Source organism: Wolffia australiana, chromosome 6 (assembly GCF_029677425.1).
Source record: "Wolffia australiana isolate 7733 chromosome 6, ASM2967742v1".
NCBI lineage: Eukaryota > Viridiplantae > Streptophyta > Magnoliopsida > Alismatales > Araceae > Wolffia > Wolffia australiana.
In genome coordinates this window covers 10,142,475-10,214,563 of record NC_135840.1, presented here as the reverse complement: position 1 = coordinate 10,214,563, position 72,089 = coordinate 10,142,475, and the positions used below count along the sequence as shown (strand labels likewise).

The following is a 72,089-nucleotide window of genomic DNA, read 5'->3' as shown; positions in this document are numbered from 1 at the left end:
CAGCGACGAGCGATTTATGAGTAGAAGCGACGAAGCGGATACTTTACTTCGTAACCTTCCTTCTTGCAGTTCATGCTGAACCTTCTACAAACCGAGTGGAACCTTCTTTCAGAACCTCAACAAAAGTAAATGAATGCCCATCTTATACACATGTCCTAGGAATGTTTCAGCATCTAATGCTTTCGTGAGAGGTTCTGAAAGAACTCATCTATTAGCATATGACGCTCGCTCACTCGCGTCTGAATCTTAATATATGAACCGCTTCCGCGCCTTGCTTCACAACACTATTTATATAATGGTTGGGTTGAAACTTGACTTTGACTTTCCTGTGGGTTTTTATTATCACAACAGAATTTAATCGGCTCCAGTTGCGGATAAATCACCGAAAAAAAGTGATTTCTTACTTATTATATTAGCATCACGTTCTTTGCTCCTAAAGTCACGCCGTCGCTTCTTCGCTCCGCTCATATCATAAATTCGCACGCTCCTAAAGTCGCGCCGTCGCGCCGCTCACTCGCGCCTCTGAGAGGTTCTGCAAGAACTTCGTAACCTCACCTCAGGTTCTGTGAAGTAAACTCAGAACCTCAGTTCTTCAGATGAAACGTTATCTGAAAGATAAGTTACCGAAGGTAAAGAAGCTGCCCGAAGAATGCGGATAGCATCACCTTCCAGGACCATCTTACCGCCGATCGATAGCACTTGACCATGTCTTAATCCGCTTATAAAAATACTGACAACACTACCCACGCTCTCGCTCCCGCTTTCGCGCCTAAGGGGACTCGAAATGGTTTATCAGTAAGGTGTATTTAGGAGCGGGAGCGAGTTGCTGTAAAAATCAAATACACCTATAAATCAAATACCTTATGAAAAATTAGACTTCCACTGCTGTGAGGTGTGAAGTGTATTAAGAGGTTCCTTTTGTTCAGCATTCACTTGAGTTTGCATTTTAGGATGGAACAATATCTTTTGTTTTGGTAGACCCAGTGACACACACATCCACCACACTCCTTAATTTATTGTTTAACCGAGATAAGTTTCTTTAATTTTATTCATGCTTTCCGTTGATCAACAACCAACCACAGCTCTCTATAGTTCTTCACTACTCGTACAGGTGAACTTGGTTCCCTGTCTGGAGGGAATCTTTCTTGATGAATCAATAATGCCTCAACTGGATAAATTTACTTATTTCACACAATTCTTCTGGTCATGCCTTCTCCTCTTTACTTTTTATATTGCCATATGCAATGATGGAGATGGAGTACACTTCGTAGAAGTGAAATGGAGCTTGGTAGCCCCCCACTTTTTTGCGTGGTTCTGGGTAGAAGTGGAAGCTCTGGCTTTCGAAAGGGCTGCTTTGCTGGTTGAATGAGGCGCGTAGCGCTAATCATGATGCTAAAGTACGAAGTAAAGCAGGAATAGCAGACCGTGAAAGCACTTGCTCGGTCCGGGGAAGCCCCTTTCCCCGATCGCTTCGATACGACAGCAAGGTAGGGTTTTCGCTCGATATGATTCACCTTGGTATTGGTAGTAGCATCACCCGAACTTGTTGGGAAGGTCGCCCATGCAAGAAATGTGACTTAAGATCAAACCAGACTCTTTTATCTATCCAAACGAGAAGAAGGCGCGAGGAGCGGGAGCGGGACATATGACGAAAAAGGATCATTGAGGTGCGTGCGAGAGTAAGATCTGCTGCTTCCAGTTTAGGTGGAAAAGAACAGGACCCAGAGTTAACTATCCATTGAGCTAGTGGGTGAATTCAATCATAATCCAATCCAACTTTACAGAATATAAGCAAGTGCAGATCTCAAAGTTGGGTGGAGGTTGTTTCCGATTATCATCGAATTCATTCTTAACTTTTGGAAAGGAGGGAGTAGGCGGTGGGAGTGTTAGCCGAATGTTAAGAGCTAAATTATGTTCTACAGGCGCGAGGAGCGGAGCAGAAGCGAGGAATTTATGAGCAGAAGCGACGCGCTACTTTAGGAGCGGGAGCGAAAGCGACTTCAGGAGCGAAGGTTATCCAGCAGATAAATAATGGTAGTGCCTTTCGAAGAATGACTACAAACCATTGTAGGATAGGTTATGAAAACAAGTTTGGGTGTATGGAAATGATTCAAACATGGAATCTAATTCCATCATGGTTCCTGGAACAGGTTCTGAAATAAAGATATGGAAACACTAAGTTTGTGGAGAATGTCCCCTGTAGGAAGCACATTGCAAGGAAACTCCAATGGGCGTGCACTTTCAATGGTTCTATGGTAAGGCATATCTTTAGTATTAAATAGAAGCTTTATCGCGCGCGCCCTCAAATAAAATAAAAAGAATCAGAGCGGGCTTTTTTTTATGCTCCACGTGTCGTAAAACGAACGTTAAACAAACTTTCTTCAATCATTCATTCGATAGGAACCCGGAGGCAGGACACATGCAATTCACTCGGCCTATTCCACTTTAGGTAACGAAGTTAATTTATTTATGTGTGTTATATAAAGCTCTTCTCTCACGCTCATATACCATACCATGGGGAAGAGGACCGAACGGAACCTTAGTGGCTGGGAAAGATAAATCCCGCGGAGGGATTATCTGGAGATGCAAAAAAAGCCAAGGGGGCAAAGTAAACCTAACCGAACTTTTCTAGCATTTACTTTCGTAAACCTCACTGATTCCACTCAATATTTTACACCGATGTTTCGTACTCTCTCGACCAGGTCATCATAAGAAAATACTTTAAAATATTTACGAAGTTAGAGAAGGCGCTTAGCGCTTAGGAGCAAAAGAAGAACCTAGCGCTTCTTTCTTGCAGAACCTGCTGAAAAAGGCAAGATTAGCGCTAAGAAGCAACCCTTGTTTAAGTAATAGCGTCCCACTTTGTTGTACTTTACTTGACTCTCCCCTGCTTTTTCATGCTGAACCTCAGCCGCCAGGGGCTTATGTAGTGGTCGGCATTCCTACGTGCTCCTCCTTGCCCCCCTACAGGAGATTCAAAAAAGGGTAACTGAAAAGTGACGCTTTGATTACGAAGGTGACCGGGGTGACGGTTTATGGATGGATTCAGTGGTAGGCTGTATTTTTTCAATTAGAGAAGTGCATCGGGTTCTTTTCGTCACTTACTAGCCTATTTAAAGAAGAATAAATACAAAAAATTTGACTGTTTGCTAGGGAGCTGATTACCCAAGAAATCCCTGGGAAAAAAATCAAAGATATCTCGGTAACGAAAACTATAGGAGGCTGTATTGGCGAGATCCAACGGTGAACTGCTGCCAGAAAAACCGCCTGGAAGTCCGAGGACCTTTAGTACCGTACCCTACCCCGAACCAGCAGCCTTCGCGCCAAGCGACGACCGCCCTTGTCCCTTTCCTTTTTTCCATTCAGCCTAGCCTACTTCTTTGTTACAAATAGACTAAGGCGCGCTGACTAAGCGCTATGTGGTTCGTATGCCTACCTTACTTACCCACTGAAAAGGTTCTGATAATAATTTCATTTCCGGGTTTATTTCATTCAGTTCTTTACGTCGTTTCTTTCAGAACTGATTAGCATCACCTGGCATCATGATTTACTTCGTTTATTTCATAACGTTTCTTTGACTTTGTAACGTTCTTTGACTTTGCTCCGTCGCTTCTGCTCATAAATTCCTCACTTCTGCTCCTGCTCGTCTTCATCTTCATCTTCACCGCTTCCGCGCCTTTTTTAAAGAATTCCGGCTCGGCCCGGAAAAGCGCTGGCAACAACAGAAAGGAAAGGGGTCCATGTAGCTGCTGCGCCCGTCTACTGAGCGGCAGGTTGGGCATCTACTACAAAAAAAAGATAGAATCCACTTCAGTTCTTCGTGACCTCAGAACCTCTGCTAGGCAGCGTGTGGAATGGCCGAGAGCGGACGGACCTTTTTGGATATATAATCCAAGTCGAGAGTAGAGTTACGGGAACAGCCGTCTGATGGAAAACAACTTTCACGTTCGGTTCAGAGAGCACTTTTTCGTTTCATCGTTCCTTAGGAACCAAAAAATGGTTCCCCTTTTGTGTGAATTCCCCAGCCGCGAATTAACCACTTTTTGGGCCCTATCTATTCCATCTCTCGAGCCCCGAAGAAAACCCCCCTCTCCATCGGACTCCATATCTCTTTTGACTCTATATATGTGGGCACCTGATATCTATGAGGGTTCACCCACCCCGGTTACAGCATTCCTTTCTATTGCGCCTAAAATCTCTATTTCTGCAAATATGTCACGTGTTTCTATTGTTGGTTCCTATGGAGGTACATTGCAACAAATCTTCTTTTTCAGTAGCATTGCTTCTATGATCTTAGGAGCACTGGCCGCCATGGCCCAAACGAAAGTCAAAAGACCTCTAGCTCATAGTTCGATTGGACATGTAGGTTATATTCTTACTGGTTTATCATGTGGAACCATAGAGGGAATTCAATCACTACTAATTGGTATATTTATTTATGCATCAATGACGATAGATGCATTCGCCATAGTTCCAGCATTACGGCAAACCCGTGTCAAATATATAGCGGATTTGGGCGCTCTAGCCAAAACGAATCCTATTTCGGCTATGACCTTCTCCATTACAATGTTCTCATACGCATGAATACCCCCGTTAGCCGGCTTTTGTAGCAAATTCTATTTGTTCTTCGCCGCTTTGGGTTGTGGGGCTTACTTCCTAGTCCCAGTGGGAATAGTTACTAGCGTTATAGGTTGTTGGGCGGCCGGAAGGTTGCCATGAGTAAGGTTGGGGGACCGAAGGCTGTTTTCCGTGCACCGGACACGTAGCTTACCGAATCCGTTGCGACACGGATGGGAATGCATACTACGAAAGACAGAGTCGAGTCTGATACATCAACCGTCTACTTCCACAATCACTATACGAGATGAACCTGGGTTTGGTGAATTGAAGTTGGCCTTAGGTGTAATAGGACTCCCAGTTACTGCGCGTGATCGTTTACTGAGCCCGTCGGTAGTTAGAACGACACGAGCCGGGCCGGGTAGATAAAGGTTCTGAGGCGTGAAGTTTACGAGCGGGAGCGGATAATAACTGATTTTAATCAGAACTGAGGCGCGGAAGCGGTGAATATATGAGGAGCGAGGAGCGTTCAGATTAAGATGAAGACGCGACGGAGCGGAGTCAAGATGAATCTGAATCTGATAAGAAGACAATAAAGATGAAGATGAATCAGGCGCGGAGCGAAGAAGTTATCTTAAAAATAAGTTCTGCAAGGTTCAGCATGAAAAAAATTCCCCATCTCATTTGGGGCGGAAAACGAATTGACATCTTGATGTGATACAGCCCTTTCCTTTTTTTTTGTTGGGAAAGAATGGCGAAGTCCATCCGAACCTCCTTCTCCCGCTCGCTTTTGTTTAACACAGCGTGGATTTATAGTAATACATTTCACTTCTACCCGATGCACCTCATACGCTCCAAGCTCCCAAACCAAACGCGCTACCAAGCAGCGCTACATCCCCCTTTTTACAGTGTCATTGTAGAGATTCCCTTTCTTGTTTTCCACCTCGTTATTTCTTCCATCGAAGAAGATTGCCATTTTGGCTTTTTTGTTGAATATACTATAAACTATATACTTAAAAATAAATAAATAATGATTTGGTTCCGGAGGGGTCTTTTTTTTTTAGGGGCAAGCAAAATCCCATCTACTGGCGGTACATAGACATTTTGGTTATATTATAAATCGAGGGATCCTTTATTTAGTTCCAGCATCTAATCATACATGTATTACAATAAAGAAGGAAACACAGGTTATGTTATATAATAACATTCCCTGCTTGTGCTGATTACTCTAAGGTTTGGGTTTTTAGCAGGTTTTTCTTGCAGAACCTTCGTCGCTCCCGCTCTCGCGCCTTCGGAATTTCAGGTCGAACCTTTTTAAATTCTATTTATTGTTATTGATATGGAAGAAGAAATGAAGAGATACAAAGAATTCTATGTGAGTAATTCCCCCTTCTTTTCAGTTGTTTAGGATAGGAAAAAAGAGAAAGAATATAAGGGCCCCAGGGTCTAAGATCGAATTTATTTGGTAGAATATAAATATAAAATTGGGTCTAAGAAACAAAAAATAAATAATATAAAATACGTAAAGTACTATGATTAGACTAAAAACGCTAGTTAGAAAAAGTTGTATTAGTTAATTATTTATTATTTTATAATCATTCGTGTTTATCCTTTCGCCCCGCCATTGCTCGTCTTCATCTGAACGCTCGTCTTCATCCTCATATATGAACCGCTTCCGCGCCTTTCTCTTTTTTTCGATTTCTTGCCTCTTCGGTTCGGGTCGAAAATATAAGAGTGGGGTCGATCCAAAATCCAAAGCAAAGGAGGTCCATGGCCAATGGTAAAGATGGCGGCGTCAAAGTGTGGAATGTACCAGTTGTGTCCGAAATGGTGAAGGAATTTCCGGGTATTTCCAGCTCAAAAGAATCGACACAACCAGTCTATTATAATTTAACACATTTTTCGCTATTATAACAAGCGTACAATGAAAGGTTCTAATTTATCAGAAAGAAATGGATCGAATAGAGCGTGTGGGCAATTCTTTCAATCCAAGGTAACGCGAAGATTTAGAAGTCATAATATTCTATATAATATATATAAAAGAAATAAGAAAGAAAACTCGGCTTAATGAAGAGTTACGAAGTAAAGGCGCGACGAGCGTGAAGATGAAGACGAGCGTTCAGATGAAGACGAGCGAGCGGGCGCGGAGCGAGAAATCCAAGCAACCCTTTCATAAACCCAAGCGATCCTTTCGTAAGCGGTGGGGATTATCTTGAAGATTTCTTTAATACCATTTCACCAGCTAAAAATAAAAAGAAATGGAATATAGTAGTATCACACTTTATTAAGTGTTACAAGAACTATGTTGATTCTGTGTGCGGTAACCAAGTGATTGATTCTGATGAACATTATAATGCTGTGAAGTGGAATCAATTTAAGAAACTTATAGAAAACAAAAGTAACAATTACAACGTGCATTACTAAAATAAAAGATAGAAGGAGATCCCTGTGGTCATGCCACCCCGGATGTAGTCTACTCTAATTAGTTTTTTAGTTGAAGATTTAGGCGAAGCGGGTTAACAAAAGTCACAATCGGTGGGTTGAAAAGCTAAATGCTGGTTCAAGTCCAGCTCGTGACAAGAACATGACTATAGAGAGGGATAAACTCATCATACTGCAGTCTGCTAGCCTTACAGCACTTCCTTAATCACTCTTGAACTAAAGAAATTCGCTTCAAAAGAAGGTTTAGGTTAAAAGTATGATTGGATTTCAAGAGATAGTATCTCCCTCGACGGGAGTCACTAACTCCACCAAAAAGGAAATAAGAGTCAATATGTGTCTTTTTCAATACTGTATTATTATAATAGGTGTGTTTGAGTTATAGGTGTGAGGTGTAAGGTGTGAGGTGTGAAGTGTGAAGTGAAGTGAAGTGAAGTGTGTAAAGTGAAGTGAAGTGAAGTGTGAAGTGAATTGTGTGAAGTGAAGTGAAGTGTGAAGTGTGAAGTGTAAGGTGTGAAGTGTGAGGTGTGAAGTGTAAGGTGTCTTTTTCAATACTGTATTATTATAATAGGTGTGAAGTGTGTGAAGTGTAAGGTGTTGGGTGTAAAGAAGTGACGAAAAGAACCCGACAAGCGAAGCGGCCCGGCCCTTTCGCGACTAAAACAGCCGGTACGCTTTCTTTTACGCTTTATTTCCGGCTCGCTTAGACTCAGGGCGGGGCTCTCTAAATTGCAATGTCGTTAGGTTCTGAGGCGCGACGCGCTACTTTAGGCGCGAGTTTACGAGCGGTTTATTTTCTTTCTTTGATAACTTTGTTAAAACATAAAACCTTTCTGACTTCGTACGACTTCATCTTCATTGACTTCGTAACATTCATCTTCACTTCGTAACATTCATCTTCACTTCGTAACATTCAGATGCATCTTCATTGACTTTGTAACATTCATCTTCATTGACTTCTTCGTAACATTCAGATGAATCTGAATAACCTTCGTAACATTCATCTTCATCTTCATCGCTCCTGCTCACTCGCTCCTGCTCCCGCTCACTCACGCCTTCATCGCTTCTGCTCCGCTCCCGCTCACTCGCGTCTTCATCTTAATCTGAACGCTCGTCTTCATCCTCATATATTCACCGCTTCCGCGCCTTATTAAACGTTATAAAGTTAAAGTCAATAAAAATAAGGTTTTTTTTTAACATAAAACGTTATCTTTAGATAATTATCCGCTGGATAACGTTATGTTATATTTTCACATAAAACGAAGGCGCTACTGATTGATTTAGTACTGGTATAGTAGTACAACAGAATGTTACCCGGGGCCCCCTCCGGGGTTAACACAGCGTGGGGATTTAGTATCTTCTACCGAATATACTTTTTTGAGATAGGTAAACCAAGGTAAAGATAACGTGTACTCCATCTCCATCATTGCATATGGCAATATAAAAAGTAAAGAGGAGAAGGCATGACCAGAAGAATTGTGTGAAATAAGTAAATTTATCCAGTCTTGTGTGTAAGCATAGCATTTCTGGTCGAACCACCGAACCACACATCTTTTTTGGTGGGAGGGTACTATGAGTAGTGGGTACCTCGTAGGACCTCGACCCGCCTACTCGGATCTTGTATGGATATGCAGGAAGGGGTGCTCCTAGGTGTGTGTAGGGGGTGTTTTGTTCGCAAGAATGGATTCCTCGTCAAGTCAGGGGGGTGTGGACACACTTGCGCGAATTCGGGTAACGGCTACAAGGTTCGGCTTTAGGATAAACTCCGACCAGGGATGGACGTAAACTCGTAAGCTGAAAGTACTCGACCGTCAAGCCGTGCACTTGAAGGTCGGGTGATGCCGGACGTCGTCCGGTCGTCGATAAGAAGACAGGTATCGGACTACGGCGAAATTCATCGTCTGACAGTGAACCCTACGGTAGGGATCTATGATGAAATGCGGGGTGAGTCTACGTATGGTATGTGCAAGTGCCGACAAGCAATGAGCTCCAACTCCCGGGAAGCCGAAGGAGTCGCCCGGTGGTGGATGGTAAGCCGAAGGAGTCCGAGGGGGTTGAGGATGCTATGATGCCGAATGGGATATTCTCCCGTTGGGTTTTGCTCACACGGGACGGGCAGGCCCGACTCGTACCAAACAAGTAAGGCACACAAAAATACGCGAGTTTTCACGCATCCTGTCCCGCTCACCTATGTCTATCCTGAGCGTGGTAGAGGCAATACGATTACGCACTTAAGGAAATAAGAGACGGGCAGAGCGGATGTACCTTGTCGGGGTCCGATAACCCCGGTTCCAGGCTTCCAGCGTTCGTCCTAGCGCGGATAAGAGGATGTCGGTGGTGGGAGCTTGGCGGGGCAGAGACTCGGCGTGGACAAGAAGTGCGTCGTACACACGGCGGCGGCGAGGGTGCCGAGCATGAGCGCGGATGATGACCGGATTGACGAGCGCGGATGATGACCGGATTGACGAGCGCGTCAGCGGTGACGGCTGGACGCTGGAGACCTCGTGGCAAGCACGGGTGCGCTGCACGCCGGGTGGAAGAGCGGGCGCGGAGTGCCCGAGTTCCACGCACGGTCAGACGGGTACCGGGCGCCGAGATGGCGTAGGTAGCGACCGTCGGTGGCGGTCGGGTGAACGGTCGAGCGTCGATGGTTCACGGGCGCGAGAGAGTACGAAGGAGACGGCTGCAGGTGCGAGGCGTGGTCAGCGGTGGGCGTCGCGGGCGGGCGACTGCACCGGCGCGCGAAGGGCGGTGGCGGCAGACAACGGCCCACGGTGTCGCGCGCGCGGGGACAGCGTCAGCAGGCGCGGGACCAGCGACAGCAGAAGGCAGCCCGAGGTGTCGCGCGTGGGGCGGCTTCAGCGCGCGCGTGACGGGCAACGGCAGGAGGCGTCCAGCGAGGCCAACACGCGTGGAGACAGACCAACGCGTGCTCGACAGCGGGTGGCGGTCGGCGTTGTCGCACGCGGAAGGGAGGCAAAGGCAGGGTGCAGGGAGAGCAGTCAGCAGCAGCAAGAAGGAATGGCGGCGATGCGCAAGACCAGCGGCGTTCGGGTGCAGACTGGTGGGCGCTGCAGCAGCGGGCCGCCGCGGCGAGACTCACGCGCGCAGGTAGCAGCGGTTGCGGCCGGTGGTGCGGTCTAATCCCCTTGTCTCCACTCCTTCCCCTCCCCTCTTCTCTTCCCTCTCCTCTTCCCTCCTTCCTCCTCTTCTCTTCTTCTTCTTCCTCTTCTCTTCCCGATCAAGAGCGGCGACCTCCTCGTTATAACAGAACTTCTCAAAGACAACACTTCGACAAAATAACGAGAGGTGGAGTGTTAGATGGGCCTTAACATAACAGGCCTAACCCAAAAAGGAAATAAAAGAAAGGGGGAAAGAAAAACCAAAGGGAAGGAAAGAAAGGATGAGGAAAGAAAAGGAGAGGGGAGGGAATTGTCTTTCCCTTGAGTGGTGGTGGAGGGGAATTCCTTATAGGTTGGATTCCCCTCACTACAACGAGTGTGACGAGATAAAGAGACGGGGAACGAGAGATAAAAACAACGGAAAGGAGAGAAACACGGATGAAATACGAACGAAACAACGAAGGAAAGGAAAAGATAAAGGGCCTGTTACCCGGGATACTTGAATCCGGGCGTGCGTGTTGTCGCTTTAGGCTTGCCGTGCGGGTTGGATGCGAACCAGCAGTGATGTCACTGATGAGGTTGACGTCTCTAAACACGGTCCTGGGGCCTCGGGCTGCGTTGTGCCATCATCGGGTCCTTCACATCGGCTCGAGCATCTCGTCGCGGTTGCTGGCGAGCTTGAGTAGGAGTCTCTCGATGGTCCTCCATCAACACTTGGGCTTGAGTCCTTGTAGAAGGAAAAATTTCAGAGAGAAATTATTTATAGAGCAACCATACAAACCTAATGCTGTGAAAATGGTGCGAATATATTTTACAAAATCATATCTTGCCATAGGTTCTGCAGTATGTATGTGAGCTCCATTACTGGTGATTGTGAGATGGATGAGAGTTTGGGATTGAGGGTTTTCCATGTTGTACATGCAATGATGCAGTCCCGGATCACTAGAAAAACTGTCATTTGATGATAACATAATGGCCATAACAAACACATCCATTTCCACCATCATTGTTCATGATCTGTGTACATTAGCAAGTATGATGATATAACAGAGGTGAGTTGTTTCCCCAACCCTTAAGGGCAAACTATTTATTGAACGTATCATTGCCAAAGCAGGTGGTTCATGCATTTAAGATTTAGGCCCATATGTGGAGTATGAATTGTGGCATTCTAGAAAACAGAGGATTAGGCGATCTGGTTCTTTGTTGCCTTCAATTTATAGGAATGTCATTAAATGTGGTTATGTTAAAATAAATAAGTCCTTTCAGATAGGATATGGATTGATCCTAGATGGTGCGTTGTGAGTGCATTAGGCGGTGGTGTCGCATACTTGGTCGTTATGAGATATGCCATCATATTGTACCTTTGTTGTCAGGTCACCGGCACATCACATATTTTCTGTCAGCCTCAACCAACATCTTTTTTCCAACACCTAAGATAATAGTAGGGATATAAAGTTATAGAAAATAACATCTAGATAGAGAGGTATGTATGGATTGGCTTCTTTTCTTACTCTAGAAGATGGGAGAATCTTCCCACTCCTAGCCTGTGTCTTTGGCATCTACTTCAAGAAAATGCATCATCGTTATCAATTTTCAAATGGTTGACATATTTCAGGTCAGATGTTTTTCTGCATATCCCAAGTCAAAGGGTCACACGCATGCATGCTCCATTATTATAACATCTGATTTTAAAAGACAATAAAAAAATTAAAAAACAATTGGAGTTATAAAAGTCAAAAGATACCATGTTACCATCATGCTCCGACTCAATTCCCACCAGCTTCACTTCCCAACACATCACACTATCTCTTAAAAGCATTGCCCAGACCACTACCTTAGCTACAGAGGATAAATTGATGAAGATATGCATGTGGTGGGTTTACCATCTATTAGTATTTTTTCCAATCAGAAATCTCATACTCACCTATGATAGAATTCTAGAAGACATGAATACAGGTGACCAATACATTGAAGATGAAGAATTTATAATGACAACTGAATTCACCAAACCAAACCAATTGAATAGATGAACACTTTTCATGTTATACAATCCATAATAAATCATCCAGATCAGTACATCGCGTAAAACTATTCTCTATACCTACACCTAAGTTGATTAAAATCACTTCCAAGATTATCATTGATAATGTAAGCAATATCAATGACATTTCCCGAGATGTAGTCACCAAAATGAAACTACCTATAAAAGCTCATCTGATGCCTTATCTGGTTCCTTGGGTAAATTATCAGTTATTATCTCACGTCACTATCGCTTTGATATATATGTATATATTATATGATCTTATTTGATGATGTGCCGTCAATGTGGTAGAGGACCGTTGCGATTACATCGACACGGGACGAGTTCATCCGCGCCGCGCTGCTCGAGCTGACGCTCGTGATCTTAGGTTCAAGTATCTGGCATAGTTTTACTGGTAAGTATTGCAATTTATTTCTTTGTATTTTAATTTCCACAAACGATTTGGATTGAGCCACTATGTTTGGGGCCTCGTTCGTTGTTTCTTTCATCTCTTTGTAATGTACGTTTAAGGGGAATATCATCTCCCAACGGTTTTCCCCTGTTGTTGGCCACTTGGGCATCCTCCCTCCCTATATAGAGGGATGGTATGTCCAAGTACGCTTGAGACTATCTTGAAAATTGAAAGTATCGTTCTTCGTTTGATTTTTCTCTTTCCCTCCTAGAGAGTAGCGGTTAGCGTTTCTAGATCCAGATTGAGATGAGATCGTGGCCAACGTCGCACGCGTCAGCTTCACCACGACGAGACTAGTCCGTGGAAGAACCGCCATCGACGACGCCCCTCCTCTTCACATCTTTGGATTCTTGGATAGTTTTCAAGAATGTTGCATTGCCATGATGCCTGTCTGCAAGAGCACTCTTCCACGGCCTCTAATATTGCACGCTCTCTTCATCTTGAGCAGTCAAATTCCATCTAGTCCTTTCAAGAACGACTCTTGAAGCGACAACAGAATTCAAGAATCTCCTTCTTGGAAGGATCTTGTAAGCCTTCCCGATCACACCATCAGAATTAATTCACCACGTCCAAGCCCTGTGCGCCCAAGCAACGCGCACCCTCCATTGCCTGAGCACCGCCCACGCAAGCGCTGCTCGCCCAAGTGGCCCACACCCTAGTGATAACATAATAAATGCATGTATAATTTCATACATTTTAGATTTTTTGATATTATTAATTTAGAATTTATCATGTTATCACTCTAATTAACTAAACATTTATGCACTAGCTATAAATTCTAATTTTTGCACATTATGGTTATTTTTGACTAAACTCCTTGACTTCTTTGAAGACAAGCAATTGTAGTACTGATGAGTATTCTATAGTTTCACATGTGCATAAACTTATAGGAATGAGAAGATGGTAACTCTTGAAGAGTTGGAGAATTTGTGTGAGCTTAGTGATTCTACAAAGATGCTTGAAAGGATCAAGTGGAGTTGTGGACCTTCAAAAGAGAAATCTGAGGAAGATGGGCCACAACCTGACCTGTCCATTATGCTATCAAAAGCCTTATAAAGAAAGAAGCTAAAGATTACAAGGGAAGCTCCCAACTAATGGAGAAAAAGAGGCAAAATGGCAAGTAAAAATAATAGAAAATGCCCATAAGGGTATTTTAGTAATTCTCCCAATGTATAAATAGACTTTTCTCCCTCATTTCTCCTCATTCTGGATGTGCTTTAGCAAGTGGCTGGTCAGCAGGACAAGGCATTTTCTAGAATCCAGGTTGTTCAACCTCCTTAATGTAAGTTTATTGAAGTTTTCTCTTAATCTCATCTCTTGTTTGCATTGAAAAATGCCTGATCCTGGAAAAATATAAGGATCCATACTTGAGAGGAAACATTTAGGGCGCAGTAAACTTGCATTGAGGCTTTAAGATCTTAGAGTTCTACTTTCTCCATCATTTTCCATCCATTTACCCTTAAATCCATCACTTTCCCACTCTAAACACTCATTTTCTCTACTTTCTCTCTCTAGAATTTATTTTCTCTCTCTACAGACCTTTATCCATATCCCTAGTTACTCCCCTAAAAATTTCATAAAAAATATTCTTACTTGCACTTTCAAATTCTATCTCAAACTCCTTTTGCACTCTCTCTTGATTCTCTCTCTCTCCCTATCTCCTCATTCCGGCCCCTTCTCTTTCTAGAATTGGTTCTTTCTGTCTATAGACCATAATCCATATCCACAATTCATCCCCTAAAATTTTCATAAAACTCCTTCATTTACACCTTCAAATTCCTTCTCAAACTCTCTCTACACCATCTCATCATTTTCTCTCTTCATCCTCTCATTTCAACCTTTTCTCTCTCTAAACACATTTATTTCTCCTCTAAAATATCTCCCTATCTCTCTCTAGATCCTCAAGCGTTCCCCACTTTGAATCCCAAAAGAAGTTGCATTTAAATATCACTTTTTATCATGTCAAAAATCAAAATTTCCCTCTTCTAGCCGCCACCGTGCACTGCTGTGCGGTGCTTGTGCGGCAGGGACAGCTCTCTGCCGGTCGGTCTGCGCGCAGGCAGCGCACACGACCGCAGGGCACAGGGTAGCCCTGTGCAGGAGTTAGCCAAATCGGCTAAGTCCTGACCATTGGGTTAAGACCAATAGGGTTTAAGCCCATTTGGCTAAGTCCCCACTTAGCCAAACTGGACTGAGCCTTAGTGGATGACCCACTAAGGCTAGCCCTATACGGGCCACACTAGGACCGCCAGCCCAACTGGTCTGCCGCCACTCCGCAGCCGCCGCCGTCACCGCCACTCCGCCCCCGCTACCTCTCCGCTGTAATCGCCGCCGTCGCCGGCGATCGCCGGAGCAGGTAATTTTATACTTTTAGAATTTAAATATTATTAAAAAATAGTAAAATTCAGAAAGATAAAAAAACTATTTTCTGCATTTAAAAATTCCAAAAAATTAGGAAAAATTCATAAAATTCATATAAGCAAGTTACAGTCATTTTAACATCCAAAAACAATTCTAAAAAAATCTCTAACTCTCATTTATAGTACTTCTAGTGGTTTGTGATGTAAATTAAATTCCAGAAAATTCTAAAAATATTTATTTTCAATTTATTTTTTTAATAAAAATTAGTGTTTTGTGTTTTTCTTTGTATTTAGGCTTTAATTTAAACCATAGGAAATTATTTCAAATACCTAAAAATCTAGAAAAATCTCAGAAATTGTGCACTTTAAAATCATTGTCTTCACCCCAAGCTTGAGAAAAAATTCTGAAATTAAATTTCCGCCTCTCTGTGGATTGACCCCTTACTTTCCCTATATTGGTTATAGAGTAATTAAGTGAAAATTTTTCATAAATAATTTTGGCTAAGTCTGAATCGAAACAATGACATAAAACTCCTAATTTTGGACTTATCAACTGGCACCGTTGCTGGGGAGAGCATGCAAATTTGATTTATGAATTTATTTAAGGTTTAGAATTTCTCCTATTTCCATTTAGTATATGCTTGACTGAAGTTTGGAGTGCAGGGATATTATTTTTTCTTATAATGGAAAGGGACACGAGCACTCGGTGAACTCTAAACTTTTCTCTTTAGATATTTGCTGTAGTTATTTTTATTTTCTTCATATTAGTAATTTTATGCAAGGTATAAGATTTTGGAATTGACATTTAAGGACTCTAGAATCTGTGAGAAAGACTAAGATTTGGAAGAAACTTGTGCACAATTTGAGTAGACATTTTGGAAGAAATTAAGAAGATGACTAGCATTCCTGATGATGTGGGTAGAGTGAGGAGATTGAGGGAATTTTATGAGCCTTCTGAGAGTAACATTCTCCCTAGGGTTCATGGCCCCATAGGTGTGAGTATGAATTTTAAAATAGACCCTCATATTCATCAAATTTTGCCATCATTTTATTTAAAATTGAATGAAGACACTTACAAGTATTTATATGAATTTGTGGAGAAATGGGATTCTTATAACATTGCAGGAGTGACTTCAGATACTTTGAAAATGAGAATGTCCCCTCATACTCTTAAGGATAAGGCACAATATTGGTACAGAGCTGTGGGTAAAAATTTTCAGAATTGGAGTGAGATGGAGAGATGTTTTTTGTAAAAAAATTATTCAGTTGGAAGGACTAATGCCTATAGGAAAGCAATTAGAGATTTTACCCAGGGATCTGATTCTTTTAGTGAAGCATGGGAAAGATTGAAAGAAATTACTAGAAAGCGTCCTCATCATGGTCTTCTTGATTGGCAAATAGTTCAAATTTTCTATGATGGGTTGAATGATCATGAGAGAGGTAGAGTAAATAGTGCTATTGGTGGTACTTTTATAGATAAAACAATTGATGAAGCTACTAGTGTTATTGAGAAATTGGCATATAGTTGTGCATATCATCAGGGCTTGAGTCACCATGGGAGAATTTCAGGGCCAAAACGTAGAGGCCTGATTGATGTTAGCGCAATAGAACCTAATTTTTGGAAAGATAAGGTAGAGAAGGACTTAGGCAAAGTGGGTAAGGCTGTGGAAGAGCTTGCCCAGAATATGAAGAATATGATGAGCTCCTCCCAAACCTTTACTTCCCTGTCTACTAACCCTAAACATCATTCTCCTCTTTGTACCATTTGTGAGAGTTTTGATCATACTAATGACATTTGTCCTACTCTTGAAAAGGTGAACGCTTTTGAGGGAAATAACCTCATGCAAGGAGCTTGGAATCAGAGGGGAAATTATGTGAATCAGGTATGGATAAGAGGAGGGAAAAACAGCTTCCAACCATGTCCATATCATCTGCAGAAAATCTAAATTATCAGACTTTTGCTGCTAATCCTCGTCCCATTTTCTTTCAAATTACCAAGATTCATCTTCTAACTCCATGATGGATATGTTGAAGCAGATGATGCTGAAGCAAGAAGAATTACTTGAGAGTCAGAAAATAATGGAGGCTAGAATGGAAAATCTAGAGAGGGAGAATGTTGGAGAAGGAGGTCAAAATTCTCAAGGGAACTTTAGAGGTGACAAGAATAAAGGTAAAATAGACAACTTAGACACCACTAGCCAAAACTCAGGTCAACTTCCAACCCCACACAATCTTAATATTAAAAATATTTCTTGTATTGTTCATGATTTTGATGATTCAGAGTATGCTCCATTTAGTGAAAATTTTGAATCTCATGAATCCTATCATGGACATGTGCATCTAAGCGGAATTTATAGATTAAGAAATGGGAAGGAATCAGCTGACCCATTTGAGAGAAAACCTCGTGATGAACCTGATGTAGAGGAAGAATATAGATGTGTTGATAATGTGAGTGAATATCCTGAGGAACCCCCAGAGAAAATGAAAATACTAGAACCTAACCTAAAAGATTACGTACCACCTATTCCATTTCCGTTGGTTTTAAAGCCTTCCAAAGCAACAGTTAGTGATAGTCACTTGCTTATTTTTTTTAAAGAAGCCACTATCACTATTCCTTTGGAAGATGAAATTCAGAATATTCCTTCATACTCAATTTTTATGAAAACTCTTTCCACTCCATTTAGTAAGCAAAAGGGGATTCAGTCATCTGAAAGTATAAGTTTTATTCTATTAAAGAAAAATCTTCGGAAGAAATGGGACCCAGGAGCTCTATTAACTAAGTGTGGGATTGGGGAAATAGTATCCAGTAGGTCTCTTTTGGACACGAGGCAATGCATGCATTTTTAAACCTTTCATAGCTCTTTCAATCCAGTAGGTCTCCTTAGCTTAATTTCAACCCATGCATTTTTAACTTTGCTCATTTTTATTTGAACAATTAAGACCATGGTGGGCCATTTGTTTCTCTTCTTGTTTTGTTATTTTACTTTTTAGTTTATACATTAAGTAGGATGACAATTTAGAAACAGTCAACTAGTCCAATGTCAGCCAACTACAATGGGATGATCAACACCTACTCCTATTCGATTTGTATTTTCTTTGCCCTCTACTTTTTACTATTATTTGCATTGGGGCAATGCATATAGCAGTTGGGGGGGTTAATTTAGGTGTCCAAATGAAAATGAAATAGGTCTTTATGCATGAATGGATCATATCTTTCATTTTTTAAAATATTTTTAATGTCATTATTCTTGAATGCATACATCCCATATAAGCATCCCCACCTTGAGAAGTTGTTTAAACCATGATCCATAAGGCATGAGTAGAGAAGTTAGGCTCTTGTAGCAGATCAAAAGCATCTCTTGATGGTATAACACATGAGTCTAGAGACTCTTGGTCAGTTACTAACTAGTTAGGATACCTAGTATTGTGAGGAGCAGACGTGAAATTCAAAGGGTAGAAGTACTATCATTATGGAAGAGAGTGATGAGTGAATTGATTGTATCCTACTCTTTGGTCAAGGATATGCATCATGAAGAATTTCATCTGGAAGGAGAGATGGTCATTTCTTCAAGTCATAAGCACAGAAACACCTGCCCTTGGACCACCTAAAGCTAATTTGGGAACCATGTGTACTACTTTACTTCATCACCCACAACCCATCTTTTCCCACCTATCTATTTGTGAACTGAGATTTTACCCTCTTAGCTACCTTCCATGTTACTTAGAAGATGCCCAATTCCCAAAGTTTTCTTCTCCTCTTCCCCTTTGTGATATTATCTAGTCCGGCTACTTAACTTCGTTACCTATCTTTCCGACTCAATTTCATTGATTAGCATTTACTTCGTAACCAGGTTCATAATGAAGTGAGAGAGGGGGCACCAAATATAGGTGCGTACCATTGCCCCAATCCAATGGACTATGTCATATAGAAAACAACCCATGGAGGTTGGTTCTGAAAGAAAGATAGGCTGGTTTTGTTTTTGCTTCCTTCGAGCTACCAAACTATTTCATCAGAAGGTGTGGGTTTTTCGCAGAAGTAAATAAAAAAATGGACTACGGCTTAATTAAGGGAGAGGACAACCCCTATTTCTGGCTGGACTTCAACGAGTGAGTGCTATTCCCATTCCTTACTTTGGTCCGACCCAACCCCTCTTAGTTTCTTCTACATATTCTCATCTTATTTCTCCTCATTCTCACTAGCATGGGATGAATTGATGAATTTCAATTTCAAGAAATTCATCCTGTTTGCTTGTGTTGTTTCACTTCCTTTCTTGTGTGGACAATCAAATTAGCAAGGAAAGGGAAATTTAATGGTCCAAATACTATACAATTGCACATGCCCCTACATATCAAGAGCATTTAGCAAGACAAACATTTCATTTCTTCTCTTGGAAAATATGATCTCATATGTATTGTTCTTGGCCGTTCACCCCTTCAAAAAAAAAAAAATCCAAAAAAACTTTTATGGGGTTTTGTTTGTTTATTTCTTCATTCCCATTTTTCTTTTCCCATGATTTTTTGGTCGTTATTTGAATCTTTTGTTTATGTGGATACATGCCAATCTCATCCACACTCTTGATGAACTCCACTTCCTCATTTTTGTGCACTTTCTTCTTGTGTATTCTGCTCATTCATCTATATTTGGGAGTGGGCTAGTTTAAGTAACATCTACCTATCTGACATCCTTCATTTTCCCTTCACCCAATCCTTCCCATGTTGATGTCACTCGCCTATCTCTTCTCTTCCCTACCTATAGGTACCCATGTTTGAATTTAACCTCACCACACGTATTCCTTTGGTACACTCTTGATATTTTGTGCTAGAACTCGAATGAGAAGAATGACTGATTTCAAATTTCATGTAGAAGAGAGATATTGTGCGGGTAAGATGAGGGCCACTTCTCTTGAGTGATGAGAGCCACCTTTCTTAAGAGGGTGCGAAATTTTCATGATGCTAATACCATACCTAAAGAGAACTAAGCTTCCCTCCTCATGGCCACTAGCTCTTTCCATCACCACAAAGGACTTGATCATTAGTGCTTTAGTATTTTATGGGCTATTTATACTTAGAGATGTGATTGATACTCATAACACTTCATACTTGAGTCTTTTTGTTTCACGGGATGGATGTACTTTTGAAGGAGAATCTAAGGCACATTGGTAAGGGACTAGCAATGAATCAAGATGGATGTACGCCGTGCGCCGGGCGCCACGCGCCAAGCATCGCAAGCCCAAGCGCCACGCGCCCAAACACCCTCGTTCAAACACTATGCGCCCAAACGACGTGCACCCAAGCGTCGTACGCCCGGGACCATCAATTCCCGCACTGTGCGTGACCGAAGCGTGGCATGCCAAATGTTTTGCAAGCGTCTGTGCGCATGAGTGCCCTCTGTTCGAATCTGAGTGCTCCACCTTCGCTCCACCATGATGGAAGCTATCTCATCTCTTCGCCCGCCAGTCACGAGCATGTAGTTCTGCTGACATCCACGCCAGCAAAGCAAGCCTTCATTCTCAATTGTGAAGTTGTCAGCTCAACACGTCAAAGCTACTCATTGACGTGGAACTTCACTGTCCCCACTTGGATTTACAAACTCTATCAAGTTCTATCGTCTCCCCTTTTCTCCGTATTATTACCTTCTTTAGTGCTCTCTTACGCTATCTGTTCTCCTGGCCGGTTTTTAAAAACGAAATAAATGATAGCCACTTACATCGAGAGTTAAGATAACTCTTTGTGGTTAAGGTCTGGTTACTTGACAGAGGAAGTCGTGGACGCCTTTCGGCTATCGCGCTCCTCACGTCATAGGTGTTCTTGTGATCATCACCGGTCCTTGGGAGTCTAATCATGATAGTCCCCTTCCCGAAAATCAAATTAAATTGTAATTATAAGTCAATAGTTTTCCACTATTTTCTCGACAAGAGTTATTTCTAAACATGCATTCATATCTTCTGTGCATTTCCCATTTCCCTGTGTTGTAACACGTACCGTACGATCCTGACGTCTCTGTGTTATATTGAAATGCATTCTCCATGGAGGTGGGTAGTGTTATATTGGGATACCTATGGTTATATTACATAGAAAATCATGATGGAGCGAGCAGTCCAACTCCATCATAGACGTCGTCAAAGCCAACACCGTCATCATTGACGGCCCGCCAGTTTGAGCCCAGCCTGACCGGCACCCCAAGGAGAAGGCGAAGATACACCACTGCTCGTGAGTTTGACATCTTTTGGGCCGTATCAACTTGCACGACCCCTTTTCAGACCTTTGTTTTTATTTTTTTGTATGCTTTGGGTTTTAAGGGCCCCCAAGTCTAATGGGCCCCCCTTGTTGGACCTCTTTTAAGGGGCTGATCACCATTCCTATATAAGGGATGGATGGGCACCCTAGCCTCCTTAGTCAAATATTAATTTTCGGAAAAGAAGACTCCACGACCTCTTGAGAAAGAAGAGGAAGAGGAATAAGAAGAAGAAGAAGAAGGAGAGGGGAGGGGAAAGGGAAGAGCGCCGCTGCCGGGTGGCCACCACCCGCTGCCAATTGTTTGCCTGCGCGTCACACGCGCTCAGACTGCTGTGGGGCCGCCGCCACCCGCCACCAGTTGTTCGCTCGTGCGTCCCATGTGCTCGGCCCACCGCCGTCGCTGCCAGCTGCATCGTCTGCATGACCCGTACCACACCACCACCAAGCTGTCGTTGTCGTCACCCGTCGCGCTGCTCGGTGCCCATGTCGCGCTCGTGCAGCACCTGCTTTGCTCGCAATCACTGGACAGCCAAGCCCCCGTTGCCGCCGCCCATCACAGCCGCCCTTGCATGCCACAATGCCCGCGCTCTACCGCATCGTGCCGCCGGGCCACGCTGCCCAGCCACCCACCTCACACGTCGCCCACATGTCCCACCTGCCCGGACCTCCGCCGAGCCACCTAGACCACCGTTGCTGCCAGGCTGCCCGCCTCGTGAGTCCCACATGCCCGGACTGATGCCAAGCCACCCGGACCATCGCCACAACCAGAATGCCTGCCTCGCGCGCCGTCTGCACATCCCACGCAGCAGACTGGCGCCAAGCAGCTCGGACCACCGTCGCCGCAAGACAACCGTGCTCACGCTCACATTGTGTCATCGTTGGCACCCACGCCCATGCTCCGCTGTCGCTCACGATCGCGCCAACGCTGCCCGCAGCTGCCGCTGTTGCTAAATGTGCCACGCCTGTGCCACCCGTAGCTGCCGTGAATGCCGCCTGTGCTCACACTAGTGCCGCGCCCCCCGTCACCCGTAGCACCATTGCTGCCTCATCGCGTTGTTGCTGCCGCGTCGCAGGCCACCATGCCTTATGCCATTGCCATTGTGCTCCGCACCGCTGCCACCACGTCCCGCGTCCATGCCCCACTTTCCCTACTCCATCGTCACGTCTCCTGAGCCGCGACTCCGCTGCCAGCCGAGCGATGCGGTGCCCATCTCCGACACAGCTCCATCGAGTCCCCCCACCCGACTCCTGCACCGACGAGTATATCGACATTGAGACAAAGCAGCCAAAGAGGTACCTCGCTCCCCTAGCTCACCAAGTTAATTTATCGCTCCCCTAGCTCACCAACTTAATGTATCTTCTGTCGTATACTTTTTGGCTGTACTCCATCGCACTCGGGTTAGAATAGGTGAGAGGATAAACCACCACGAGAGATTTTACTTGAGTGAACTTCTTAGGTACGGCCTAGCCCGTCCGTTACGTGTGAGCACCGACGGACTTAGTCCACTTGGCGCCGTAGTCGCCATCGTTGCTCAGAAGAGGGTCAAGAGGTCATCGTCATCGTCACCTAGGACATCGCATCATGCAGTTACATCTCCGTAGGTAATTACCTGTCGAACGACGTCCCCAATGACGTCCTTCATGATGAACCTTATTTTTTTTGCCTTTATCTACAAGCTAAGTGCATCATCACCATCAGGTCAATCACCTCTAAAATTATTGCTAGGCCTCATCCTCAGAGATGTATACAAAGAATCTGTTTTGCTATTCATGACATACCCAACATGGTCCATGCAAAATCCAGATCCAGGCCTCATGGAACTCCATGCAGAATTACCAAATCTAATTCTGATGACTTGCCAAAGAGGCATCATCCCATTGGAGATATTTAAAATGTCTAACTAAATGCATTTTAGTGAAGTGCCTAAGTTTGTGTTTTGATAAATTTTCAACATAAATTACATTAAGTCAGCCCTCAATCAGTGGATTTACAGAAGATTCAACATGCTTATTTGTAAAAGGAACTATACATATGAATTAGACATCATTTGGCCTGTGAAACATGATGTCTGACATGGACTTCTCTTCCTACGGTAGATATTTTTAGCTGAATTAATGGATTATCTTATAAGCGCCTAAGTATAGATGAATATGAGTGCATTTTTGTACTACTTTGAAGAAGTGGACGTAAAATATCAAGCAAATTTTTAAGAAATTTTTTAATGTTATATTTATGGAGGAAGTGCAATTATTCGTTTATACCTTTTATGGTTCATGAACTAAATCACAAAGTTGTATTATGCCCATTATAAAGCTTGGTGAAAAATTCACATTATAAAGAGAAACATCAAATCAGGCCTGCCGACAAATTGACAGGCTATTTTTGAAAGTTTTTCAACACCAAATTTGTTTTTAATGTCATCCTAGATCCATAAGATTGGTAACCATGTTATTTGGTGTAGGTTTAAAGAAGTTACAATGAGAACAACACTGTACCCTAGAATTTGCGCTGTCAGAAAGCTTGGTCTAAAGATTATCATTTGAAGATTTATAAATAAACATTTTTCATTGGAAATATTTTATTGCTAACGTCCGTAAAAGTTCACATGCTCTATAATTGTACCATTTGATGCATGATTGAAGAATTGACTACCATAAAATTATGATAGAGAAGTGAGGGAGAGATAGAGAGAGATGGCACTGCGAGAGAAGGGAGGAAGAGTTAGATACAGAGATATGGTAGTGAGAGAGAGAGACGCCAGTGCAAGAGAGAGGGGGAATGAGAGAGGAGATAGATAGACAGAGAGAGGGAGGGAAGAGTGGTGTGAGGGAGAGAGAGAGAGGTGGGGGGAGATGGAGAGAGAGAGGGAGAGAGAGAGAGAGGGAGGGAAGAAGGGTGTGAGGGAGAGAGAGAGAAGTCGGGGAAGATGGAGAGAGAGAGGTCCGGGGAGATGGAGAGAGAGAGGAGTCGGGGGAGATGGAGAGAGCGAGGTCCGGGGAGATGGAGAGAGAGAGGTCCGGGGAGATGGAGAGAGAGAGGTCCGGGGAGAGGGAGAGAGAGAGAGAGGGGGAGAGAGAGAGAGAGAGAGAGAGAGAGAGAGAGAGAGGGAGAGAGAGAGAGAGAGAGAGAGAGAGAGAGAGAGAGAGAGAGAGAGAGAGAGAGAGAGAGAGGTGGTATTGTGGTTGAGCAAAGAGGGGCAGGAATATGTGATTGCGAAAAGAGAGAGGTATAAATATGTCAATGAACAACACCTCATGCACCCGCGAGCACCTGCCAGCACTGCGATTAACATTAAAAAATATTTTTATTTTATTCTTTTACCTCCCTTATTATTTAAAGATCTTTATAATGCATCGCCCTTAAATATTCTTGAATAACAATATTATTCTCTTACCTCCATTATATTATTTTATTATCATATCAGCACTTCTTATATCCTTATTATCTTATTATTACAGTCCTACTCTTCTTCTTCTTCTCACTGGGAATCCCTGTGAAGACAACCTCACTATAAGCCCGAGGGAGTTAATAATTTATAAATATTATTTGACTGACCTAGATTCAAAAGCTGCAAGGCCAGTGGTGATTGCTAAAAGAAACTACACCCCAAATTTTGCTTTATCACAAGGCCAGTGGACGACAATTGCCCATGTACACGACACTCTGGCCCCATGGCCATCATCCCTTTTCAACACTCTCCTGGCTTCCATCCTCTTCACTCGCAATTGTGGCTACCATTCATCCACGGCGTCCCTTCCCAACCACCAAACTTTCCTTAGCCTATAAAACACACAAACGCCGCGTCCTCCTCGCCTTGCCTTCAAGCCGCAAGACCCATGGAAGAAAAACAGCACTTTCTTATCGTCTCCTTTCCAGCGCAAGGCCACATCAACCCCTCCCTTCAACTCGCCAAGCGCCTGGCTCGACTCAGCGCCAGAGTCACCTTCTCCACCTCCATAGAGTATAATAGCCGTCTCAACACCTCTTCTTCTCCTCCCACCCTATCCTTCTCCCCTTACTCCCAAGGCAAGTACGACAAGTCCTTCAAATTACCGGACTTAGACCCCTCCGACTTACTAACCGAGCTCGCCTCCGCCGGCATCAAAAGCTTAACCGCCATCGCCAACGAGCTCGCCGCCAGCGGAAGCCCCGTAACCTGCGTCATCTTCAACTTCCTCGTTCCCTGGGCGCGCGACGTGGCGGCAGATCTAGCCGTTCCCGCCGTTCTCTACTGGATCCAAGCCGCGGCGCTCTTCCGCGTCTACCACCTCTTCTTCAACGGGCACGCCGAGAAAATAATAAACATCGCCACCCAGGAAAAACCCACCTCGGAAATCGCTCTCCCGGGAGTACCCACGTTGCAAGTCCGCGACTTGCCGTCTCTGCTTCTGAAGAAATTGACGGTGGACGAGCTCTTCTTCCCCGCCGTGGAGGCTACCTTCCAAGGACTTAGTCGCGTGGTGCTAGTGAACACCTTCGACGGGCTGGAGAAAAGCACTCTAACGGCGGCAGGGGAGGCGGAGTTAGTCGCTATCGGGCCGGCGCTGCCTTCCGCTTACACCGACGGAGAAGACGAAGAAGATAAGGCCATCGGAGGAGACCTTCAGAGGGCGGAGGATGAGTACATGGCGTGGCTGAGCGCGCAGAAGGAAGGCTCCGTGGTCTATGTATCGTTTGGGAGTCACTCTGTGCTGCCGGTTAGCGAGAGAGAGGAGATATCCAAGGCGCTGCGAGAGAGCGGGAGGCCGTATCTTTGGGTGGCTCGCGGCGAGAGAGAAGGGGTGGAGGAAGGAGAGAAGGGGAGAGTGGTGGAGTGGTGTTCTCAAGTGGAGGTGTTGGCTAGTGGGGCGGTGGGCTGCTTTGTGACGCACTGTGGGTGGAATTCAACGTTGGAGAGCGTCGTTTGCGGTGTTCCGATGGTGGGTCTGCCGCAGTGGACGGACCAGATGGCGAATTGCCGGTTGGTGGAGGCGGAGTGGGGAGTAGGAGTGAGGGCGGAGAAGGCGGAGAAGGCGGAGTTGAGCAGGTGTATAGAGCTGGTGATGGGGGAGGGAGAAGGGGAGGATATGAGGAGAAGGGCGAAGGCGTTGGCGAGCTTGGCGAGAGACGCGTTTAGGGAAGGAGGATCGTCGGATCGTAATCTGAGGGCGTTTGTCCGGAGTCCGATGGGGGGGCTGACTTGAAAGAAATGCATGGTTTTCTGTCTTTCTATCGGCGTAGATTTGGAGGACCCATTCTAGATTATCCCCTCTCCGTCATAAAGATGGCTGTTTTGTCTCAGCCTGTTATTTCTTGGTGTGTGTTACGATGTGATTAGGGAGTGATTTCAAGAATTGAATTACATTTCCATTTGTTTTTCCTGGTTTTCATGCGGAACAACAGATTGGTTGCAGAAAAAAAGCAGCATTTAGGGTTTTTTTAATTTTCGGACCCACCGTATTTTTATTTTCGAAAGAGACAGAGAATGTGGGCCATTAAAATGTTATCTTAGTCAAGTATAATGTTTGAAAGGATTCCGTCGGGAAAAGTTGAAATAAATATTTCCTCCTTCAACTTCTAGGAGCAAGGTTGGCACTACAGGAAAGAATTTTATCAGTAGTTCTGAATCAGATTCCCGGGGATGTAGGCTCGATTTTTTATATCGACCTAAACACTATTTTAATCACCAAAATCTTGAAGGGCGTTTAAATTTTGTAGCCACATTTTTCTATAGTTTTATTTTGGTCACTTTTATATGAGTTAGACTCAGTGCAGTGAGAAGCCAGTAAATAAAATATTCTAACTGCGGTGAAATGGTGAAGGCTGAATCTGCGACGGACAAATCATCTTCTTTACGGAAGAAAATTCAAAGCTTTCCACAAAATCAAAAGTAACAAATATCAGAAAAGGGATATTTTTCAAAATAATTGTGCAGCTTTCTTGGTAAAGAGGATAAGTTTCCCTTGTCACCATGTCATCCCGGAAATCAACATTCTGGACTACTATCGAAAAAATAATTTTTGATGGCAAGGACGCCAACATCTCCTCGACAAACGCGTCACCACGGTCAACCAGAGTCAACATGCATGCTTTGGACCACGGTCAACCGGAGTCAACCAAAGTCAACCCGCCACGGTCAACCGGCGTCAACCTTAAAGCCGACACGCCACAGCCGCCAACTTGCACGTCTCCACCCGCGCACGCCTCTACGCGCGTCATGACACGACGCCAAAGGCAGATTCACAACTGCCCTTTGGCGTGACACGGCGCACGTCTTTATTTTCTCGTCTTTACTTTCTCGTCAATTTCTCTTTCCTCCAAGGCCTATATAAAGGCTATTATTTTCAAGAAACTTTTAGGCCGTCATAATTTCAAGAATTGAGTTTCAGTTTAACTCTTCTTGGAGGACTGCCCAGCCTCCCCTACCCCTCCTAACCCTAGCCGTCGCCGCCGACGCCGGCGCCGTCGCTGCCACTGCCGCCGCCAGCGACGTCGGCCTTCCACCCTCTCTCCTTTCTCCCTCTCCCTCTCACCCTCTCTCTCGCCCAAGGCTGCCCAGCCCAGGTAGCCCCGCTAGGGCCACCCAAGCCGCCCCAGCCAAGGCCGCCCAAGGCCGCCCAGGCAGCCCCGCCAGGGCCGCCCAGAACGCCCCAGCCCAAGGCCGCCCAAGCAGCCCCGCCAGGGCCGCCGAAGCTGCACCAGCCAAGGCCGCCCAAGCAGCCCCGCCAGGGCCGCCCAGGCCGCCCAGGCCGCCCCAGCCAAGGCTGGCCAAGCAGCCCCGCCAGGGCCGCCTAGGCCAACCCCAGCCAAGACCGCCCCAGGCCGCCAGCAGCCCGCGGTGGCCACCCGGCCGTCCATCCAGGGTCGCCCAGGGCCGCCCCTGGTCGCCCGCGCACGCCACGCGCTGACTGCTTGTCCGCGCCGCGCACGCGGCCGCTCGCCACGTCACACGCCGGCCACCGACGTCGTCGAGGCCATCCAACGGTTCATCGTCGACACCGTCGACGCCGCCGACGCTGAGCCACGCGCGCACGCTACGCGCTGGGTGCGCTCCGCGCACTGCGCGCGCTACGCGCCGCTCGCGGCGCGCGCCGCTCTCCGCGCGGCCTGCGTGCGCTCCGCACACTACGCGCGCCGCGCTGGTATTCGCCACGCCTGACTCTGCGACAACATCATCTAGTCTCAACCAGGGCCATTCAACGCCCGGAGCGCTCAGGATCGTCCCGTCCAGTGGGCCGCTCAACGCCCGGATTCGCCCAGCCTCATCACGATCGGAATTTCCCGCATCCTCTTCATGCACTACGGTGCCGAGGTACGCCTGAACTCTTTGGTGTCAAAGTGTTCTCCGTTTAGTGTTTTCTCGAGAAGTTTCCACCGCCGTCAAAATTAGATTTGGATTGGGATTTTCTACTTCTTCTCCCTCTTTTTTGAGTGTTTCCTCGTGACGTGAATTCGGGTATTGATTTCGATGCTTAGGCATCGTCGCGGTGGGGGAAGACAATACTCCCGCCCTTGATAAGGGTCGGAGCTGCACCACCAGATTTTCATCGGTTTTAAAGTCCGAAATCGATTGTGTGAATTTCTGTGGATTGTTTAATCCCTCCCTACAAACCCGTCTATCACCCTTTACCCGTCGTCAACCCATCCGTCTCCACAGTCGCCCTACTCCATAGTCGTCCTACGTCAAATTTGTATCAGAGCATAACCTGTTAGCCCAGTCGTTTCCGCCATCGTAGGCGTCTACATTCATCATCATCTGTCAGTCCCATTGCATGCATTTGCGTTCAGGCAAACGAGTTGCCGCTCCGATGATAGACCAATCCCAAGACGGTCGTGAGGTGTCCGTCCCTGTCCATGAGTTGTCGTCGTCCGTACCACCGACCTCCTCTCGAGGGGACATCGATCGTGTGTTAGACGCTGTCCAGAACGGTTTTCGTAATGTCAATACATGAATTACTAATATGGACAATCGTCTAACTAGTTCGATCGATGCGGTGAGCGAATGGACTTATCAAATCGAAAATAGAGGTCTGGATCGACATCGCCGCGATCGCGAGAACCACCATATCCCAGATCCTAGATCTCGAGATCGTGATAGGAATCATCACGACATTGATGATCCTATACGACCCGAGGACAGATCCGGAAGCCAAAATCACAATCGTCTCGAGCGAGACGATCTGATTCCTCCGGATATTCGCACTCCGGTTCATGATAGAAATCATCGAGACGATTACTATCCGGCCAAGCCGAGGACCCCAGGTCAGGATAGGAATCGTCCCCCACAGAACGATCCCTATCCACCTGTGGATAGAGCCCCGGTGCACGATGGAAATCGCCCACTACGGGACGATTACCATCCATTGGAGGAGAGGATTCCAGAGCGCGATAGGAATCATCCCCCTCAGAATGATCCTTATCCGCCTGATGATAGATATCACGGATGGAACAGGAATCGTCCGGACAGGAACGATCCTTTTCCACCCGAGGATGTGGTTCCCCCTCGCGATCATTGCCGTGTGGATCACGACAACCATTGGCAGCAGATTCAGCGTAGCGTCAAAGTCAAAGTCTAGGGACCCTAAAGAGTATCTTGATTTGGAGTCTAAATTGAATAGTTATTTCAAGTGGTACAATATGCTAGAGTGGCATAAAGTCCAATATGTCGAGATGAGATTAGGGGGACAAGCAAAAATCTTTTGGGAGAATCTTGAATTTTTGATTTATAACCGTCCTGAGGCACCCATAGATACTTGGCCCCAAATGAAGGACAAACTGTGTGAGAAATACGTCCCACTTGCCTATCTCGATAACCTTCTTGACCAATGGCACAAATCGCAGCAGGGTAGACGTCCCGTCTCTGAGTATATCACTCAATTTGAGGAATTCTATATGAGGTGTCGAGTTGAAGAGAATCCTTGAGTCGTTATTTCTCGTTTTAGGACTGGTCTTAACCCTTATCTAGAGACGGAATTGCTTGTCCGTAAGGCCACGACTATCGAGCAGGCCTACCAGATTGTAGAAGACCTAGAACTTTGCCAAAACTTATGCCATACTCGCGTGTACAATCGCCCTGCTCTTACCGATCAGTCGCACTTATCTAACCCTTCTTATTCAAACCGTGCGACCCAGCGTAATTCTCCCTTGGCTCTTCCGGCACCACCACCACCAGTTCCTACCTCTACTCATACTCCCATTGAACATCGCCCGCCCGCTCCGACTCAGTCATCGACTACGCCGAATACTCGTACCTCACCCTCCCTAGAGTCCACGGCTAGGGCCCCTCCTCAACCCAATTCTGCACAACTCGGTCCTTCCGGCTTGACTTATTTTAAATGCCAAGGTCAAGGTCATAGAGCTTCCCAATGCCCTTCACAAGCCTTGCACATAGGACAGGAGCCCCTCGATAGCGACCCTATCGACGATGAGCCAACTATAGATGAGGAGGAGTATAGAGTTGAGAGCTATGTTGTCGATGAATTTGTGCATGATGACGGATTAGTGAGTTTCATTGGCATCACAGACTGTCCACCGTCTCTTCCTCGTCACGACCCATCTACGTCAGTTAGGAGAATTATCTGTTGCAACCTTACTCAGCCTACCACCGATAATTCTGCATTGAGGACATCCATATTTTACACGTATTTTAAAATTGGTGATAAGATGTGTAAGACGATCGTAGATAGTGGTAGTTGTATTAACGTCATCTCCGATGTTATGACATCACGTTTGGGATTACCTTTGATTGATCACCCCCATCCATATTTTGTGTCTTGGATCGATGCTACCTCCATCCCTGTGAAGAACCAATGTCGTCTCCCTCTAAAGGTTCAATCCTACGAAGAGGAGATATTATGCGATGTTCTGCCCATGAAGGTGGGCAGCATTATCCTCGGCTGCCCTTGGTTGTATGATAATGATGTACACGTCTATGGTCTGAGAAATACATGTTCTTTTATCCATCAGGGCAAAAAAATCACGTGGCATCCCTACACTCATAGTCCGTAGAGAGTCTCACCTAAATCTCCATCTGTAGGCTTGTATGTTGTTAGCGGATCCCAATTTCAGAAAGAACTCGATAGTGAAATGACTATGTGTTTGGCCATGATACCAGATCATTCCTCCGAGGATTCCTCCAACCCGCCCCCCGAGATTTCTCAGCTACTAGAGGAATTCGCTAGTGTTTTCCCCAATGATTTGCCCAATGACCTACCTCCGATGCGTGATATTCAGCACGCTATTGATTTCATTCCGGGGTCATCGTTACCCAACCTCCCTCACTATCGGATGGACCCTACGCAGTACAAGGAATTACAGCGCCAAGTCCAAGAACTCTTGGACAAGGGGTTCATCCAAGAGAGCCTTAGCCCGTGTGCCGTCCCTGCACTACTGGCTCCCAAAAAGGATGGGAGTTGGCGTATGTGCATTGACAGTAGAGCTATAAATAAGATCACGGTCAAGTATAGGTTTCCTATTCCCCGCATCGACGATATGTTTGATATGATGGCAGGTTCAACAGTTTTCTCCAAAATTGATCTTAAGAGTGGTTATCACCAAGTTCGTATCCGACCCGGAGATGAATGGAAAACCGCCTTTAAGATCAAAGACGGACTATATGAGCTGAAGGTCATGCCCTTTGGATTATCAAACGCACCTAGCACCTTTCAGTGATTGATGAATCATATACTTAGACCGTTCATAGGAAATTTCGTCATCGTATATTTTGATGATATCCTTATCTATAGTAGATCCACACCCGATCATCTCCAACACTTACGTTTAGTTTGAGAAGTATTGAAAACTGAGCAGTTGTATGCTCACCCAAAAAAATGTTCTTTCCTTGTCAGTCATGTTTCATTCTTAAGTTTTATCCTATCTGACCAAGGTGTATCCGTCGATCCGGCCAAAATTGACGCCATAACCCAGTGGCCAACACCTAAAAATACCCATGATGTTCGTAGTTTTCACGGTCTAGCAACCTTCTATCGACGATTCATATCCAACTTTAGCACCATCATGGCACCCTTGACTGAATGCCTTAAGGGAAATCATTTTGAATGGACGGTAGAAGCTCAGAAATCCTTTGAGGAGATCAAACTTAGAATGGCTCAGGCCCCTATTCTTCGCTTACCTGGTTTTGATAAAGTATTCGAGGTCGCCTGTGATGCTTTAGGGTTAGGAATAGGAGGAGTTCTAAGTCAAGAAAATCATCCTATTGCCTTCTTTAGTGAGAAGTTGAATGACGCTAAGCTCAAATACTCTACCTAAGACAAAGAATTTTATGCGATCGTCCAATCTTTACGTCATTGGCGTCATTATCTACTCTCTAAGGAATTCGTCCTCTACTCTGATCACGAAGCCTTAAAGTATCTCCATTCCCAGCAGAAATTAAATTCTAGGCATATTAAATGGGTTGAATTCATTCAGTCTTATACCTTTGTCCTTAAACATAAGAGGGGAGTTGAGAACCGAGTCGCCGATGCTTTGAGTAGAAGGGTCCATTTGTTGAATGTTATGAAAGTTGAGGTTATTAGATTTGATCAGATGAAGGACCTATATCCAGATTGCCCAGATTTTGCTCCCATTCTTCAGACCTTAGGCAAATACCCGAATCCTGATAATCAAAATTATCTTGTGGAGAATGGATTCTTATTTTACGATCGTCGCCTATGCATCCCACGCTCATCTCTTAGGGATTTTCTCGAATGGGAAACACATGTCGGAGGCCTTAATGGTCATTTTGGGAGAGATAAAACCATAGCTATGGTTGAGCATCGATTCTTTTGGCCCTCCCTAAAGCGAGACGTAGCAAGTATAGTTTCTCAATGTCGTGTATGTGCTCTCGCTAAGTAGGTAAAACAGAACACCGGCCGCTACACCCTACTACCAGTCCCTCAAAAACCTTGGGAGGATGTGAGCATTGACTTTGTGCTAGGGCTCCCGAGGACGAACAAACGCCATGATTCCATCATGGTGGTTGTGGATCGTTTCTCGAAGATGGCTCATTTCATCCCTTGCTTTAAAACTTCGGGTGTGTCTCATGTCGCCCAACTATTTTTCAATGAAGTAGTGCGTCTCCATGGACTTCCAAAAAGCATAGTGTCGGACAGAGATGTCCGATTCACTAGCTACTTTTGGAAGACCCTTTGGCATCTTTTGGGGACAAAGCTCAAGTTTTCCACAGCTTTTCACCCCCAAACTGATGGACAGACCGAGGTCGCGAATAGGAGCCTCGACAACCTATTACAATCATTGGTGGGAGACAACCTCAAGTCTTGGGATTCTATCACTCCGCGTGCCGAATTTGCTTACAACGCGTCAGTTAACCGTACTACCGGTACGAGTCCATTTGAGATTGTGCATGGTCATCTTCCTCGTACCCCTACCGACCTTATACCTATGTTACCACATGCTAGAGTCTCAGATGACGGTCATGAATTTGCGCATCATATTAGAAGTCTGCATGAGAAAATCCGTACACGTATTATAAATAGTAATGCCTCATATAAACAGTCCGCAGATTTGCACCGTTGTTTTCGTGAATTTAAAGAAGGTGAAATGGTGATAGTGCGGATTAGGCTGGAAAGATTTTCCACCAAACGGGCTACTAAGCTTCATGCTCGTAGTGCCGGGCCGTTTCCAATCCTCAAACGAGTTGGGGAAAATGCCTATGCCGTTGACATACCCTCCTCGTGGGGAATAAGCACTACTTTCAATATCTCAGATTTAGTCGCGTTTAAAGCCCCACCTCCTTCGTCTAATAGCCACATTCTACCCTCGGACTTTCTGGTGAGCGAGTTTGACTTGTCCACTCCCCCATCGCTACCCTCTGACTGGCATGAAATTATAGAAGGAAATACTGGACGAAGAAATCACCTTCACCAAAGGTGGAACGGTGCGGAAGTTTCTTGTTCGTTGGAAGGACAAGGCATCGATGGACGACACGTGGATCACGGAGGAAGACCTGGCTCGCCTGCGCCCCGACTTGGTGAACCCACTAGAGCTTTCAGACGTCTACTCAACGGAGTCGAGTTCTCCGCACCTCGAGGGAATTGATGGCCAAGACGCCAACATCTCATCGACAAACGCGTCACCACGGTCAACCAGAGTCAACACGCATGCTTTGGACCACGGTCAACTGGAGTCAACTGAAGTCAACCCGCCACGGTCAACCGGCGTCAACCCTAAAGCCGACACGCCATAACCGCCAACTTGCACGTCTCCACCCGCGCACGCCTCTATGCGCGTCATGACACAACGCCAAAGGCAGATTCACAACTGCCCTTTGGCGTGACACGGTGCACGTCTTTATTTTCTCATCTTTACTTTCTCGTCAATTTCTCTTTCCTCCATGGCCTATATAAAGGCCATTGTTTTCAAGAAACTTTTAGGCAGACGTAATTTCAAGAATTGAGTTTCAGTTTAACTCTTCTTGGAGGACTGCCCAGCCTCCCCTACCCCTCCTAACCCTAGCCATCGCCGCCGGCGCCGTCGCTGCCATCACCGCCAGCGACGTCGGCCTTCCACCCTCTCTCCTTTCTCTCTCTCTTTCTCCCTCTCCCTCTCACCCTCTCTCTCGCCCAAGGCCGCCCAGCCCAGGTAGCCCCGCTAGGGCCACCCAAGCCGCCCCAGCCAAGGCCGCCCAAGGCCGCCCAGGGCTGGGGCTGCCTAGGCAGCCCTGGCATTTGAGGTAGGATGACTATGGAATAGGGCGACTGTGGAGACGGATGGGTTGACGACGGGTAAAGGGTGATAGACGGGTTTGTAGGGAGGGATTAAACAATCCACAGAAATTCACACGATCGATTTTGGACTTTAAAACCGATGAAAATCTGGTGGTGCAGCTCCGACCCTTATCGAGGGCGGGAGTACTGTCTTCCCCCACCGCGACGATGCCTAAGCACCGAAATCAATACCCGAATTCACGTCGCAAGGAAACACTCGAGAAAGAGGGAGAAGAAGTAGAAAATCCCAATCCAAATCTAATTTTGACGGCGGTGGAAACTTCTTGAGAAAACACTGAATGGAGAACACTTTGACACCAAAGAGTTCAGGCGTACCTCGGCACCGTAGTGCGTGAAGAGGATGCGGGAAATTCTGATCGTGATGAGGTTGGGCGAATCCGGGCGTTGAGCGGCCCACTAGACGGGACGATCATGGGTGCTCCGGGCGTTGAATGGCCCTGGTTGAGACTAGATGATGTTGTCGCAGAGTCAGGCGTGGGCGAATACCCGCGTGCGCGAAGCGCGCGTAGGGTGTGCGGAGCGCACGGAGCGCGCGGAGTGCGGTGGAGCGCACCCGGAGAGCGCGTAGCGCGCGCGGCTCGAAGCGTCGACGATGAACCGTTGGACGGCCTCGACGACGTTGGTGGCTGGCGTGTGACGTGGCGAGCGGCCGCGTGCGCGACACAGACAAGCAGTCAGTGCGTGGCGTGTGCGGGCGACCAGGGGCGGCCCTGGGCGACCCTGGATGGACGGCCGGGGCGGCCCTGGCAGGGCTGCCTTGGTGGCCTTGGGGCGGTCTTGGCTGGGGTTGGCCTGGGCGGCCCTGGCGGGGCTGCTTGGGCGGCCTTGGCTGGGGCGGCTTGGGTGGCCCTAGCGGGGCTACCTGGGCTGGGCGGCCTTGGGCGAGAGAGAGGGTGAGAGGGAGAGGGAGAAAAAGAGAGAGAAAGGAGAGAGGGTGGAAGGCCGACGTCGCTGGCGGCGGCGGCGGCAGCGACGGCGCCGACGGCGATGGCTAGGGTTAGGAGGGGTAGGGTAGGCTGGGCAGTCCTCCAAGAAGAGTTAAACTGAAACTCAATTCTTGAAATTATGACTGCCTAAAAGTTTCTTGAAAACAATAGCCTTTATATAGGCCTTGGAGGAAAGAGAAATTGACGAGAAAGTAAAGACGTGCGCAGTGTCACGCCAAAGGGCAGTTGTGAATCTGCCTTTGGCGTCGTGTCATGACGCGCGTAGAGGCGTGCGCGGGTGGAGACGTGCAAGTTGGCGGTTGTGGCGTGTCAGCTTTAGGGTTGACGCCGGTTAACCATGGTGGATTGACTTCGGTTGACTCCGGTTGACCGTGGTGACGCGTCTGTCGATGAGATGTTGGCGCCCTCGCCATTAATTTTTTTAACAAAAAATCCTAAAACTATTTAGCCCTTTTTTCCTCTGTCCATCTTTCAAGAATGTTTCTCGCTAGACATCAAAATAAGTTTCTTAAAAAGAAGGTTCCCTAAAGCTAATGGGAAAAAAATCATCTTGGGTTCTTGTAATCATTCTTTTTCCGTATTTATTTGTCAACCTTAAATCAGTTTCCCATCGCATATTTTTTCTGAATTTATGAAGCATCATGAACTTAAAACCATTTTTCAATATCTGACGTAGAGTTCCATTAAAAACAGTATTATGGAAGCATTACTTCTTTGTCTCCCTTTAACGAAAACACTCACCAACACATCGCTTTTCTCCACGAGAAGTGACATGCCCACTCGAAATATACCGGCCACTTCGATTAACATTTCGTTGAAGAAACAAAAAAAAAAGTCGAGTTGTTCTATACCATTGACTTCATGTTATGTACAAGTTGAGTTATTGGCTGCCCTACTCTTCTGGCTCAAAGGAAGAGGTGGGATAGGTCTTGGAAATACCTACAGGCGTCCGAAAGGTGATCTTACAAGCGTCGGAGTCAACAAAGAACTCCCCCAGAGAGACCCACATCAGCAATTCCTTCGACTTAACACCTGTCACACGCCACATCCGGCGGTCCTCCACAAACCCAGTTACCTCAGTACCAAACTGCACAACTCTGCCTGCCCTGCGGAAGGTATAAATCAAAGACTGCTTCTGAAGGAGCCATACAAAGCCAGAGTGGCGGTTGATGCCGACTTCTTGAACGTTCTTGATGGGAAGAAGACCCCTTGGGAGGTTAAGCTCTTCAAGAAGCTCAGTTGTTTTCTGCCGGCATACTTCATCCCCTGTGTAAACCTCTGCTCCAGGACGGTGAGCCTCTATTCTCTTCTGGGCCATTGGAAATATGTGTGGTCTTGTTAAGTAAGACTTGGTGTACTTCACTGCGATTGTTCCGTCCTTGGAAGTTTCGTCCTATCTTGTAGCTACAATGGCGAAAAAGGGAGTTGACTGTGGTAAAGAATAGCTCTGTATGATGAACAAGTGTGTAAACACGCGTCTGTTATTCAGGCTGTAGTCTGAAGAGTGAAGACCTCAACGTGACAGCGAACCTCCTCGCCATCTTTTATTTTTCTTTTGGGTAGAGGGTTTATTTGTAGAGTTGAAACTGGTGGGGCACCGATGAAAATTTCATTTTGCATATGTCTCAGCGTTGTGTAGAGATTATTAAACAGGTAAATGGGAATGGATCAAAGAAAGTAATTGAGAAAAAAACGTGTGAATGGTCAACGAACATACAGGGTCTACGCTTCAAAACAAAGGCACGGCATTCAACTGTTTAACTATTGCAATGTGAAAAAAGAGAGAAGATGACGTTAAGTATAACAGAAATTGAGCGCCAATATAAACGCTAAAAGGATAAAAATAGTGAATCATGAGGAGAAAATATGTGACGGATGCCATCGTCGTTAAGAAAAACCAATATAAGGTACATGTATGAGTGAGCCAGTCCAGCCAAAAGTATAATTTTTAAGGTTGACGGTAAGTTGATTCATCTTCTTGGCTTAGATTGGGTTAATTTAATCTTAAATGTATCCATCTATTTCAATATATGATTTTAACTACCATCTGTCCAGCTGATCAAACTGTATCGTTGCAACTACTCCCCTCTTCATGCCAAATCACACAACATTCCAATTTCTTGGCACATGATTAAATAGAATTTACTTCTAAAATCTTTGGAACGTACGGATGAGTATTTCTGAATATTGTCAAAATACAAATGTACCATATAATATTTTATTATCCAGGTCACTGAAAATAAACAAACTTAATCCTTCTAGAATGTGATACTCTCTTCCCAGAGTTGTATCCAAAAAACATGCATTAATGATAAAGATGATATGGTATCAAGTATGCGTAAAATGAATGTGGCCTTGAGAATGAGGTCAACATATCCTTATATTCTAACTCACGCTTTACATCTTTTGCCTAATGTTATTGATTTTGTGGTCTATTTTAACTAGTCCTAAATAAAATGGTAAATGGTAAAAGACTTGTAGCATATTATGGTTTATAAGTGAGGTTATGTAATTTAAAATCATGCATGAAATGAAATGAATGCTTTAAAGTTAAACATAAAACTGAAATAACAAGAATGCGTAATATCATAGTTAAATAAGGCATATAGTCGAAATTTTTTTGGGAAGCATCTCCAATCTTTAGTCTGTTTTCCAAAAAATTTGGGGCTGACCTTCGTTGTGTTAATAATTCCTACTGTCATAGAAAACATTTAAATTTTTAAAATGAATGGCAAAAACTATATATAATATCTTGGTACACTCTTCATCCTCTTTAATGCCTTATATCATTATCTCTTGACTTTTTTTCAACCAGAATTTGTTTAAGTTTATAGATCATATTCCCCCAAATCATATTCAAAATTTATTCAAACTAGAGTTTTATAAACTGTAGGGAACAACAATTTCTGGTTTACTCTTTATGCCCCACCAGGCATCACCAAATAATAATATATTTTATAATTTCATGATCTCTATCATGTGAGTATAGCTTATTTAATAATTCAGTGCCATGTCAGTCCATGTCTAATCTTTTGCTGGAGATATAAAATAGGTGAATTTCTGCATGAATGATAAAGTTTCATCTTTGAGTTTTTGTCGGGATATCTTTAGATTTTAAGTTACTTCACACATTCAATTCTTTTTGAAAGTATATAGGTCTCCTCATGGGCCATCTTATGAAGCTTTTGTAGGAATTGAAGATTATACAGGTGATATGAAGTTTATGACATATCATACGAGGTAGTTTATTATAGTAATATCTCTATCTCTAAGACAAATACAACGATTCTTCATGTTCATTATCTTATTATTAATAGTATGAGTGAAGGATATTAGTCATCTTCTAGTTCAATGGAATTTGAATAGCTTTAACACTTCATTTTTTCCAACTAATATGCAAGAAGATAAACCATGTCTCAATAATTTTATACTGTAAATAAGATATGTATAGTTTTAAATATTTTGGGCTTTCCAAACTTATTTCTTTAGAGAGTAAGATCGAATATCTAAAAAAAAGTAGGTCTACATTTTTACTTGTAAGGGTATTTATATAGTCTAAATATATGTAGTGTATAAAAAATATAACTTGATATCTCGGTATAGTTAATACAAAAAAATCATCTAAATCAACAAACCCCTAGATATAATGTAAAACTCTGTTTTAAAATAAATGAAACATCAAACATACCACACAAATATACAATTTGAATGACATCATGATTAATCAGATTTTTTACTTAAAGTAGAAAAGATTCAGAATACCACATATTGAAGGATCAAACTAAAATTCATAAACGAAAACAAAGATTTTTTATTTGGGATCCTTCCTTTGGTCAAGTGGAACAAACAGTAATATTTTCCGGTTGATTCACAAAATGCATTTTTCACTTTTTTAAAGGGGGAGAAATGAATCAAGAATTATCTTTCATCACCATTAATTGAATTAATTCAAAACACAGGATTCTATTTTGTTATCATTCTAATCACGGTGCACCTTTTTTTTCCTTTTTCTAGAAATGCATTGTTTTCTTAGTTTATACATTTTTGATGTCTCATATTTGTCCAAAAAAACCACTTGATTGATGAAATTAAGTACGACGTTTGATATAGATAGTAAAATATTATGAATGCATATTTTGGTATCAATATGATTGGTTTACATAGAGAGTATTTCTAGATATCGAAAGTGCTTTTTATGGAATTGGGATGACAAAAACTAGAATGCACAATTAGATGGAGAAATTAATCATATATATACACATATATATACATACATATATATCTATATATGTGCGAATGAAGTAGTAGCAAGTCGATTTTCATGAAAAATATATCCTAAGTGGTGAGACTTGGAGGTGATGGAAATATATGTGGCCGGCAAGCCAATCACACATTCCACATCTCGTTCCATGTTCATTAATAGAACATATTCATTATAGTACACGTGTAATGCGTATAATGAAGTCCACGAATACATGATCAGACTTAGTGAATCATGATGAGATCGTAATACGGAGATCACTAGTCTTTAAGCATGTGTTCTAAACATTCCTATTCGAAGGATACGCGAGAAGGACATTGAAGTGTCCGGATAGAATAGCACTATCTAGCCTCATTCATATGATGAGTATGGCCGGTCCCGTAGCCATTAGTGTGGCGACACTAAGGATAGATAGTGGGTGCTCTTTAGTGGAAAGAGTTCACTGAATTGATCTATACGAATCCTTGAATGGTATTATACCGAACTGTCAATCAGGTTGATTCATGTCATGGTTGTGTAAGTGGTCCTTAGACCTGAGACACCAAAGACGTCTTGTGGACGGACGGCTGTACTTTGGCTATGGCCAACGAGTCTCTAATCATGGGATTCTAAACAGTCTTAGTTCGGGTGCATCAAGAAGTACATGAAGGCGATTGAGTGGTCAAGATGGGATCGTCCACCCTCGGTATAAGAGGTGACAGCTCAAGGAAGACGATGGAACAAAGTCCTTGGCCAAGGTAGTAAAATATCGGAGAAGAGTTCTCCGATGATTTTCGAATGCATCAGTACTAACTCGGATGATCGATTAGGGTTTGACAGTTGGCCATACCCTAAGTCATCCAAGGAGCGTCAAGTGGATGAGGGATTATACATACATGGTAACCGATGATGAACATGTTCCATGAGTGAGTCAATACCCACTCCTTTGTATTTTCTAGGACACGAGGTGTAGCTTGGCACCCCACGTGTCGGAGTCTCGACCTATCGATTGGGTTAAATCGATCTGACGTTAATTAATCTATATGATGATATAGTTAATTAATTTGGAAGGCCAATAAAGGTTATTGGGCCGTTGGATTCATTAACTAGGCTGATACATGGGCTTAGAGGGTCACACACAAATGGTCTTTTGGACGTCGGAAGATTACCTAAGTTTTGGGGGTTCTTATGAAAAATACCCACTTAGTATAAATAGGGGAAGGCCCTGAACAAAATTCACCTAGGCCAGAATTGTTGAGGGGCCTTTCCCCTTCTTCTCTACTCTCCCCACACCCCCTCTCCATCCCTGATGTGATCGGGACGATGTAACGACGCCGACGGAGAAAGAACGGGGCTCATCAAAGAGAAGGAGGAGATCCGACGTGCCGAGGACTACGTGGATACGTCTAGAGGCTGCACACTTGAGCAGCTCGACTTGTCTCGCTCAGGGATTGAAGAAATCATGAATCAGATTCGTGCAAAGGTACTTCGTTTAATGTTTTTGTCGATGCCGTTCGATTCGTTCAAGTCTTCCGCTGCGAATCGTTTTGTTTTGTTCATCTATGTCAAGGCCTTTAGAACCATACAAGAGGGAGAAGAAAGATGTATCATTACCTATTTTAGATATTCTTATAAATTTTAACATTATATGTATATCATATAACTTCTACCAATATCATATAACCATAACTATACATGTCAGTGTTAATGGATAAATGTTTCCAAAATTGAAATACAGCTCATACTTAGAATCGATATTTACAATGACCTGTAAACGCTACACAAATAAATCAAAATAATTGATAATTAATTTTAATATTTATGAATTAAGATATGAATTCTGAGATGTTAAAATATATGGTGAATCAGATAGAGATATGAATCGGGACTCAAGATATGTATTTCATCTTATTAAACCTACTATGCCTACAATCCACGAAAAGGCTATGAAAAATATATTTAATATGTTGAGACCTATTAAGCCCTATGGTGTAAGCAAAAAATAATTCATATAAAATATCTCACCATAGGTCTTATCACAACAGAATCATTACATGTCGTCCATAGACAAGATATTTTTATTCAACTAAAAGAAATATCTACTATTTTATCATATTTACTTTGATTTTTATTATTGTTAAAACTTATCTATCATGAGATTTGGGTGCTATTCTTTGCATATTAAATGAGAAAGGGACATCGGATGTCAATACACATAGGTTTTTATTCAAAATTCATTAAATATTGGAAAATCCATTATTGGTATGAGATGTTTGATATCCCATAACACATTTACATGATCAGTGATTTTTGTCTGGTATAAGTTATCAAAATTGATATCCTATATGGGAAAATGAAATTTTGATATCAATTTTTTTATTCTCTCAAAACATTTCACATTTATGTCTCTTAAATCATAATATATTTTTATTTCTTAGAATTCCTAAATTCTGTTACTCTCTTATAAATAGGTTGAGATTTGAAGGCAATGAGACATATAATGGTAATTTGGCTGCGTTGATATTTCATAGGTTGAAATCAAAATCCAAATCTCAACCTCTTTTTCTCCTTAGAGAATGTTTTCCATTGATTTTCCATGTCAGTTTTCCACAAAATTTGATCCCTATAGAAGAAGGAGATCTTTATTGAGTGTCCCAAGGCAGCCATTGCGTCGAGAGGTTTGGCCTTCCAGCTCTCCACACACGCCAGACGAGTGCCAGACAGCCCTAGGTTCCCTTTGGCAGAACCATTCCCCCTATACTACTTTGAAGGATCTTTATCGAGCGTCCCAAGGCAGCCATCGCATCTAGAGACTCGGCCTTCCACACCCGCCAGACTCTTGTGCCGGACGGCCCCCGCGAGTGGCGAATTGCATGGAACGCTGGACGGGGGAAGGCACAATTTCCCCCCTAGACGTTGTACCCTTTGTGGAGCTCCTACATGATACTTGATGAGCGCAAACATAACACCTGCTCCACACATCGCCAATTGGGGGGGACATGAATGAGCTACTGGCGATTGAGGTCTCAACGATAACATGCAGTAGTATCACCATTGTATCTTTTTACTTTGTGTCATGGGCATGGGCGAGTGGGGTCCTTGTGTAATTGGGATATTTATGCTTCCTCCACGCTTATAAACTCTTCCAAACATTCAACCTCACATATATAAAACCATAAAACCCACTTAGGTGACATCCAGGGAACATTTGGATGAGTTTATGAGCACAACACTTGGGTTGGTTGTACCAGGCACACTGTTTTTGCTAAAAAAACTGAAATTTGTAAACTAAAAGCACAATTCATTATTTGGGATCCTTTGCTTGGTCAAGTGGAAAAAACAGGTTGAGCTACTGGGTTGATTCCCAAAATACATTTTTGCAGTTTTAAGGGGGAGAACTGAATCAAGAATTATCTTTCATCACCATTTATTTAATTATCACTCGATAGCCAGGATCCTATTTTGTTGTCCATCTAATCACTATGGAACTTTTTTGTTTTTTCTAGAAATGCATTATTTTCTTTATACAATTTTGATGTCTCGTATTTTTTGAGAAATCCATTTGATTGATGAAATTAGGAATGAGGTCTTTGATGTGGATATTTAAATATTGTAAATATGTATTTTTTGGTATAAATTACTTGGTTTACATAAGAATAATTTCTAGAAATTGATAGGTTTTCTCTTCATGGATTTGGGATGACAAAAAATAGATCACCCAATTAGATGGAGAAACTAGTTAGAATACATACATACATACATACATACATACATACATACATACTTACATACATACATACATACATACATACATACATACATACATACATACATACATACATACATACATACATACATACATACATACATACATACATACATACATACATACAGATAAATGCATGCATGCATACATACATACATACATACATACATACATACATACATACATACATACATACATACATACATACATACATACATACATACATACATACATACATACATACATACATACATACATACATACATACATACATACATACATACATACATACATACATACATACATACATACATACATACATACAATTGAAGTGGTAAGAAGTGGGTTTTTGATTAAATATAGACTTGGAGGGGGAATAAAGATGTATGATTACTTATTTTCAATATTTATATAACTTTTAACAGTATCATATAATTAGTACAATATATCTATGTCTTAATAGGTAAAAGTGGCCAAAGTTTAAATATAACTCATACTTAGAATTCATAGTTACACTCACTATTTAATTATAAATGCTAAATAAGAAATAAAAATTAATTATGAAATCCTATTTAAAAATCCAATTGGGTATAAATAGTAATTTCTTTTCTGCATGGAATAATTGATAAATAATTTTAGTATGTATAAATTCAAATAGGAATTCTGAAGTGACAGAATATATGATGATTGGATAAATATAGACATGAATCGGGACCACTCATGCTAACATGTCGTCAAACTACAACAAGAAATATTTTGTACAAGTAGTTATGTATTTCGTCTTATTCCCAAATATATAAACATTTACATTTCTTGAGACCTATTAAGCCTTATGGTGTAAGTAAAAATAGTTCAGATAAAATATTGCACCTTAGTCTTAATGTGGCAGGATGATTTCACTTAGTCCATAGAGACTGAATTTTTATACAACTAAAAGAAATATCTAGGATTTTCTCATTTTTATTATGATTTTCAATATTATTCCAACTTATCTATCATGAGATATGTGGTGCTATTGTTCCCATATCAAATGCAAATTGGATACTGGATCTCAATATGGATAAGGATTTTGTTGAAAATTGATTCAAAATTGGGGAATCAATTATTGGTATGTGATATTTGATATCCCATAACTCATTCACATAAGGGATTTTCGTGTTGTATAAGTTATCAAAAATGATATCCGTTAGGGTTTCCTATTTCACTTGGTTCCTATTTTGATATCCAATATTGGAAAGAAAAGTTTGATATCATTTTTTAATTCTCTTAAAATATTTCATATTTATGTATGTCTCTTGAATTTTAATATATTTTTTATCACATAAAATTCAGAAATGACATCTCTCTTATCAAATAGGTTTAGATTTTAGAATAATGAGATGTATAATGATGATTTTGGACACTTTGGTATTGCACTGGTTGGAATCAAAACCTAAATATTAACCCCTTTTCTCGTTTGAAAATGTTTTCCACTGTTTTTCTATGTCCTTTTCCCGCAAATTTTTGATCCCCATAGAAGAAGGAGACCAACAGCACATGATCAACTCAAAGAACATTACGCAACTTGCACCATAAAATTTTGTCCGAAGATGATATGACAGAAAGTATAGAAAAACTCCAAGCATGTTGTTTTGTTCATGTTTATAGTGGATGGAAGATTGATAAAGGGATTTTTAGTATTAAAAACACACACATTTTATAGTTAGTCCATGCATATTTTTATTAATTTATCTTCATTTTACTATAATTTCCCTCCATGCATTAATTCTAAAAAATCTTCAATATGACCATTTATCCTCACTTAAATTCTATCTTATGTCTAAAGGCCATTTTATTTATCCCAGTTGGTAAATATTATGAAATCAGTATGGCACTATAGAAGAAAAAAATAAATTAAAAGAGGGGGTTTGTAAAGTGGCCAGCTGAAGGGGGAGAGCCAGCGACACTCAATCAAGCCGCCAACGAGCGAACGATGTGCGCTCAAGCTGGCCAGTAGCTGGCAAGGACCCCGCAGATGGCCCAATCGCTGGCACACTCAGCCCACACAAAGGCCCAACAACAGGCTAGCAGAGGTCAAAGAGTCCGCATGGGCAATAGAGGGAAGTCTTTATTTTCGATATACTGTATTTTGGGAAAATTTTATAGAATACATTTTCCAACAAATTTTTGATATGGGATGGCTGTTAACTGCCTCTTTCAGATTTTCACTGGGCCAGGCCGATAAGGATAAGATTGATCGTGGCCCAACAAGCACCGATCTTAGGAACAATAGAGGAGATATTGAACAGGCCTCGAGCTTACTTTGCCTGAAGCCCAATTCATAATGGGCTTTCTTAAGATTTTGATATAATCTCGACCGTCCAATCTTCTTAAGATTTAATACACAAGAATTTTCAATATTTTGCATTTTTTGTAGACTTCTGACATGGACAAGGGGCCAAACGAATGGGTGAATCACAAAGAACAAGGTTGACGAGGCAGGGTTATGAGGCAGCTAACATGGCCAAAGGCATTACACTGAATTAGAATGGGTCCACGGCTATGATTTAATCAGAACAGTTGAACCTTTTTAATGAAAGATCAAACAGCTGGAGGGGCAATAGCATCTTTCTCGGCCCCCTAGCCACCGTCCTTGTCAATAGGTGGAGGTCGTCGACAAGGGGACCACAGGCTAATCCAACGGCCCCTGGAGGGTCGTTGGATCAAGCCTGACCCTTGAGGGTCGAGACAACCTTTTTCTCGAACCCTTAAAAGGGAGATTTCAAAGGATTAACTCTCATCTCTTATCACAAGAAGAAGGAGAAGGCAGAGGGTCTTCTATAGGTTGGAAGCTCTTGGTGGTGTTGTGCCAGCTCTAACGGATGCAGAGGGCTCATGGAGGCTTCAAGGAAAAGCTAGGGGAGCTCAGATCTGCGCCAGCAAGGAATAAAGGAGACAGGGAATAGGCATGCGAGGTTAGGTGGTGGCGATCGGGACTGCCACCCCCATTCCTAGGATCAGGGCAGAACTAGTGAGGTTTATAGTTTGATTCTTGTTGCAATCTAGCAGAAAACAGCACAGATTTGATTGAATTTCTTTCAATCATCAAATTAGTTCAGGTCGATCAAAATATAAGACCACAATTTTGTTCAAGCATTTCATCGAGCACCTAGGGTGCATTCAAGTTTATCAATCATCTACCTAAGTCCTATCCACTCAACCTTATAAGAAGCATAAAATAGACATATACATATCTCCATACTCCCTATTTCGATCTCTCTGAGGCATTCTGTTGAACACCTCCAAGGTGTCGACAGATTTACGTCTATTCATCCTGATTAAAAAAATACATATATATAACTATATACTAACCACTAAACATATATAAGTAATAGTCTCCCAATATAGTCACACTATTAATTATGAATATACTCCTTAATTACCCTTACTAACCCCTTTCTCCTCTCTCATTACTACATTATCACTTAAGCTTTTCCAAATTAAAAAAAAATAATTCCTCTGCCTATCTAACTAGATCTCTTACTAATGAAATACACTCTATACTTTCACTTATTGATGGAGGACCATCCTATCGATCAAGCTCCGACCCGTCGCCAGCCACGTCGCAGAGCCTGAGCCGACGTGAAGAATCTACCGTTCCGTTATCAGGTTTGATAATCGGCGTCATCGTCTCGGTTCGTGTTGTGTGTTTTTATGTTCTTTCTTTTCTTCTCGTCTTTGGATTGTGGAGAGGCCCCTCTTGCGTGAGTACAGGCCTCCCCCTTGTGTCGTGTTTGTTGTTTAAGTTTTAATTGTATCTTTTAGGAAAAAGGGGAAGAGTCCATATTGACTCCTCTTTTCCCTAAAAGACAGCTTTTAAGGAAGTTCAATAAGCTTCCCTTAAAAAGGACCCATTAGTCCCCAAACTGCCACAACCCCATTATAAGTAAATGGGAAGGGGGACTTGGGAGAAAAGGCTTGGTCATTGTGAAAGAAGTTCCAGATCTGCGTTTTCATTTGGCAGTTACTTTTTTTTCTTCTCTTCATCGTGCTAGTGTTATGAGAGAAGAACTCATTGAGGGGAAAGAAGACAGGAAATATCGTCTGTTACTGGGTGTTGACTGTCGCTATATCAAACCAGTACTCCCTGCTGAAGAATTGATCCATCACTGCTGTATCTCTTCATTCAGCTTCGACATTTCAACAAGTCAGGGAGACCAGAGAATTCCCTTCTCCGTTCCCACCCCTTGAGAGTAGCGGCCGTATTTCCCTTCAAATCTTCAGCAAACAAGGTTTCTTGGGAGGGTGTTTGATCGTGGTTCCAAATAGTCTTCTACACGAACACAAATCTACGATCCTGATACACTTATTACTCATATGGCTTCTTATTGAAAGATCGTACATGCCGGGGGTGTCTTCTTCATCAGATTTTGGTTGTTATGTGCTCCTTGCCTCGACCTCTCCCGGCGGATTCTCGTATGCCCGGACCTTTTGAAGACTTGTATCCGGCGAGCAAGATTGAAGAGGATACGCCGCTGATGAAATTATTCTGCCGTCGTGCCTTGTTTCTTCGGTGATAGGAAACATTTACGTATTTATTTCCAGGCATTATTTCTCCTCGATGGCGTTGACAGAGAAACTCCCGCCGTGGTATTGATGTGAGGTCTTTGACTCCTCCTTGAGTCTCCTATCTGGCGATCGCCATCGCGGGGTTCATCCTTCTGCAAAGTTCAATCCTACCTGCTCTCGACAGTACGACTGGGAGAAGAATTTCCCTACGTAATTTCTGGATATTGTTGCTGTCCGAATTTATGGATTTCCCCTTCATCAATTTCTGCTGAACGTGACCTGTCTAGAGTACATGGATTCTAGTCCGCGGGAAAATTGCATTTATCTGCTGGACCGTTCTGCCTGAAACCCACAGGTCACACTCTTCTCCCCTTCTCTCAACGCAGGGCAATTTACTTCCCTCAATGCCGAACATGCATGCTTCATTGCTTTGAGTGATATTGAGTGTGTGATAGGAGTAGTTATTGGTACGAGTTAGGATAATTCCTTGACGGTATTGGGTCTGATCGATTACATTGACTGTGCGGACTAGGGTTCGCCCGTCCCGATACCGGTACCGGATGCCGGTATCGGGATGGATGCTGTATCGGATACCGGAAAGGCATTTTCTGGTCTCCATTTTTTTCGATATCCGGATACTGAATATCGGTATCGGATATCGGTTGCTACAGTGCCGATATCCGATACCGATATCCGTCTCGATGTCGGCATCCGTCTCTGTCTCAACGTGGCAGATGACGATATCGGATATCGGATATCGAAAACCGATATCCACATCGAATTATAATAAAAATAACTTTATTTATTAGATATCCCGCATTTCGCATAGATAACATGGGCACGGGTGAACTGGAAAAGCTTTCTATTTGGTCATACATCTCAAGTATTATATACAGTTGCGGATTTTTAATTTTTTCCTTATGGGATAGAAGGATTTGGGTTTTCTGTTAAACTCGGAATCCGTTTATCCCAAATGGAAAGATTTAGAATTTTTTGTTTCTATTTATTGGACAGTGTACTTATTAATTAAATAGTATATATATAACGCCCTTAAAATATAGCAATAATAGATATAAACATTATTTTAATATTAAATAATTTATCGGCCTCATTTAATTTATACAGAGAAAATTTTCTATTATCTTCCATGTGGATATTGGATTCAGAGTTTACATTAACTTTGAATCCTGTTATCCCATATGGAAGAGAAAACAAAATTGCACACTATATATTAATGGGCATTGATCATAAATCAAAAACCATACAATGCAATTAAAAGTAACAGGTGGAATGTAAAACATAGTTTATTTTTATCGGTCAAAATCAGTTCCGATATCTGGATACCGGTTCTGATATCTGGATACCGGTTCCGATATCCGGATATCGGAAAACCGATATCCAATATCCGATACCGTGTTCGTCCTCACCCCCCCCCCCCCATATCTGATACCGATATCCGTCTAACCCCTTCTAGACGGATATCGGCCCATATCCGATATCCGATGTCCGACTCCGTCCCATTTTTTCCCGGATATCGGGTATCTGTTGTCCGATATCGGATGATGGACGGATATCGGTTGGGCGAACACTTGTGCGGACACTCATGGACGAGATTCGTTCCCCACTTTTTGCCTTTCGATCTGCTCACACGGGTCATTGGAAGCTTGCTCATGGCAAAACCCGTCACATGTCGTCCAACTGAGTTGCGTCTCGCGTCATCCGACGAATGACATACTTCTCATTATTTATTTTATCAAATTATAAACATTATTCCTCGTCATTAACTTCTCATTTAGAGTTTACCCTCCGAACGTAACACGAAGTATCAAATTCTGACCGTCGTGTTACATCACTTATTTTCTCTATTCTTGAGATGTAAATAGATATCTCTTATCATATATTCCAATCATGATACAACTTAGAATATTCACTTTCCCTCATCTTTATAATACTTACTTTGTCTCTTCTTTCTACCTCATACTTCTTACTAAACTAAATACTCCTATAAACTAATTACTGATATCTTATTTCTCTAATATTTTATTACTTATCTAACTCAAATATTAATACCATTATCCTTATAACTGGATCATATTCTTATATAGCATACTAATAATTAAGTAGTAATCTCCTAGCTTCTATTCAAAGTATTTTACTATTCCTCTCTACTTAATTAATCTCCTCTACTTCTTCCACTATCTTCTCTAGTAGCATACTTAACTATAATTCTAGTAATTCATCTTAATATCCTACTTTCCTACTTTCTTTAAGATCTATAATAATATCCATATAATACCTTATATTTTCTATTTTCTCTTGTTCTCTTTCTTATTATCCGTACTATAATCATTATCCTTAATAACACAAGTATTACATTCACATCTAAAGGCCAGTCCCTGTGGAAATGACCTTACTCTAACTATATGTTTGAGTGAGTTTTATATTTTTATCAAATTTATTTGATTTTAGGAAAATTACAATTACAACGACATTAAAAATTAATACACAATTTCTCTTCATTCCTGACTTAGGGTTAAGTATAGTTTATTCAACGTTTTATGGGGTCTGCCATTTGTTTTCATTGGTATTGTCACATTGCTTGGCACCATGTCCTTCAGGATGACTCTGATATTGTCCTTGACCGGAGATCCCTAGAGTGTGACATGTAGTCGCACATGGATCAAGGTGAATTAATATTTTAACAAATTCTCATAGAAAATAAAGATGGGTTCCACATTGACCTTGAATGATAAATTTGAAACTTTTCTAAGGTAATGGTTTGGTAATAATATCATTTCATTGATCCTTAATAGAAATAAAATGTATTCAATTGCGAACGGAAACTTTTTTGAATACAAAGTTAACAGAGATTTAAATGTCTACGAGTATGCAAAACTGGATTTTTAACAAGAAATGATGAACCTATGTCATCACAAAAGAGAGTGGGAGATGCACCATGCTGAATAAAATTTTCCTTAATCAAGGGTTGTAAAGTAGGATACATATTTTTATTCTTCTTCGGTGCTAAAAAAATAAACTGAGTGGTTCTCTCTTGGAGTATCAACTGATAAGATTCAAGCCAAGAAAAAGAGATGCCCAAGAGTACAGTGACAATCAGATGGGTGACCATCCCAATTCGTATATCGAAAGACATTGACATTGTACTGTAGGATGCCGTTGGGATACCACCGTAAATGCTTACCAGAAACTCAAGTAAATGCCTGAAGGTAATCCTTATCTTGCACTACCTTATTAACAGAAAAACATCTGAAGCTCAAATGATTGTTAGATAGTGTAAAATCTTGGTGATTTAAAGAAAGAACGTTGCATCAGGATTTTTGAATAACTTTTTAGGATATAACAGAACATTGGTTACATCGTTTGTTTCTAGGTTTACACCGGTTGATTTGTAGAAATGGAAGATTTCTTGATATGTATTTGACTCAGATAAGATAATACCTTTGGTATTTTTTAATATATCAATGCTAAGGTGCCACAGTCAAATGCATCCTCTAGGGATAGCATCCATTCCAAACATCATGATCATTACATCCAAAAAGTTGTATATAAAGAACATAAATAATAATAATAAATATTTTCACATATTCTTTTAAACACTAGGCTTATTAGTTTTAGAGCCTTGACTACCTACGTACATTACATAGATGGACAGTTTTTTATTCCAGACACAAGTGAGCTTACAAAGAGTTTCTTACCCGATGGACATGAATAGGATATTAGGATCTTCAAAGCACAGATAGATATAGATTTAATTTGTCTCATTAATATGACCATGACAAAAGGAATTTGGGATGTCCAACTTTTGAATTTTCCAGTTATGAGAAATAGTAATAGGTAAGAACAGTCTGATCACTGTAATCTTTATGAACAAGCTAAAAATGTCATTATAGGCACTACCTAGAGCATGAATGAATCCCTGGCCTAAAAATCAAGCCTTAGATCAATGAAGTGATAAATCAACATGAATTTTCTGCTTAAACAATTTTTTAGAGAAAACAATGGTTACTACTACTAGTCAAGGAAGTATTACCCAAGTCCAATTTTGACCAAGAGTTACAATTTCTTCTTCCATGGCTTCCCTCTAAAAAGAATTCTGTAATACTAGAAAATTGAGTTTTTTTGATACATGGATGAATACATTTTTATTTGACTTTGGTACCTTTATGGTGAGTGCACGATAGAGCAAAGAAGATCCACATGTTCAGGAGTGGATTACGGAATCTCAAGGGCACAAAAAATATGATGTGTAAGCAATGGGGGAACCGATGAGAGACTTTTCAGGATAGACAGAGATGCTTTCAAAAGGAGGTTACAAAGATGACGAAGCTTATTCTGAGTGAGGTGTTTGTGGAAGGAAATCTGGAAGATTCTGAGGTAAATGTTATGAGATATTGGTGATTAATAACACAATAACTAAATTATACAAAGCATAAGTTTACATTTTTTAATCAAAGTGATTATTATTCTTGATATCAAGCTTGCAATCATGAAATCTGATTTGGAATGATATTCTGGTTTTTATGAGTTTTTGTGGATTTTACTGGAGTTTTCTAAACTCAGATTCATAAAGAAATAATTTATCAAATATAATATTTCTTTCTGAAATTATTCCTTGAATGTTTTTTGATTTTTAGGTTTATTTTGAGTCTGTCACAATACACAATTGAATTAATTCTAGTTGTACCAATCATTGGTTGTGGCAAAGCCATGACTGACACCGACGATTGGCCACCGGATTAGTTGGCCATCATTTGATGGTTCATAATTTTTAATTTGCAAGAACCCACAGTGTGAGCAAAAAATGCATTGACTTTAATTGCAATAATTGTGTTGGAAAACATGTCAGCAGTACAAACTTGGGTATTTAAATCATCATACATGGGGTATGAAATTAGAGACGCTTGGTAGCACGACAAAACATGATGACTGAAATCTCCATACATAAAAATTCAACACAAATAAACACATGGGAATTTGGCATTATATGATGTTTCTGAGACATAATCAACACATATAATGAAATACATTTTTTGGATAATCTAAGGTTGCACTTTTCATAGATGAGGTGCCACATTGGTAGTTCAACTTAAACATTTATGGTAGAATCTTTAGTGAATCTGAGGATTCTGCTAATATGATGTCTATCTGAGACATGGGTCAAAAAAATGAGAGAAACTAATGACTGAGAATGATTCAACGTTAGAATGTGCTATTTGACCATCTAGAAACAGTTTTTGGGATGATATTCTGAGAGGAACTTTCTCTCTCCTCTCTCCTCTCTTCTCTATCTATTCCCTTCAATATATAAATATGTCAATGTATCCATGTAAATATCATCATTTAATCACTCCTACTTTAGTGGGTAAATTGAAAAAAGTGATTTTGAGATCTATCATGTTCTCTTGGAGGTCAACCATTAATTCAAGTAAGAAGGTAAACGAAAATTGGAGGCTCTCTATTCCTGCAAAAATCACGTTGATCCCTGCAGAGTATAAGAATCTACATTGGACTACTTCTACTTAAGTGATCTTTTCTCAACATCCATCCCATTGATCTGAATCCATGCAACAGCATTCATCATTCCAACTCCATCTATCATCCATATCTAATTCATATTACCCATTATCATAATCCACGATACATCATTATAATCTTTTCATAAATAATGATGTATAGTGCATTAATAATTACATAGATATATAGTTCTCACCTTCTCATCCAAATTTAGTTATTTATTTTGTAAAGTATCTATTTCAATCCCCTAAGATGTAATATCTTATATAAAATTACTATCAATGATTCATCAATTATCCAATCCCAGTTTCTTTTAGAGAAAATTATTTCTCATCACTATCTAATAATGTTTTTAAAATGTAATATCTTATATAAAATTTATTGATCATCTGAAATAACAACGACAATGTAACATTCCAAAGTTAAGTTCATCAATAATGAGCAGGGACTAAGTGGAAGTTGACATATTGATGCAGGTTGATTGGGCAGTAGTCTCAACATCCCTTTCCTGAACATAAAAGATGAAGTAATGGAAGAAATAGGAATGCAGTTTTTATCAAATCTAAAATCCCTAGAAATATAGAGTTGACTAGAGGTCAATTAACGGTAGTGAGCCTTTGCGAAGATAGCTATGTCCAACAGAACACATCATTTATATTTGGGAGAAAATAAATTAGTTTCACATTATCAGATGTTAGGAAAAATGAAGAAAACTAAAAACTTCAACTGACTGAGAATTTGCTGCTATTATATGAAATGCCTAAAAGTTTGATGGATAACCTTAAACAGGTGAAATATTGTGATTAATGAGGCATGTTGCCATTACAACTAGTAGCTCACAGAAATTCATTGACATTGGAGCTTGATGTAATATGATGAATGCAATCTCTATGATGAGGCGATCCTTCCTCAAGACAGTTTCATACCAAAAACTTTTAATTTTATGTATGGCTTGGAACTATCCTCTCTATTAAGATTCAATGAAATCTTGATTTTGGTGGAGCATAAGTGTTCAACCAGGTTCTGGAATAGTAGGAAGGTAGATAAGACAATTCTTGGATTTAAGTAGACAAGTTCAATTACACTTTGAAAAGAAAATCTAAGGTATGATATAACAATTGCTGCTAAAAATGAATCACTCTGTGTCTTGACAGAAATGTGTGAATTTTAGATACGCAACAAGATAGAAAAATAAATATTTTTTTAATTTTGAGAAAAAATAATTCAATTTTTTTGTGTAGGGTTATGAAAGGCTGATATCCTAATCTGATATGACAGAGACTGACAGGTCAAAATTCTCCAAACAAGGCCTTACTCATGGACGTGAAGATGAATTTTCACATAAAAATCATTAAATAAAGATCATTATCAGGGGTGATTTTTATGAATAGAAAGTACAGTTTAAAAAATCTAAGCTGCATGTAAGATGCAATAGAATTAGATGATATTGAAAAGAGAGTGGAACACATCCACATGAATTAAGGGACAAATCTTAGACATCTCAGAAAAAATGTGTTCAGATTCTTCAAAAGGATTAGTGCCATGTAAGTTGTTGATGTCAAAGGCAATGTGGTGGGTATCACCGCTGTATGGATGCCACATAACATTGTCTTATGGGTGATTGTACACGACATAGGGTTATTGATGTGCTCGAAGCATATGACCATGAAGCTGTCAAGTTTAGCCTAACAGTGGTGGTTTTCCCAAAAGAAAGGGAAGGTTATCTATAACAATTTAATGGCTTTTAGCATTCAACCTGCATTCTGTTGCCCTTATTCTTTTCTTGAGACGTTGGCAACATGGTATGATTGAAAACCATGATGTACTCTGCCATGGACTCCAAAGTGACCATCACATATTCTATTATCACTAGTAGTAAAGATATTTTTTTTAGACTTGTTAGGATCTCAGAATTGAAATTATCTAGAAATTAATTAGCGTTACGTTGGATATTTTAGTGATTTATCATCAATTTTCAAATTATTTGGAAAAACTTAAGATGAGAGTGTGTCAATCAGATCATCTTTCTACGAAAAAACTAAATTTCTAGGCCTGTAAGATAAAAATAACTCATTGTTTTTTTCAGCTCTGTAGTCTCAAGAAGTAATGAGCTCTGCGAAGAATTGTCAAAACATGTTGAGATAGTAATCTAGATGATAATTATCTTCTCTGATAGCGTACAACTTCTTGGTTAGGTCCACAATGCAAGATTCAGAGACACGAAGGAAAAAATAATCAATGCTATTTGGAAAAAATAGTTCACTAAATTTATCCAAATGAATCAATGGATGATATAAATTTAAGTTCTCAACATGGATCATTTTCAAATAAACTTCATTTTGAGAAATAATTTAGCTAACTAGACTTACTAAGTTTGCATTGTATGCTATGATTGATGATCAAAATTAATATACTAAATTAGTTTTCTGGATGAAATAAATAACTAAAATTTTTTAATGTATTTTTCAACATTTTATTGCTATAACTTTTAGAGCTTCAAAGAATGGTGATACATTGGTATATATCCCAAAACATTATTCCATTATTGATGGAGCGCGTCCCGACAACAATAACGAATTGTCGGCGGAGCCATCATCGTCGACAACAGCATCACCGCCAGTCCGTGTCCAACCCGGCCAGCACGCCAAAGCATCCGTGAAGACGCCCAGGTTTAAGTATAGAGCACGTGTTCGCATTTTCCTTTATCTTTTTTCATTACTTTAATCTGTGTTTTGTGTTTGTCACTACGAGTGCTCCTACCCGTCGTGACGCATCCGTATCACCGTGTTTTCATATCCGTTCGTATCATTTTCATTTTCACGTCGTTTTATTTTGTTATTTTCTTAATTATGTTGTAAATGGGGGGAAGGTTCTTATTGGACTCCCCTTTCTTGACTCCTTGTAAGGGCCCATCATGGCCCTATATAAGGCCATGATGGGACCATGTTCATGTTTAGATCTAGATTGTATTGTTTGCAGTGACCATTCGTCCAGATCTCACCTTGAGGGAAGAAGAAGAAGACGGAGAGGAAGAGGAAGAGGAAGAGGAAGAGGAAGAGGAAGAAGAGAAGGAAGAAGAAGGCTGGAAGGGGAAAAACGAGCTTGGCCTTCAGAGTAGTCGTGCATCACCATCCCGACCTCGTGCAGTCCACGGCCAACCTAGCTGCGTCTTAAGCACCAAGTGACGAGTCTTGATCACCGGTGTCGTGCCCTTCGCAACCACAAAACTCCGTCTGGGCGATACCCCATGAGTCCCTGGTGCAATGTGCGGCGGGACCCCGTGTCACTGTTGTGTTTGGTCAACGGGATTTGCCTCGTCGACCTGCGTGCACGGTTTTGGATCCGAGTTTCCCCTTTCCTCACCGACAGTGCATCGGAATTCCTTGTCGTCACTTGTGCCCGAGTTTCCAACCCACCTGGTCAACTACTGCAGTTCACGCCACCCGATGTACGACCCGATCGCCTCTTACTGTTCACGGCAAGGGCCCTGGTCTTCTCTGGTTATATCTGTGCCACATTATCGATCCATCTACATTCTAGTTGGAGACTATTGCGCGACGACCTAATTTGGACGATCAACTCTTGTCTGCCCTTTTGAATGTATCTTGATAACTTGGAGGATCACAGGGGTAACATCTGCTGCCGACTTGCCCGCACATAACTCTTCGTGTGAATTCGCATAAGACAACGAGAGTATTGTCCAGTGTCATCGAACGCGTAAGGGTGCAAGAAAATGACCGGCCTCCGTGCATTGTTGAAGCTGCCTCTTGCTACCAGACTGTTGCTATCTACTCCGAGTAGTTGCGGACGGGTGACCTTCGTGCTCCACCCATCTCGGAACCATCACTTCAGTGCACCGACCCGAGTCATCTCGCCGGGCCCGGTCAACTGGTTGAGCCGCTTACTGCCTTATGCCTTTTCCAACTCGTTCTCTCATCCGACCCCTGGCTATCACTCTAGAGAGCTACGTAGCCATGGCTGGTCGAGTTACCTGGTGCCTATCTACGGCACGCCTCTACCGACTTGCCTGCACCGACTTGTGCACCGTCAGAGATAATGATGACGAACGCCATCACCGACGAGGTACGTCGTTCCCCTTGCCCGTCCGTTATATTACTTCCTACAGTGTATTTTCGACTGCACTCCACCGCGCTCGGGTTAGATAAGGTGAGAGAAAATTAATGAGAAAACTATGATTTCAGCGAATTCCCATGTATGGGCCGAGCCCGTCCGTTACGTGCGAGCCCTCCGGAATTATTCCGTTGGGCGCCGCAGACGCCGTCGTCACTTCGACGAGGGTCAGAAGGTCACCGTTATCATCACCGGCCACTCACCCGGAGCTCGGAACTTGGCGAATTCCCACTCGTCGGCCCTGCACGTACTCTTCACCTAGGTCATTCACATCCATGTAGTTACATTCACTTAGTGATTTACCCGTCGGACGATGCCATCAACGACGTCCGACATCAATTATCATCGTTTCAATGTATCTTAAATAATGAAATAGTGCATGCCATCATTCATCGTACACTTGTTCTCTTTTGTGATGCATAAAATTAGAATTCATCCTTTTGTATGATTTGACTATAATGAAATAATTTTTTTACGGATGAAAAAAAGTCCAAAATTTTATTGGAATTTAATTTTAGATAAAATTCAAGATTTACATCATTGTTTTAAGGTCTTATTTCAGAATTTATGGGCGTATCAGATATATGTATCAAACCATGAAATGGCCTCACCGGAATAATGGGAGTGGGCCAATGCCTTACAGGGGGGGTTAGTGGATCACACGAGCGAGCTTAGCTGAGTCCTGAGTGGGTCATGGATTAGGGTTACTCAGCCTACGCAGAGTCATATGAAATTTTAAAATAAAACATGAGGTATATATCCATAAGTTGTGAGGCCATATCACCCATGATCTTAAGAACAGGGGGAACATACTCAATTCAATTTCAAAATCAGACTATTTTGTATCATTTCAGTGTGTTTCATCTTTTTTTGAGCATAAACTCAAAATATTTCATAAATTTTAATGTCATAAAAATGGTAGAAAATAATAAACCAAAGTGACAACCTAGACCAAACAAGGAAGCCAAAGCAATGACTTTGACCAGAAGATGAGGCCAAAGACACAAAAACAAGGATTAAAATCTTAAATCAAGACATATTTAGAAACTGAGAAAATTAATGTTATTTGTTTTAGACCTAAGCAAATTTTGGACCATAAACTTATTTTTAGGTCTAGTTAAGCAAGGGATGAGAAGCTGAAATGATTTTGAAACCATCCTAGCTAGAGAATGACATTTGGGTACAAAGTTCATTGATTTAATCATCTTGATTATACTGATATGATGGCTTATAACATTTTCGAGATGTTGGTTGATATACTCGAATTTTGGGAGAATTTTATGAAATGTTCTCCTGAAACTTTATGAAATTTTTCCCATGGATAAAAAATCAGGTTGGATGACCACTTGTAATACCCATATGATTCAGTTTTCAATGACCTTCCCTATTTTCTCTTTATCTTGCCATATTTTATTCTCATGTGACTGAATTGTAAGGAAACAAGATTTCTAGCAGCACAATTTAAATATCCAACACGTCAAAGATTCAATGGATATATCTAGAGGCTAGAAATATGAATGGCTCAAAGAGACTCATTGAAGGAACCAAGAGCTCATAGATTTGACCAAGGTAAAGGTGAAGTCATGATCCATGTTTTCTGTTTAAAGATCTTTTTTAGATTCCCTCTTTTGTGGCATAATTGATTTTGTATTGAGTCAGTGGAGTCCAAAATTCCAGTAAAGGAATAAGAGCTATGCTTCGAGATTGGATCATCTCAATCAAGGCCAGGAATCCCCGCAATATACTCATCATGGCCACGTCAAATCAAACCTAAAACTTTTTAGTCACTACTAGAGACTTTTACTAGTCAAACAAGTGATGATTTTTATAACTGTGCATTTAGAATTTTCTTATGAAACTTGTTTCTAAAAAAATTGTCTAAAAATTCGTGAACGACCAAATAAATTCCAAATTTTATTGGAAAAATGGAAAAATAATCACTTGATTGGTTTGAAAAAATTAAATTTAAAATATCAAATATTAATACAATCTTTATTTATATGTTTAATATAATGAATAAAAGAACTCTAATTTTAATTAATTTACACGGAATGAAATACCTATAATCATTTTAAATTATTTGAATGAATTTTCATTTTTTTCAAGCATTAGTCTCATATTTAATCAAACATTTAATGTGACTATTTTTAATTTTTATAGTTTATTTTATGTCGATTCTGTATTTTTATTCAATTTAACTCTTTATAAAATTTCATCCGATATGAATGATGCTGTGTCAAAAACAGAGAAACCCTGATGGATCTAATGTATGTCACCCCAAATTCAGTTAAATTATAAAATTGGATTAGTTGTGTGAGATTGTCAACACACGTGAAAAATCCATGAGATGCAATCATTATTAATTTAGAAGAGCATACTAAATTTATGCACCTCATGTAGTCCTGCTATGTTATAATCTTATTGCCCAAATCTCTTTGAGTTGAGTTGGTACTCAAAACTCCATGCATTATATGTCATACTCGATGCAAATTATAAGACAGACAATAAGTTTTGAATATTATAAACAGTGAATTATCATGTTATTAAGAATGATATTCAAATAAGTTTTATGATTTTCTTATTTGTAAAATTTAGAGCACATTTGGACAATTTTCTTGTGCGTTTGGACATTTTTATCATTTCCCAATTATAATCACATCATGATACACTAAGTCGTTGCATGTATTCACAACATTTATTATAAACATGACACAAGAATCATAGTGAATGAACATTTATTCCAATGAAATTAAACATGGTATAACTATATGATTGACTTCCTAGCCATGTAATATCCATCATCTACATCCTTCCAATAGGATCCAAAACTTCATTAACGTTAATGCAATACTTTTAACAAACCATTTGGGAACTATTCATGCTATGTGCCGCAAGATACCTCATTTGGGTCTCCTCTTCATTTTTTTGATCCACTAAACCAATATGTTTACACCCATATAGTGGGGTAATAAGTTCCCAACGTTGACTCTACACAATGGCCTCCATCTCTTTTAGCATGGACTGCCTCCAAACACTGCCTTATGAGAGAGATTCTCTAAAACCCTTTGGAGTAATTTCCTCTAGCATCAGTTCTTGTGGATCTAGATTCACCTCCCTTGAGTCTTCATAACCTCTTTCCAAGTTCCATATATCTCACAGGCATAGTTTTTTATAGTGGAATTGATTTTTCTTGCCGATTTTCTACATTGGCTTCATTAGCTATGTCTTCTTGAGCACCTACCTCATGAAGGATTTGTTACTTTTGTCTGTCATTTTCTTCAATTAGTTCAAAAGAAACCAATAATTCAATTTTTATGCGAACCATCCGATATTCTGAACTATCCCATTTACATTGGTCCACTAATTTGAAGATAATGTCCCTACTCACATAGAATTTCTTCTTAACCAGATCAAAATATGTGCAAGCCTTTGAAACATTTTCATAGGCCATTAATTTTATAGGTTTCCTTCAACTATCCTGCTTCTTCAAATTTCTTAAAACTATCTTGACACACCTTCACTTTAAATAACTTCGAATAGCCCAAGAGCTTCAAGCAGAACCTCCATCTGTTATTGTTGACCTCGGACTAGATGGGTAATGACAATAGGTATGATGGTTCCGTTGAACAGGTATCCCTCCTCTCAGGGCAGTTACTCCTTCCCTCAATAAATCTCCAATCCAAGGCCACATTTCTCCTCTCTTGGCATGGCTCCTCTAGGATCAGAAGAAAAAATGTTGTGATACAAAATGTTTGAAAAAGTATGTATAGTTAGTTCTTTATTCTCAAAGATGACATAAGAGACAAGAGAAAGTGTGAGAGAGAATGGAGAAAGGGAAGAACTTTATTTTCATCAAATTCATGCCATGCACATTTCAAATACAGTGGAAGAACTTTATCGGTGGCGACCGGTGCAACTCCGACAGGCGGCTATCGGCCGCGTGACGGCGATGGGCGCGGCAGACCGAAGAGCGGCGGCGGGTAAGGGCCTCCGAGAGGCTTCGTGCACACCCGTGCGGTGTCGGCACCGTGCCGGGGCGCGCGTGCTTGCACGAGCGGCGCCGGGCGCGACAGGCGTGAGCGACGCGCGCGGCCGGTCTGCAGCGTCGGCGCGCGTGGCAGGCGGCGTCGATGCACGAACGGCGGCACGGGGTGGATGGCGGCGACCCCTCGACTCGTCCCCCTCCCTCTTCTCTCCACTCCTTCCTCCTCTCCTTCTCTTCTCTCTTCTCGACCGTGAGCGCCGACCCTCTCGTTCTGAACAATTTCTCTCTTGAAAAATACTTAATCAAAATAACGAGGGTAAGTTTTTACAGCGCCATCCTGTCCGTTTTATAGGGGGGGTTTGGATGGGCCTTAACATAACAGGCCTAAGCCCACAAAAAGAAAATAAAAGAAAGGGAAGAAAGAAAAACCAAAGGGGAAGAAAAAGAAAAGGATGAGGAGGAAGAAGGGAATTGTCTACCCATTTTTGTGGTGGTGGAGGGGAAATCCTTATAGGTTGGATTTCCCCTCACTACAGCAAGTAGGGCGAGATAAAGAGGCGCAAACGAAGATAAAAACGACGGAAAAGAAGAAAAGACACACGAAGGAAGTTCGAACAAAACAATGAATGGAAATACGATAAAGGGGCCCGTTACCCGGTATATTTGAATCCGGGCGTGCACGTCATCGTTTTAGCTTGCCGTGCGGGCTGGACGCGAACTGACGGTGATGTTGCTGACAAGGTTGACGTCTCCAAAGACGATCCTGGGACCTCGGGCTGCGTCGCACCATGAAAACAACCTTTCAAAGCACATTTACAAATGAGAATTTTCAAATAAATTCTAAGGTCGTGGAGGAAACTTAATCTGGAATTTCCAGATTAGTTGTTTCTCTCCACTATTATGAGTCAGGCCAAAGCTTCAGCTGTATCTGCTACTGGTAATATTTATTAAGAAAATAGATTAAACCCAACAGAAACCTCTATTTGGGTGATCTTGGTGATGACAGAGTCCAAAACTCCGTGAAAATTCAGCCTTCAGCTCAGCACCAAGGGACATATAGGATTCATAATAAAGATTAGCTAGTAAAACTGAGCCACGTACCCTATACTCGATATGATAAATCAGCGGCTAGGATTAAATATAAGTTCAAAGATAGATGGGCACCATTAAACATAAATAGGAAATAATCTAATGACTAGGACTAAATATAGATAGGAAATAATCCAACTTTTGCCAGTATTCTTCGTAACACAGCTGTTATACTTCATTATAATGACTATGATTAAGTGTAAGGCCCCAAAGTATGCTGCATTCCTGCACAGAGGCCTGTGTACTTACTGTGGGGACATGTTGTGTACTGGAATCATGATTGGAGATTGAGTTCTTAAGTACGAACACTACGAACATGCACTACGGGTGGTGATACCCGACCCTGATCTTTAAAGCCCTAATGGTGCTCGTACTCGTTGACGCGCAAGCGCGACGGATCAGGGGAGGCCCGTGTGCTGGGCGCGCAGGCCATTGAGAGCGTGTGCGCTTTGTGTGTGTTGAACGCATAGGCTGGACAGGAGAGGCTTGGGCATTGCGCGTGGAAATGTGTGGGCGTGCGCGCAGGCATTAAACGTTGTGGCGTGGGCCACATGCTGCACGCGCTGTGTGTGCACGGCGTGGGGCGGAAGACATTCTGCCAAGAGACTAAGTCATTGTCGTACAGAGAGCGGCGAGACGGCTGCGGGCGTGGCACCCTGTGGGTAGTGTTGGGCGTGCTATGCCTAGTTTGAGGCACCGAGCATGGTGGCGCCTGCACCGACCGCGCGCGATGGTGCCAGCACGGGTGCTGGTGGCGCAGGTGCGTCAAGGCTGGGATGGGTTGGCAGACGGCCAAGCGCCATGCTCACAGGTGTGTGGCACCCAGCTTGGGGGCACGCATGTATCGGCTGGCCAACGGGCGCGTGCAGAGCGGCAGGCCTCAAGGCACAAGAGCGATAATACCGAGGTGTGTGGTGCCTCATCTTGTTGCTTCAATATCTTCCCTGGTCTTCCCCCATGTAATAATGACTATACAACGATATAATACCTTTGATATATAATGCAACGACCCAATTCATGTATTGCGCTGCATCCCCACCTTCTTTCCTAACCCCTTCTAAGTATTCTTAAGCTATTGCAAAGACTCTCGCTGCAACAAAGCAAGGCTGCTCAATGTTCCTGCTCCAAGCACTGAGGACGGTACGAATCAGATTCGAGCATCGTCCCTAGCTCGGGATTTGGCCGCGTGACATTAAGTTATAGAAACTAACTATTTTAATACTTATCAGATATTAAGAAAATACAAACCAATATTATGATTTTCTTATGTACTAACAAAGACCATAAGTTAGCGGTCTCGACTGCTCCTCCTGTCTCTCTCTACTCCTCTTCTTCCTCCTTGTTCTTGTGCAAGATTCCGAGTTCTTTCTCTTGGCACATACTTTTCAGCCATACGCGTCATTCTCACCTGGACCGAACATGTGGGAATCAACTATTTGTTTGTATCGATTGTATTACACTGAAATTCCGCGCCGAGGCTTTACATTAACCGAGAATAATACCGTTCACCGTTTAAGCTTTTTTACTTCCGCAATATTGCGAGTTAATCTTGAGCGTTGGATTCCTTTTTGTCTTATTCCTCTTTCCTTGCCACTACCCTCTTTCTCCTTTTTTTTACTCTTTCCAGACAATACAGCTGATTAAATTATCATGTACGTTATCCATTTATCTACGCCTGAAATATCTGTTTTCTCACCAGCAGACTGCAGTATTTTGGCCACGCTGACGAGGCTTCGTGCTGTCCGATGGACAGATTTTCTTGCCTGGACGTCACTTATATTCCCTTAAATCATCCTGAAAAATTCAACTGTGATACGCCAATCCTCGCGATATTCATTTCTTAACTGACCCGTAATTCACCAGTCAGAGACGGGAACGTCTGTACTTCTATTATTTCAGCGCGTCTCCCCATCGATTAAGAGAGAAAGGGAGAGAAAGTGAGAGAGATAGGCAACACCCAAATAGCCATAGCGGAGATGGAAGAGCTTTTAACGCCGCCGAAGAACTTTGCAATGGTGGAGAGCGGAATATACAGATCGGAATTCGTCGAGAGTTCTAACTATTCCTTCCTCGATTCTCTAAATCTACGCAGTATCCTGTGAGAACCGCATTTCTTAGCTGCCATTTTTGATTTACTTACTCTTGTAAAATCTTCGTTCTGGGGAAATATTCTCAGCTGTTTGTGCAAGGAATCCCACTCTGAAGCGACCGAGGAGTTTATCTCATCGCGTGGGATCCGTCTCTTCCAGCTAAACATTGATTGCAGGAAGGTAGACTTCAAGATCCTCTATTCTTGCATCGTAGATTTCTATATCACGCGATGAAGTTATCTCTAACATTGTCATTATCGTCATCCGCTGGATATCGTTATCCTTATCAATCGTCTTACCAGTACAGTTTTCAATTTCAAGGATAACAGAGATCGACGACGATGATATCGGATACCGATGAACAAACCCAAGTTCATGAGTTACGAATTCAGTAAATTATCTTCGCAATCAAAACATGATAGAAATATTTGTGCTTTATGGCCTTTTTTCGACTGAATGAATAATCTGTTCGACGTTTCTCTCCCGCAGACTTGTATCTAGTGTTCTTCGCATATCCAACAAATCTTTTGTTAAGGGATAAATCACCACACTTTTGCTTGATTTTAGACTTGTAATTTTAGTTTTGTTTTAATTTGCAAAACATAAAAAATGAATGCCGGAGGAGAAAATAAATTCAGGGATCTCTAGTTGGCGACGACGAGGAGGCCATCGCGGAGGCCCTGAAGATTTTAACCGGTAATCTTTTAAGTGGGAAGATTATCATTTGTTTTACGTCATTCTCACACTCTAAAGCGACTATCTTTTTAGACTCAACAAATCATCCGGTGCTGATCCAGTACCAGAGCGGAAAGGTATCAATAGCTTCTCAATTCGTAAGCTTTCGAGTGTCTCTCTCTTACTCTATCTGCATCTCTCTTTCTCTCTCCCTCTCTCTTTCTCTCTCTCTATCTATATATAAATCATCTCTCCTCTCTCTCTCACTCTGTCTATCGCTCATTATGTCTTCCTCTCTCTCTTTCTCTCTCATTCTGCCTTCATGTCTGTCTATATCTTTCACTCTGTCTATCTCTCTCTCTCCCACTCTCTCCCTCTCTCCTCTCTCTCTGTCTCGCTCTCTCTCTCTCTCACTGTCTCTGTCCCTCTGTTTCTCTCTCTCTCTCCCTCTCTCTCTCTCACTGTGTCTCGCTCTCTCTCTCTCCATGTCTGTCTCTGTCTCTGTCGCTTTGTTTCTCTCTCTCTCTCTCTCCATGTCTGTCTCTGTCTCTGTCGCTCTGTTTCTCTCTCTCTCTCTCTGTCTCGCTCTCTTTCTCTCTCTGTCTCTGTCCCTCTCTCTCTCTGTCTCTCTCTATGTCTCTGCCTCTGTCTCTCTCTCTTTCATACTCTCTGTCTCTCACTCTCTCTGTCTCTCTCTATGTCTCTGCCTCTGTCTCTCTCTCTTTCATACTCTCTGTCTCTCACTCTCTCTGTCTCTCTCTGTCTCTCTTTGTCTCTCTTTGTCTCTGTCTCTCTCACGCTCTCTCTCTCTCTCTGTCTCTGTCTCTGTCTCTGTCCCTCCCGTCTCGCTCTCTGTTCTCTCTCTTTATCTCTCTCTCTCTGTTTTCTCTCTCTCTCTGCTCTCTCTCTCTGTTTCTTTCTCTTTATCTTTCTCTCTCTCTCTGCTTTCTGTTCTATCTCTTTATCTCTCTCTCTGTGCTCTCTCTCTCTATGTTCTCTCTCTCTTTATCTTTCTCTTTATCTCTCTCTCTTCTCTCTCTCTCACACACACTCTCTGATCTCTCTCTCTCTCTCTCTCTGTCCCTCCCTATTTATCTCTCTCTCTGTGTTCTCCTCTCTCTCTCCCTCCCTCTCTCTCTCTCTCTCTCTCTCTCTCTCTCTCTCTCTCTCTCTCTCTCTCTCTCTCTCTCTCTCTCTCTCTCTCTCTCTCTCTCTCTCTCTCTCTCTTATTTGCTCATGAAGCAGACGCGAGCGGGATGCATCTTGGTGGGGTGTTTCCGAAAATTGCAGAGTTGGAGCATGGCAGCCATTCTTGACGAGTACCAGCGATTCTCCGCCAAGGCCAGAGTCTCCGACCTGCGCTTCATCAGCAAACTAGATGGATCCTCCATCTCATGCAAATGCACATGTTAGACGAATGAAAGATTCAATCTCCTCCACTTCCCTATTTTCCATGAAACTCTTCAGTCCTCACATTAAATAATTTCACTTTGTTGTTTTATTTTTCATGCCTCCTCATGTAGAAAAAGATGATGGATAGTCATAGAAAGATATATAGATAGATACATAGATAGATAGACGATGCATAGTCATGTATGATGAAAGATTTATTGGATGGATGAGATAAGAATTACTCTATATAGTGTATGTGAGATAATTGATAAATAACTTTTGACAGATGGATTTGTGAATATAAATATACAAGGCATGTTTGTACTAAGCATGTTGTTGTATTTTCATTAGATACGATCCTTCAAGCAAACAAATTATTTCTTCCTTTAAAAATCTATTGAATTTTTTGTTTAAATTAGTATTCATATTTGGCTGAAACATAGTACTTTCATTCCCTGTGAAGATATTACTCATCACAAAATCATTGCGTCTGAATGAATTGCAGGTACTAAAATTTTAATGTACTCCATAAAATGTCTACTTTTAATAAGGATCAAACATCTTTTAATGTAAATATATTATTTGAAATTTTTGCGACCTGCTATTACTTTTTTGTACCTAAGATTATGTTTTAGTCACATTTATTTTGTCTCTTTGAATGATGAAATGCATACCAAGTTAGCATCATCAGATTCCAATTCTCAGTGGATATCTGTAATAACAATGATATTTACTCTACTTATAAGTGAGTCCATGATCTAGATATCAACAACCAGTTTCTAGGTTGTGCTTTCTGATTTGACTGTGTAATCAATGAAAAATTAATGACATACAGTCTCTAGGAATCTGAAGACGCTATAAAGAAAGTTCCACTGGTCAAATCCACCAACATTATGTCAGTGTCACAACTTTTAAAATATTCCGAGTTCAAATACATTGGAATCTACCATCATTTTTCATAAAACTAGTCTCAAGCAATTTACAAAAGTTCCTTCAATCACATCGTGAACTATATTTATGAATATTTTTGCAAAATCATTTGATTTTCTTCAATGTAGTCTTTGGCCCCAAAGGAACAGAGAAAATTTAATACTCCAAATGGGAGTTGATTCCTTAGATTAAAATACACACCACTTGTACAGCTGCTTCAAGAATTCCCCATTGATTGGGCAGCATATACATATATATATATTTATATATATGATAGGTGAGCAAGTACACTAGAGATAGAGATGAACAAGGTATAAAGAGAGAGGTAAAGATGGGGAGAAGTAGATGGAAAAGAAAGCATGCTTATGAGAGATGTGAAAATCCAGAATAATAAAGTTGGAGAGTGAGAGAAGAGAGCCATCCCTATGCTAGTATATTTACTCTTTCTCTCTCTATATATATGTGTGTGTGTGTGTGTGTCCCTCTCCCTCTCCCTCTCTATTCTCTCTATATATTTCTCTCCCTCCCTCCCTCGCTTTGACTCTCTCTATCCATCCATCTCTCTATCTATCTAATATATCTATCTCTCTGTCTATCTAATCTATCTCTCTATTCATCTATCTCTCTATATATCTATCTCTCTCTATCCATCTATCCCTCTCTATCCATCCATATCTCTATCTATCTAATATATCTCTATATATATCTCTCTATCCATCTATCTCTCTATCTATCTAATCAATCTCTCTGTATCCATCCATCTCTTTATCTATCTAATCTATCTCTCTCTATATATATCTCTGTCCATCTATCTCTCTATCTCTCTAATCTATCTCTCTCTATCCATCCATCTCTCTATCTGTCTAATCTATCTCTCTATCCATCTGATAACATGCATTTTTAGTATCTTATATGATCATATTTACATGTTTATTAGCATTAAATTACTTATATTTTCATGTTATCAAGCTTAAAATGATTAAATCTATTTTTAGAAAAATGGCTGAATTTTCTGCATTTTTATTCATTTTTGGAGATTTTTCTCACAATAGATTCTAAATAAAGATAATTTTTTGAGACAGAATATGATTTTCCTGGAATTTTTTGACGTTAAAGTTTGACAGATATGATTTTTCTAAGTCGATATATAAATTTATATGTATTTTTTGGGCTTGTATTTTATTTAATATGAATTTTTAAAGTATTTAAGGGCAGCCCTTTTGGTCGCGCCGCCACGTGTCACCTTTCGATTCGTCGAATGGTGATGAAACATAGTGCGTGATGATGATTGGCGCCAGCCAATCATTAGCTAAGTTAATGATTGGCGTCAGCCAATCATTAACCAAGCAATCATCATTTTGTGATTCGTGAAGCGATGATTGCACAACGACTAACACGTTTTTTTGTTGTTTTTGGCGCAGGGTGACGTGGTCCGCTCATGGCCACTCGTTTAAAACAAAATAAAAGAAGAAGAAGAGGAAGAAGAAAGGTGATGTGGCGTGTTGAGTGCCGCCACATCAGCCTCGAGAAAGAGGGTTCTTTCTCATTTTTATTACTTTGCCCCTTTCTTTCTTTTTGTCCTTTTTTCAGGTACACGCGGCGCGAAAGATGAGAACTCAAGCACAGAAGGCAAGGAGATGTGAAAACTAGAAGTGATATGACAGTTTAACCGAAAATGGAAAACGAGGAAGCGGATGATGAGAAAGAAAAAATCAAGGGCTAGGATTGGCTCAACTTCAAATGGCCATAACTTTTGATCTACAACTCCGATTGAGCTGAAATTTTCAGCATTTTTTTTCTTCCCCTCCTCTTTCCATCCATCCCTCTGATCTAATTAGAGTCCTAGATCATTGTGAAATTCATCTTGAACTTGCTTCCTACTTGTGTTGGCTGATTGAAAGATAGTGAGTTTTGAGATCCATCAAGTGTGCTCTTGGTGTCTTGGGTGTGTGCGAAGAAGCATTAGAAAAGAGGGGGAGCTTACCGGCACTCATAAATCATCGTGATCCTGGCGAAATGTAAGGATCTAAGGTAAGTGCCCTTGCCTTGCATTGCTCCTTTTTCCAACACCATCGTTTGCTTAATTAGTGGTTCTCATCATATCTTCACTCACATTTTACTCATTTATATTCTCTTATCTCGTCTATCTATCCTCTCCATCACACCGTCTACATTCAGCTACAATCATCGTTCATACACTTGACCATCACCATATCCTTAACGTTCACTTACTAGTTGTTAAATTAACCTATAACTTACATCCTTTTACTCGATATCACTAACTCATATCCTCTACTCTCGTCTTCATCTCCTCTCTCATTGGTCTTCACTATCATAAAAAATTAATACCTTAATCACTGTTCCCTGTGGAGACGACCCATACTCATCACTAACTAAGTATTCTTAAGTACGGTTAAATATATTTTTATGGGCAAATTATCCCATATATCCCAGGTTTTTAAAAACGTCCGCACTCTATCCCAGGTTTATTTTCATACGCGTTCTATCTCTGGTTTTCAAAAACGTACACAATCTATCCCCGTTTTCTCACAGCTTCCGCCATCTATCATCAGTATTTCCCGTCATGGACGTGGCGTCCAACACGGACGGCGAAATGCGAGCTGGCGTCCAAGTCGGACGCCACGTCTGCGTCCAAAACCCTGGGAGAGAGAGAATGATCGGGGACAGAGAGAGGGATTGTGAGTGACCGCAGAGAGAGAGAGATCACGGGAGATTGAGAACGAGGGGAAGATCACGGGAGACCACGGGAGGTCCGGGGAAGAGAGAAGAGAGGGAGGTTAGTGTTGTTTTAGGATTTCTTGCGTCGATACTGAGGCTGTGCCCTCCGCCAGGGCCGGGGGAGCTCGTTCCCAGCAGCCCAAGGTAATGTTCTCGGTTTCTGAAAGGTTTTTTGGATGTTTTGTTCATGGAGTTTAGAGTATTTGTTTTCTTTTTCATATCTACAGCAGAAATTGGTTCTCGAAACAGAAAATTCTTTCCTAGTCTATTTGAACACGGTCTGATGCGGATATATGCAGATATTAAGATCGTTATGCTCGAGATTACTGTCTGTTTAAATCTCCACCTTCGAGAGATTCGAATTCGTCATAGGCCAATCTAATACAATGCCTCTGATCCTTCTATGGTATCAATCTAAAACGCCACTATTTGGGTCAGAATGTCTTCCCATAGATAGGATTCCTCTGACGTGCTTGACACTGCTAAATTCACCAACAACCGTTTTCTCAGCTTCGATTCGTTGTGCATCATTCATAGGAGCAGATCTTCCCCCAGCCACGTCAGCTACTTGAGCGACAAAACCCTTGTCAACCCGGAAAAAATGGTTTGTATTGTAACACCCGAGACGAACGAGTCTGAAGATGTGCTCGACTGTTTTTGGAGCGAGGAGAGAGAGACCGAGAAAGCGAGGAGAGAGAGAGAGAGAGGGAGGCTCAGAAAGAGAGAAGCTCCAAGAGAGACCGAGAAAGCTCAGAGAGAGAGAGAGAGAGAGAGGGAGGCTCAGAAAGAGAGAAGCTCCAAGAGAGACCGAGAAAGCGAGGAGAGAGAGAGGTAGAAGCTCAGAGAGAGAGAGAGAGAGAGAGGGAGGCTCAGAAAGAGAGAAGCTCCGAGAGAGACCGAGAAAGCGAGGAGAGAGAGAGGTAGAAGCTCAGAGAGAGCGAGAGAGAGGGAGGCTCAGAAAGAGAGAAGCTCCGAGAGAGACCGAGAAAGCGAGGAGAGAGAGAGGTAGAAGCTCAGAGAGAGAGAGAGAGAGGGAGGCTCAGAAAGAGAGAAGCTCCGAGAGAGACAGAGCGAGGCTCAGAGAGATAGA

General features: G+C 42.0%; 3 protein-coding genes across 8 annotated transcripts; 2 read left to right on the top strand and 1 right to left on the bottom strand.

Annotated features, from left to right (window-relative positions):
• Positions 1–25,031: 25,031 nt before the first annotated feature.
• On the top strand, positions 25,032–26,565 carry LOC144704643 (crocetin glucosyltransferase, chloroplastic-like). Its single transcript, XM_078577130.1, has one exon. The coding sequence runs from the start codon at positions 25,045–25,047 to the stop codon at positions 26,389–26,391; it is 1,347 nt and encodes a 448-aa protein (XP_078433256.1). The 5' UTR covers positions 25,032–25,044; the 3' UTR covers positions 26,392–26,565.
• A 10,206-nt stretch (positions 26,566–36,771) lies between these two features.
• On the bottom strand, positions 36,772–37,197 carry LOC144704955 (uncharacterized). The gene has a single exon (XM_078577538.1). The coding sequence runs from the start codon at positions 37,195–37,197 to the stop codon at positions 36,772–36,774; it is 426 nt and encodes a 141-aa protein (XP_078433664.1).
• Positions 37,198–65,006: 27,809 nt separating this feature from the next.
• Positions 65,007–67,439, top strand: LOC144704327 (inositol diphosphatase DSP1-like). 6 transcript variants are annotated; one of them, XM_078576723.1, is made up of 5 exons: positions 65,007–65,271; positions 65,350–65,443; positions 65,902–65,959; positions 66,032–66,096; positions 67,229–67,439. In XM_078576723.1, the coding sequence occupies exons 1-5, from the start codon at positions 65,150–65,152 to the stop codon at positions 67,349–67,351; spliced, it is 462 nt and encodes a 153-aa protein (XP_078432849.1). In that variant the 5' UTR covers positions 65,007–65,149; the 3' UTR covers positions 67,352–67,439. The 6 variants fall into 6 exon arrangements, with proteins under 6 accessions (XP_078432849.1, XP_078432845.1, XP_078432850.1 ...); XM_078576719.1 differs by having other exon boundaries at positions 65,008–65,271; positions 67,181–67,439; XM_078576724.1 differs by having other exon boundaries at positions 65,009–65,271; positions 66,032–66,075.
• Positions 67,440–72,089: the final 4,650 nt, after the last annotated feature.

Bases quoted from the DNA above. Each gene is read 5' to 3' on its own strand.
- LOC144704643 (XM_078577130.1), top strand. From the start codon at position 25,045: ATGGAAGAAAAACAGCACTTTCTTATCGTCTCCTTTCCAGCGCAAGGC.
- LOC144704955 (XM_078577538.1), bottom strand. From the start codon at position 37,197: ATGGCCCAGAAGAGAATAGAGGCTCACCGTCCTGGAGCAGAGGTTTAC.
- LOC144704327 (XM_078576719.1), top strand. From the start codon at position 65,150: ATGGAAGAGCTTTTAACGCCGCCGAAGAACTTTGCAATGGTGGAGAGC. The intron at 65,444-65,901 runs GTAGACTTCAAG...AAATAAATTCAG, and splicing joins TAAACATTGATTGCAGGAAG to GGATCTCTAGTTGGCGACGA. The intron at 66,097-67,180 runs GTAAGCTTTCGA...TTGCTCATGAAG, and splicing joins TATCAATAGCTTCTCAATTC to CAGACGCGAGCGGGATGCAT.